This window comes from Anopheles ziemanni, chromosome 2 (genome assembly GCF_943734765.1).
Source record: "Anopheles ziemanni chromosome 2, idAnoZiCoDA_A2_x.2, whole genome shotgun sequence".
Taxonomy (NCBI): Eukaryota; Metazoa; Arthropoda; class Insecta; order Diptera; family Culicidae; genus Anopheles; species Anopheles ziemanni.
In genome coordinates this window covers 89,305,596-89,375,173 of record NC_080705.1, presented here as the reverse complement: position 1 = coordinate 89,375,173, position 69,578 = coordinate 89,305,596, and the positions used below count along the sequence as shown (strand labels likewise).

General features: G+C 46.2%; 8 protein-coding genes across 8 annotated transcripts; 6 read left to right on the top strand and 2 right to left on the bottom strand.

The window, feature by feature from the left end:
* The first annotated feature begins 20,543 nt into the window (after positions 1-20,543).
* On the top strand, positions 20,544-26,456 carry LOC131282370 (uncharacterized). The gene is made up of 8 exons (XM_058311808.1): positions 20,544-20,865; positions 20,934-21,019; positions 21,121-21,195; positions 21,737-21,844; positions 22,358-22,678; positions 22,762-24,066; positions 24,135-24,443; positions 24,515-26,456. The coding sequence occupies exons 1-8, from the start codon at positions 20,544-20,546 to the stop codon at positions 25,265-25,267; spliced, it is 3,279 nt and encodes a 1,092-aa protein (XP_058167791.1). The 3' UTR covers positions 25,268-26,456.
* A 411-nt stretch (positions 26,457-26,867) lies between these two features.
* On the top strand, positions 26,868-28,517 carry LOC131294879 (probable hydroxyacid-oxoacid transhydrogenase, mitochondrial). The gene is made up of 4 exons (XM_058322932.1): positions 26,868-26,920; positions 27,000-27,090; positions 27,155-28,189; positions 28,254-28,517. Exons 1-4 carry the CDS (start codon positions 26,868-26,870, stop codon positions 28,479-28,481), a joined length of 1,407 nt encoding a protein of 468 aa, XP_058178915.1. The 3' UTR covers positions 28,482-28,517.
* A 5,219-nt stretch (positions 28,518-33,736) lies between these two features.
* On the top strand, positions 33,737-36,120 carry LOC131294697 (toll-like receptor 4). The gene is made up of 5 exons (XM_058322741.1): positions 33,737-33,744; positions 33,923-34,175; positions 35,067-35,210; positions 35,300-35,714; positions 35,780-36,120. Exons 1-5 carry the CDS (start codon positions 33,737-33,739, stop codon positions 36,118-36,120), a joined length of 1,161 nt encoding a protein of 386 aa, XP_058178724.1.
* Positions 36,121-36,937: 817 nt separating this feature from the next.
* On the top strand, positions 36,938-39,384 carry LOC131285459 (exocyst complex component 6). Its single transcript, XM_058314318.1, has one exon. It carries the CDS (start codon positions 36,998-37,000, stop codon positions 39,296-39,298), a length of 2,301 nt encoding a protein of 766 aa, XP_058170301.1. The 5' UTR covers positions 36,938-36,997; the 3' UTR covers positions 39,299-39,384.
* A 275-nt stretch (positions 39,385-39,659) lies between these two features.
* Positions 39,660-42,054, bottom strand: LOC131283525 (regulator of nonsense transcripts 3B). The gene is made up of 2 exons (XM_058312777.1): positions 41,301-42,054; positions 39,660-41,230 (listed from the first exon to the last, which is right to left on the bottom strand). Exons 1-2 carry the CDS (start codon positions 41,911-41,913, stop codon positions 39,825-39,827), a joined length of 2,019 nt encoding a protein of 672 aa, XP_058168760.1. The 5' UTR covers positions 41,914-42,054; the 3' UTR covers positions 39,660-39,824.
* A 290-nt stretch (positions 42,055-42,344) lies between these two features.
* On the top strand, positions 42,345-43,138 carry LOC131284987 (small ribosomal subunit protein bS1m). The gene is made up of 3 exons (XM_058313850.1): positions 42,345-42,667; positions 42,725-42,846; positions 42,911-43,138. Exons 1-3 carry the CDS (start codon positions 42,404-42,406, stop codon positions 43,086-43,088), a joined length of 564 nt encoding a protein of 187 aa, XP_058169833.1. The 5' UTR covers positions 42,345-42,403; the 3' UTR covers positions 43,089-43,138.
* Positions 43,131-44,134, bottom strand: LOC131284976 (enoyl-CoA delta isomerase 2). Its single transcript, XM_058313839.1, has one exon. The coding sequence runs from the start codon at positions 44,028-44,030 to the stop codon at positions 43,179-43,181; it is 852 nt and encodes a 283-aa protein (XP_058169822.1). The 5' UTR covers positions 44,031-44,134; the 3' UTR covers positions 43,131-43,178.
* A 6,380-nt stretch (positions 44,135-50,514) lies between these two features.
* LOC131294696 (trithorax group protein osa) lies at positions 50,515-60,566 on the top strand. The gene is made up of 11 exons (XM_058322740.1): positions 50,515-51,193; positions 52,324-54,122; positions 54,339-54,447; positions 54,707-55,869; positions 55,981-56,671; positions 57,242-57,443; positions 57,508-57,742; positions 57,824-57,916; positions 58,331-58,498; positions 58,826-59,054; positions 59,141-60,566. Exons 1-11 carry the CDS (start codon positions 50,515-50,517, stop codon positions 59,662-59,664), a joined length of 5,892 nt encoding a protein of 1,963 aa, XP_058178723.1. The 3' UTR covers positions 59,665-60,566.
* Positions 60,567-69,578: the final 9,012 nt, after the last annotated feature.

Genomic DNA, 69,578 nt, shown 5'->3' with positions numbered 1-69,578 from the left:
ACACTGACCCAATATGTCATCATTTGCCTACCCACACACGAACGCACCAGGCGCGAGTGCGTTTCGGTGGAGCCAACGGTTGGGGAGCTTATTGCTGGCACAAGCAACAATTTTTGCGGCCACAGGTAGGGCTCAGGTGTGTGTTGGTGATAATCGGTGGGGAGCCCGCCGATGTAACGCACACAAAGCGCCATGTAAGTGGCTCCAGCAATGGGGCTGAAGAATATCGAATACGATTTCCATCGAGTATGCTGTGGTTTATGACTCACGGCGAGGAATTCAATATTTTAAAGTTTACAAACTGTCGTCGTCAACATTATCAACTTGCGCTTAAGGTCATTAATCATGTCCAACGAGTGCAGCTTCAGCAGTACTCGAATGAAGAACTTGCAGAACAGCTTCAGCTGGTAGAAAACTGCAAACTACCAATTCCTAGGCCTGCTGTTTTAAAATTGATAAACAGCGAACATTCAAGGCCTGTTCTAAAGTGGTTCCTAATTAGGCTGTATCATTCAGATAGAAACACAACATTTGTTAGCTTTATGACTTTGATTTACTATGCTAGATAATCGCGTACGAAAAGATCATAGGTAGGCAACACTGGGGTTTGCGAGTCAATTTTTGCAAATTAAATTCATTTGATTTGACGAACTCGCCTTGTTGTTCGATTTTTACTACTGACTGATAACAACTGTTTTTGATGCTATATACTTTAAAAATAACCTTCCTATCTAGAAAAAAAACAGCAATTGATATGTAATTAAAACATTATGACTGTTTGCGGGCCTTGATTGTGTTACAAATTTGTTAAACTGTTAACATTTACATAAAAAACAATCATTATAACATTGAATATCAAAGCGTTTCTAAAACATATATGGAAATCCCTTGCTGATCATAACCATTCAGACAAACAAACCATCGTCCCTTTAAAGTTCAAAGACAGAGAAAATTGTTGATGAAGAGAAGCTACTCGACCTCGTTTAAAGAACAACACTATGGGAGGTATTTCCGGGGATACTGCATTTAGCGAGTTTTGCACAAACTGCAGAATGCTTTGCTAGACTCGAATTTCGAAACCTCGGACGACGTTTAGCAGTCACCGACGTCCCGGACGAATGTAAAATTGTCTCCCCGTGTTGTTTTCATAAAACCTGCGTGCGAAGCCTTTGCAACTCTTGGCCATCTTCCCAAACCGCGTCTCGGTGCAACTGCATATAGCTGCACACACCTCGCTGCAGCCGCTGCCGACGCCATGTTGTGTGTTGTTTTGTGGCCGTACGCCGTCTGCCTGTTGCCCCGGTTTTCCCCCTCCACCATCGCCACCACCACGCCGGAGCAGCCTGTTTCGCCGGTTGACGGCAGTTTTTCTTGTTCATTCGTATTTCTTTTGAACCATGTTTCGTCCCCGGCCGCAGAAGCCCAAGGTGTAGGTCGAGAGGGAAACAACAGGCCGACCACCGACAGATCGCAGACCCGCACAGCCTCCTCTTCCTGCGAAGACGATCTTCTTCGGTGAGCCCTCACCAACACACGGCACGACGGGCCCACACGCTTTGCGCACCACAAAAACCCTCCATCCCTGTGTTGGTGCGCAGCATAAACCTGGATCGCGCTTCCCGTGCCCAATCTTATGTTTTCTTTGCTTTCTCGAACGCTAAGCGAACAAGCAGTATGCGCCCTTTTTCCGTTTCTCGTAAGGGATCGGGGAAGTTTTTTTTTTGTGTTCGAGTTATCGAATGGCTGCAATGAGAAACCCATACACACACACACAACACTCCCTGCGCGGCTGAAGGCAATCGTCTACAAAGGTAGCAATTTTTATGCTTCCCTATGCTGCGCCCCTGTGTCTTAAGACGTTTCTTCGCACACTTGCGCTTTCTTGAAATTCGCTCCGCTTCCTGCGGCGAGGAGGTGAAGGTGCCAGGCAGGTACTCGGCATATGAGGCTGGTGTGCCAACCTGCACCACCAACCACAGGACACAAAATGACAGGCCAGGTGAAGCCCTCTATGAAGGCAACAAAGAGCAACGTTTTTGCAGCCGAAAATGCGGCCGCTGACCCCATTCGAGGTCCGAACTGTCCTTTGTGGAAGCAAGAAGGGCACCGAAGGGTCCACACAACTTCTGCACACCGCGACTTGACGGATGGGATACAGTCTTGCCGATCGAACAGGAAGAGACTGCAGAAGATCGCCCCGAAGATCATTTCGAAGAATAGTCTGCTTCCCGCCCTTCGCCACGGGGAACCGTACGGTAACCCGAAATTAAGCATCGGAAAGCATAACCTGGTAATTTTCCACTCTCTTTCGTCAATTTTCCATCGCGCTCGCAAATGTTCGTTCCGTTGCCATTTGTTCTGCTGGAAGACAAATAAACATGTGGGTTCTCGGTGTTGAACCGCCTAAGGATATATATTTTTATTATTTTAAAACCTTATCCTTCGGTACCTTCTACAGCAAACTACCTGGGATGCGCAATTTTCATAAGTGTCGTGAGAAAACGTTTGAGATTTTGTGAGTCTCCACATCAAATACCACCGTTTTGATGTTTCGTGTTAAATCGTAAAAGAAACGGCCATCGGGGCAAGATTTTAAATGTAGTTCAAAAGTGACATAAATGTTACGTTCAAGTGAACGGACTATTAATACCGTCTGAAGATAGGGTAGAATGCGCATTCAGACGGCGATTATTAGTATTTTCTCGTTCCAGTGTTTAATGTTATCGCATTCAAACGCGTACACACAAGAACTCGCACTTGAAACGCCGTAAATAAGCAGTATTTGGACCATAAAAAAGGCCAAACATTAATTAGCATCGTCTGCCAGGAGTCTTCCGTTCGGTCCGGGTAGAAGATCTTCCGAAGTGCAGCGGCGTAATGCATTTCTCAATTGGAAAGTACTTGAGATCAGCGGGACGGCATTCCCGGACTGCAATTCCGTGCACGGTGAATTGTGAATGCGCGTTGAACTTGACGAGAAATGATGGAATGTCGAACCAACGGAGGACCATTTTTCATTGTGATCATTCCTCTCCGAGCCGGCGAACGACTCGGACTTCCCGTTCAATAGAGGTTGTTGGTCATAACGGTACTCCAATCCTTGTGGCGTGTAACGAGTTGGTTGCGGTTTTGAAAACGGAAGGCAGGATTTACCATCGTCTGTCAATGGTAACGTGGCAGGTGAACTTGCCATGTCCTGTCCAGTTCCTCGACCAGCAGAGAGGCTTTGATAAACACTTGAAAACTACTCCTACTTCTTCCTTTCTCGTGGCACTAGATCTTCCACGAACTGCGGGAAGAGGTTCAATAGTCTGATCATTTCCTATCTGTCGCCTGTCGCAGAAAGAGATCGAACGAGCGATCGACAGCTATCAGGGGTTGGGGAAGAGACGTCTTGAGATGTCGACGAAGCGGCGCGTGGAGTAGGTGGCCTTCCTCATTCCAAATGAAGAACCAATATTTGTCACCTGGTGGTGCGATTTGTGTACGCTGTGGTGACTTCACCCTCTCGCCAAGGTGGCTGTTTTAGTTGGCTGGGTCGGCGCATGCTGCTGCTTCTGCCTTTTTTTTTACTGCCCTCCTCGATTCAAGGTGAACCAGGTAGGTGATCGTCGCGATCGCCACGCACTGTCTCGCTGCCGCCACATTTCTTATTCCCGCGGCGATCTTCCATCTGTCCGTACTGAAGAAAAAACGAATAAGTTAAATATGGCGCCGTATCGCCGGACACGAGTCGTAAGTCGAGTGCGCGAATCAACTCCTGGCACGAGGCGCTTCTCAAGCCGGCATAAGACAGAAACTGCACCGATTCAATCGCGTGCGCGGCATAAGAGAAGGAAAAAGGTTAACCTAAACCAAAGCAAATGAAAAAAAAACAACCGACCATCATCAACGGAACCGGCAACTGTATAAATCAAACTTTCTCCCATTCTCATCCGAACACTTGTGCTGAGACACACGCGATCTTGATGTTGATGAGTAAGCGAAACGTCGGGATCTTGTGAGATACGATCCCCCCCTCCCCGCCGTAGATCGTAGTTTGATCGGGGGGACGACTCGGTTTCCTGTGCGGCTCGATTTTAATCGTCCATTTACCCCGTGGAAGTACATCCCGCACTTTGCAATGGCGACGCAACGAGATGTATCAAAGGAAAGGTTCATGCGTAAGGATTGTCTACGTTTGAAACACGCCGCCTTCCCGATGAGGGATCAAAGGCGAGGAAGCTAGGGAAAAAACTGGTCCATAACCGAGCCCGGTGTCGGAAGCTGGTGCTGCTGGAGTCAAAACGGGCCACCGAAGCCAAGAAAAGGCATGCTGGTAGAAACATTTCGCAATGGTAGCAACTTTTTGGGGCTATTTCACAACATGCGGGAAGGCTTCAAGCGCGGGTTCGACGTAACAGCTGTCGTTTGCGTTTCATTCTGTACTAGAAGTAAAACACACACACACACAAAGCCCCCCTACGTAAACATACACACATGTGAGGGAAAAAGAAAAGCCCCCTTTCTTCGGTACGACGAACGTCTCAAAGGAAGTGACTGTCACCGGTGAATTTGTTGAGGCGCAGTTCCGTTAAATGTTTCGTTTGATGATCTTCACAGGAGTCTTCTGTTATCGGTCTAAAACATGGGACACTCTTTTTCCTGAAGGGTTCATGAGAAAAATCATTGTTTAGAAAAGATACTACAACACTACTTTTTCTTCCAACGATTACTGGCTGGGTGATCGTGTTTTCGATAAACTCGAGCCTTTGTGTAAGACAATCCCAGAACTTGTTGACCCAAATCTATCAGGAAAAGTGTTTGTTGTAATTCTTTATTTAATAGAATTTATTGTGTAGTATACTCATCAGACTTAACCGTCCTACTTCACAAACGATGGATTGACTAAATTTAGCAACACTTAACACATCGTTTATCGTACTTAGTTTCAGTGATTACTCATCCAGCAAACATCCTCTGGATGGTTCAGCAAAAATAAAACCATTCTAGTTATCACCTACCTTCGATTTAGCACGTACTAATCACAGTCAAAATATCTTACCTTCGCAATGAAATATTTCTTTGTACATGGTTTCCTTCAACCACTTCTGTTTCCACTATCGTGTCGAATCGAAGACAATCGTGTGTCGATCGGGACAGTTGATATTGGTAGAAACCATCAAGATTCAAGTGCCATTATTTTTCTAACGCTTGGTAACCATCAGGAACCACGAGTCTCGAAAACCATTTATGGTTCCTGAGAGACAGCGTGCGCACAAAGGTACGAACAGATAAGACACACAGTCAGCGACCATGCAGGACTAGGAGCGAAAGGGGGTACGTTAATCAAGCGCAGCCGATAAAAAGTAAAACAAATATACCTTTCGCTCCCTTCCGAGTTGCGAGCGTTTCTGTGGACAAAGAAAAGATTACTTGTGGCAAAGTAAGACTTGAGGAGCTCCCACTTCCATTCGATGTATACATACAACCATGGCTTAAACGGGCGATCGCACCTTAGTTCGTTTTTTTATGGGCATGGAAATTGGTGGAATTTTGATTAAAATTTTCGATAATTGACCACCCTAACTCACCTGGAACGAAGGAAGTCAGCTCGAGTACGAAGAGTGCATCCATCTATCAGGGCACGTGCATCGCGTATCAAATGCACCTCGAAGGCAATCATCACCAAGGAAACAAATCAGTTGCAGTTGGGTCCAATTACGTGCAGTTATTTGTACAGATTAATTAATTTGAACGCAATGGTACCAATTTTTCGGCCATTGGTGTCAGTGACAAACCGCACTGGAACTGATTCCATTACGATTGATGGCCCAGAAAGGAGTGAAAAAAGGTCATCCCGAGTCGCAGGAATTGTTCACTAATGAGACCTACCAGAAGCCTGTTATTACCTGTGCAGAAGATGATAAATGTGTCCACAATTAGCGCTATCAAAGCTGCAGCCGGAACGGAATGAAAGTGTTTGCAGGTCTTACCTTCCTGAAGCCCTTCGCGGAGATAACAATAACCCCCATCGGACGAAAGGAACCTGGTACAGCGTAGAGAGGGACACACCGTGCAACCATGTTATTAGAGAGTGGGTCTTTGTCCGTGAACGCTGGAATGCCGCGTAACCCTACCGAGGACACTCACACCCGTCGTGTTGTCTTTGATGCTGAAGGCATTAGTAAAACGGTAAACATCTATAAACCACCGTGTCGTCGGATGGCATAGAAAGTCAGCGTGCTCCGGTTTAGAAGGTAGATAACTACCATAAGCCCGTCGTTTACCTTACTCGTGCACGGGAAGTCTGCATTTTTGTCCGATCTAGAAGTAGAAGACGCTTGGCGCCATGAGCAGCTGTGTAAGAGATTAAGTTAGGAGTAGAATAAAGAACTTATGACACGCCGTTAGGCATGGTTACAATGTTTAGCTTTGAGGTAAATTAGATGGTTTATTTCTGAGGAACCGAATCAAATGAAGTAGCTAACAGGAAACTAATTTTGTAAAACTTTTCATTTTACGACGTGCTTATGGAGCTACCATAAACCTTGCTTTTTTAAAGTTATTAATGAGTGTTACTTAACCGCCGCACGATCCGTGTGTAGCTGTAGCAGATTTGTTAGGACAGCGAGACTCCTCCCGATGACACGTGACCCTACAGATGGTTTATATTCCGTCCATAAGTGACACCACCAAATGAAAAAAGAACTACAAACGTCCACAGACTCTCCTCCGAGCGATGTCCGACACGGCACAATGACGAGAGCGTTCGCATCCCCCTTTTGCGACTTGGTGGCACTTAGAGGAACCGGTTTTTCTTGGCGTAACTTTCTGCATGGCAGCTCGAACAAAAAAAAAACAACAAACCGCAGTCAGACAAAAGCTCTTCCACACGGTGGTTTGCATACCGCCGACGGTGAGATGTGATCGTGTCAGGCTCTCAGGAAGCAGGTCGGAGGGTCGTGAATGAAGATCGTGAAGCTGGCGAGTGAAGGAGTTACAGGCGCATGGTACGGCGCAAAGTCGTCATCGCGGTGGAGCTACTACTCCACCAATGCGACGATGAACGATGGATATAGGCTTAGAGATTTAGCCTTAGGGACCTGGGTAGGAGTCGAGGAATAGGAGTAGGATGTAAGCAGTGATACAAAGGCGCTAGAGGAAAAGACAACCGACCTAAGGCCCGAGCCGGTTTCGGATGCGTGGGTTGTTTGCTCTGAGCGATTCAGTTCGAAAAGTCACGCCGCAAGATCTCTACGCTCTCCCACCACGGTTGCCACAAATGTCGCACCAACTCCTATGCTCCTGCCACCAGCGATCATAGTGTCGTCGTAGGATTGGTACCCAGTGGATTAGGCGGCGAGAGTGGGCGTGGATGCGGCATAGATATTGGTATTCCAGACATTTTCTTCTGCATCCCCAGCACGCCAACATCCAAACGGGGTAGGGAAGCATTGAGCAATAATTCGCGAAACAGAAACCAGTTGGTCAGTACGTCTTGACTACTCACAGATTGAAGGGAAAACCCAGGAGTTGCTGGAATGCGATTCTCATTCTTCTCTAGGCGCGGGTTCTAGTATTTGCCGCTGACACACTAACGGGCACACTCAATGTGTCTAACGCCACTTCTACACGTGCTCCCGAGAGTATTGTGGTTTTCAACACACAATCCCATTTGAAGTGTACGCCAACATCCTTGCACTTTGTTGATGCAGTGGGAAGTTGCATCGCAAGCCTAGAGGACAGCAAGCACGACCACAACCCACCTCCATCTTAGCGATGGCCCAAGAGCCTCCATCAGACAAAGACTAGCTTGACCCGGTTTTTCGATCGGGAGAAAGAACTCTTTGTTTGTAGGGTTATTAAAGAAAGCACTAATGGGGAAGAGCTTTATAAAAATGTTCTTCAAATCACGTACGTGGGGATACTCGGGCTTGGGACGTGCAGATCCGCACCTACGTCTCGATAGTTCGCAGGTTCTAGGTTATGTTTTCCGTTTGGACTAACCAGGCGTTTAAGTGAAGCCGTTGAAAAAGTTCTGTCAACTCCCTTTACCATATGGCAACGTTCGAAGCGTTCCTACCGACGACAACAACGTCATGATGATGTGATGTGCACTGCATGATATAACACTCTCACCCTCCCCTTCCACCAAAACCACCGCCCCAAGTCACCCGATCATGGCGGCTCCATGGCAATCTTCTAGATTTCGTTTCGTCCGAGCCGAACTCTCATCAATATTCATGACAGTGACATTTTGTGTTCTTTGTTGTTTTGGGGTGGGTTGGAGGTAGGTATTATTTCGTGTTGCCCCTCCCGAAAGGCAACCCGATGCAGCGTGATCCATAATGCATGCTTTGCGGCCGGGAAAGGCAATATTCGAGTGTATTTTGATATGCATTACTCATCATGGAAGAGTCGATCCTTTTTTTCGGTGGAGATTTTATTAATGAAATTCTGATCATGAGTCCCTCAACCCGCACCCGTTATCTTCAAGGCGGAAGTTGATCGTTTATTACGATCCTAAACTATGTACTTTAAAGGAAAAACGTTTGTGCCTTACCTGCGCTTTTTATATACCGATAGTGCTCTGCTGGAAGTTTTTCGTTTCTAACCTCTAATATTTCATTCCTAAAGTGCAAACCAGCTCGAAAGCCTCACCACGCAGGGCTTTTGTGCGCGTAGGAAATTAATGTGTACCTTGCAAAGTCATAAATCGTCACCGTTGCCAGGCGAAACTGAAGTCTTCTGGCTCCACACGTGTGTGTTGTTTACCCCCCTCCTGCTCTTGTCATAACTTGACGATCCCTTCGGGCCCCTGGATATGGAGTATGCAAACCAAATGCACTTAATGGCGAACGATGTGGCGGCCCTACTGACTAAAAACAATACATCATCTCAAATTTCCCTCTTCTCGAAGGCGATGGTTTTCGGAGACCCTGCTCAAGATCGGTCATACACACACACACACATTCCTGCTTTCGCCTGGCGCGCTCTCGGAACGGTTTCGAATCGTAAAATATCTTGCACCGCATAAATATGTCAAAGATCACATAAACTCCACGCTCATTTTACCGCCTTGCCGCAACCGCAGCTTTCCTTTCGATAGCTCTCGCTCGATCTCCTCCCGATCGCTCGTCTTGCTTCATAATTTGTCTGGTGCAGGAAACGACCGAAACGCGCATCCATCCATCGGTAGAAGTTCGTGGTGAAGTGGTGAAGTAAATAAAAATGCAAATAATCAAACCGATGCAAATGACGAACGTGGCCGCGGTGGGAAAGAAAGGCACGGGACAGGGGAAATCTTGAGTGGTGGACGGGAGGTCAAAACCGCAGCAACGCCGTCGGTACAGAAAGGTGAAACTGCATCTCACACCTTCTTTTCCATGCGCTGCCGACCCGAGGAGTCGACGTACCTTCCCGGCCGAGTTGAATTAACAAATGAATTCGGAATGTCTAGCTTGACGTCCACGCGCGCGCGCGATCGTAGGGAAGACAGCACAGGACCACACGCGTGTCGGATGCCAGCTGTCGGGAAAAAATGCATTATTTGTGGTCCAGTCCGCCCGCTCAGATCCATTTGCATCGCTAATGCACCCGGGTCTTGTTGGATCCCGTTGTCAACTTACCCAACGGTTGCGATATAGAATGAACTCAAGTATCGGCGCTCCTTTGTCGACTCCTTTGTGACACTTAACCGACCGGAAGCATTCGGCAACCGAGGCCGAGGATCAGCTGAAAGGAGGAACTCCTTCGGGCAAACCTTGCCAATGCATGTAGATAAGGTCTCGTGGAGATTTAATAGCCAGACACATTCAATTTAACGGGATATCGGCAACAGGAAGTCAAGTGCTGCGATACCTCAATTGCTTGTTTACTATACACAAGGAAATGATATAATTATTAATGAAAACAACCGTTCTACAAATTTTGTTTTCATAAAGCGCGTAACTCTGTTTTCTTACAGACTGCAATTAAAAGCCTTGCAAGATCAGCTTTTCACCATGTCAAACGGAAATACACTCCCTCCCAAATGATTCACTCGGTCATGAACAGATTTGTTAACAAAAGCGGTAATTAATGACTTCGAACGCAAAACGATGCTCAAACACGCCCGCAACACGCAGCTGATGCCGTAAGCGACAAGGTGTTAGCTACGTACATTTTCTCCATTCGATTGTGCGGCGGCAATATTCCAGAAATTATTTTCACCGCCAAACACCCTCGATGGAAGGCTTGGCTGTGGTAAACAGAAGCGGGGCAACGCCCCAGTTAGTTTATCTGCACCGTTAATTAACATGCAGTTGAAATTGACGCAAATCTCTGTACGTCAGGGCAGATCTTGAACCCCCTCGGTAGGCAAACAAATCGTTTCGTTGCACAACAGCTGCTCAGCTGGTGGGGTTTTCCTGCTTTGTACTTTAAATTTCTTGGAAATGAGGGATTTGGTTCGATGTATCCCAACCGGGGTACAGCATATAGTTTTACAATATCTTAGGCGCATTACGGTTTTTATCAATATTTATGGTTCCCTGAAGATGGACGATAAGTTATCAGTTTGTTTTCTATTGGACCACCCAAAATACACGATACAGCGATCTTCAACAGCTTCAGTCGACAGATAAATGACAGACGACAAAAAGGGTTTCATGTTGTTGCCAGCTTGAAAGGCTCCCAAGTACAGTCGCCTTGCAAGGTGGAACAAAGGAAGAGGATGTTCTTCCATAACCCCATAACTCACCATGGCTCCAACATCAGACGACACTAATACCTCTCGACTGTTGGCGGCCTAAGTGGAAGGCGAGATGCAAATGAGTTATAAAAGAGAATTATGCGAGCAAATTGAATTTACATAAAAATGCCACACTTGATGGCTTGTTGCGGGGAAGCGAGCCTCGACGGCACCACAACACAGGAAAAAAGGGATCATCCAATGTGGAGACCCACGGCCCAGCACATCAACAAAGCGGCATATGTGTCGGTATGCAAACATTCTGTTTCTCCGAGAAAACCCTACTCGTTCCCTCCGAATCCACTTCAGTGTTGTTTGCCGCCATCGTTGGAATTCTAATCCGCATGGCCTTGTCTCAAACCACGCGCTCCGATCGGACCAATGTCCCCCCTCTCCGTCGCCTGAATGTCAGCTAGTTTTCCCCCATGCGGCACCACCGTGTATGGCGTTAGATTTTCCGGAAATAGGGTAAACCACAGACAGCTGCGGCTCTTGTTGACGGATTTTCCACTAAATCCATCCCTGTGTGTGCCTCGGAAAACGGTTGGACCTAGGGGGGAGATTTGGCCGCGTTGTAAAGCTGTCAGTGTTAATTACTAGTTGTACACTTGTTTCAGACTCCCGTCAGTAGCAAGCACACAGGTGCCTTGTGCGAGTAAGCTTCGCAACACCCTACGGGGATTTTCCAGTCATATTTGTTGATCATTTTCTCTCACGAATATCGGTGCGTGCTGAGAAACTCGCAACTCGAGCGGGTGCATGATCTCTGCCGTTGCCCTCGAGATGTTAAATGTCAGCTTATTGATCATGTGCCAACGAGAGCGAGAAGAAGAAATATAACAACCAGTGCAAGGGATCAGGCGTGCGTGCACATACACACACACACGTGATTTAATCACGGCTGTGCAAAAAATAAAACAGAGACTTATTTACTGCGTGCGTCGCATTTTCCCGGACACGCCAGCAGGCGTTGACGATGGGATTCTTGGGTTTTCCAGATCCCCATAGAAACACCATAGCGAGAAGGCGGTTTGCTACATGATACGCCTACTTGTTGTCAGTAAAAGAAGCAAATGAGGTTGTTTAATTTGCAGCACGCAATAGTAATGTAAATGAGTGGTCTCATGTATTGATAGTATAACAGTTCGTATAACATATTCGTGATCATCTGATTCGACGATTTTGCTGGTGTAAGCGACTTCAGAATTCAGAGCGACGATTGAAATCATTCACTTCTTGAATATCGTAAATTATAAATTCAAAGTCGTTTCGCCGAAAGAGTCCTTTCCTTCCTATCTCCTTCTCTTGAGTGTGTGTCAGTTCAAGCTGAATCGAAACCGACTATAATAATCGGCAGGGGCACTGCAACAATACGCGTAGCTTTCCCGCTGGCTAAGAAATCACCAGAAACCGCCAGTTTCACGATCACACTGTGATCTCCAATTTCGGTACGGTTCGATCACCATTCCCCGAAGTAGAGTGGTGGAGGAGGTATCCCGTAAATCATCCATTCTTGTCGAGCGTTTCCAGCCGACCAGCCTCGCGTTTGATTTCACCTCTCCGAATCGAACGATCAATTTACGATCGAATCGACCGTAAAATACCGTCCACATATTTAGACACCGACACACGTCACGCCGGCGGCGGCGGCGACGGCACCGATGGTCGGCGAATCGACTGAACTGTCGATCACACAAACCGTATATCCCTGTCCGCGCTCGGACCGTGCCCCACTTGAACTGAGCGGCTCCACTTCTAGCCTTCGAGATATGGTTGGCCCCGGCGGCGGCAGCAGCGACTTAGTTGGAGTACAATTTACTGCCACCGGTGTCGCCAGCATCGTAATCCTATGTCTCCTGATACGTCCATACTCTGCCGTCGCCGCCGCCTGCATCGAATTCTAATTAAACCGTCAGCTTTCGACGCAATGTCGCCCTGCCACTAGAGTCGCAAACCAGTCGGTTGTTGCTGTCGAACGATCGATGAAGTCAGCAAAAAGCGATCGTTCCACAAGCCAGCATTCGCTAAACACGTACAGTACTGATCCTCCAGGCGTTAATCTAGGAGGTTTGATGCAGTACGATGTGCCGCTCCTTGTCTCGCCCAATCGGATTGTTTCTTCTGCAACGCGTTGCAATGTCGACTGTGCATGGCGTCACACATGCGCAACACAACAGATCACGATCCGGCAACAATTGTTTCTCGCATGATATGTGAGGTATGCGCGCCGTAAGAGACTCGTCTGCGGTCTAGTCATGTTCGTCTACGCCAGGGTTCGCCAAAGTCCGGACCGCGAGTTTACTTCCGTTGTGACTTACTATGCCCAGATAATACATATTGAATTCAATCCAGTTGTTAATAAGACTATATGTTTTATATTGTAGCACCTTTCAAAAGGCTAATCCATAGATCTGGTATCTTTTGTAAAACGGTTGTCAGCCCCTGGTTCTAATAGCGTCACCGACAACGCTAGAACGCCTTTCAAATGCCACGAACTACAAAGGAACGAACCTCCATTCAACGTTGTACGACCAGTTGTTAACAGCATCGTTGGTTTATCCATCCATCTTAGAACTGTCTGCGATGGCCGGTGTCGGTACAAACTGCCGTTTTTGAGTGATATATTCTACCTTTCCGAACTGTCAACTACCGTTGCCATGGTGTTAGGAGGAGATTGACTATTGGGAGGATTGTTTGTCAGGTCCTCTCAGCGACAACAAACACGAACGTATCTCGGCTTCCACTTATCAGGTCGCTTTGTACCCCTTCAGATAGCACGTTCAGACAAAACTCGTACACTGCCTCAAAGCCAACAAATCCTCACAGCATTTATTAGGAAGCTTTTAACTCATCTCCCGCGGAAGACAGTTTTTATCGGGAGAAATGATAGATGTGCCGAGGTGCATCTTCTAGCTGGTCACCGGTCATCGGGTAGCCACGGGAATATATCGGTGGTGATTTATTTTGTCCTCACCGTCTCCAGCAACGCCTCCCGACAGCAGCCGTCAACTGTTTCGTACGGTCTTCTCTTATCGGTGTTTGATTTCGTTCCGCTAGCAGCTGCGGGAACTGGATTTCGAGAGGAATATGCGACCAGCGAAACGTGGCTGTGTGTTTAATATTTAGCAAGCGGGCTGTAACAACCAACAGTCCACAGCCACCAAACAAAACTGCAGTAGCCACTGGCAGAGGTTTTTAGATTGCCTGCTTTGGTGCGCTACCATTTTGCGAGACGCCCTCATTTCGAAAACTTTTAAACGATGTTTGGGTTTTTGTCGTGGCGTTCCTACGATCGTCGGATCAGAAGTTCCTCAGAAGCACCCGGGACGTGCCCCGATGGGCAAGAAGCCGTACGCTGGCCAGTCTTAACGACGTTCTAGAATAATTATGTTTACCGCGACTGGAATTTATTACTCTTCCACACTGGACTCTGGCGAAGATCACGTACAAACGGTGGGTTCGACAGCTCGGGGATTGATCGATGCTTGACGGATCACAACTACGGAACCGAGTGAGTGGTTTGCCTAGGTGCGCATGTGTGCGTACGCGATGTTGAAGTGGTTCACAATTCATTCTGTTGTGCGATCTTCGACAATCAGGTTTTACACATTAGCAATGCAGTGTCGATGAACGTTGCGAGAAAATAGTCGATACTTGATGTTTGATCAAGCTTGAATTATCATTTACTTAAACGGTGCATGTTAAACTTCGATCAGTAAAGGTACTTATTTCCTTTGTTTGGGTCTCCGAAGGTCATGATAGTCAAGGTTTTAAATTTGGGAAACCACCTGTTACGTGCTTCTCCAGCGTTACGATTGAAATCAGTAGTTAGAGTTGATAACGTACGGTGTACTTCCGATGAATGTACTACATGTCCTTGAATTGTTGTATCGTACGTCCTATTCGTTTCACGTCAATAGGATATCACGATGGAAACGTTCGGAAACGAACAACAATTACTGGATTATATTGTTCAACCTAGTATACAATCAGTACAGATAAAAAAATCAATTCTAGTAAATTCCAGTTGCTACATTTATTTTTAATACTTTGTGATTAGTAGGCCATTTTCTAATCAGTCTGTTTTGTTTTCTCTCTGCTCATTTCAGGTAAACAACTTAATCTATCGTGATAAATTCACAACACGTAAGTTGGGCAGCTGTAAAAATTGTTCCATACGAGTAATTGCTGCAAAAAAATCAATTCTATTCAATCTGATAGAGATAGACAAAGGTATCTGGAAGAAACAGGCAATAAGGAAATATTAAAGACAATCTAAAAACGCCTTACTATCTCCAAAGAACTAACCAATACTCAGAACTTACATCTGTCATGCGGATGTTTTGGCATAAAATTGGTTAGCAGACTGGACATGCAGAGAGTGCACATCATCACTCTGCTTGCTGTATGCTGCCAGCTGCTTCCCGTTAAGGCGCACTCCCCGGTAGCCTGTTTGGCCTGTTTGAATGATCCCCGTCGAAAGGGTCAGCGACCCAAAAGCTGCTGCCGTCCATCATTTGTGGCCAGCAGCTTCTCCGACCCATTTGCGGTTAACCGGTGCGGCCGACGATCGGGCCAACCTTCTTGGAACTTTGGCGACATTTTATCTTTCGTCGATCGCTGACTAGACGCTTCCGGTTCGCGGGTGGCGCGAAGGAAGGGGTGCAACTTTTTGTGTCCCATCTGGCTGAAGATCCCCAAAGTATGGTCTTCCGTCAATTCCAGTGGTTGAAGTAAGTAAAGCAATTCAGGACATTTTAATGCTCAGAGGTTTTTCTTGTTAGCGCATTGACAAACCATTGGAAGACAACCCATATACCGTCCACCGGGTGTTTATTCTGCGTAACCTTCCACGAGAGGATCAAGATCGACGCCAAGCAGACCGATGGTACTGGATGATTTGCTGAAAACTGGAAAAAAGAAAACACGCCACTGCAATTAAACAGCATGATCCAAAAATATAACCGTATGGGGAGCTGTTCGAGAAGTTTTGTGGTGGCCCCACCTCGATCAAGCTCCCGCCGTGGAACACGGAACACCGGGAGGTGTTTTCGGAAACGATACAGCGCCCGTGCATCGATCTGTGTACGTGTGTGAGTCCGTTTAAGGCGGTTCTCGTTGCATCCGCAGTAAAATGCAGGCAACGCAGCGCGTACGAACACCACAATGGCCGCGGAAATAACCGCGACTGCTGGTGGAACCACCGTTGGGTTTCCAGAACGCTCTTTTGTGCTGGTATTGGTCGGAAATGGCCTCGCCACAACAGCACCTAGCACGGATAGCGGTCCACCGTGAGGTTAACCAAACCGTTCGCAGTTGGAAAGCGAAGGCGAGAAAGAGAAAACTGACCCCAACTACTACTGCCATACCCCTGTGTAATTGTTCTTTTGCGTTTTCTTCCATACCACGAAACCGCGAGCATCATCATCTTATTTCTTTTTTGTAATGCACCATCTGCGGCGCAGGCAGAGAAAACCGACACCGATAAGAGAAACTGCGGCTTTTCAAAGAGCCACAGGTGCTGAAAACTGGGGTTTTCCAGCGGCACCACGATTCCTTGTCTGGGGAATGCATTCGAGTATCTTCGAACTGTTTATTTATGTGGAGGTTTTTCCCCGCATTTCCCCGGTTTTTGTTCAAAACTTCGTAAAGTAAACGATTCATTTTATTCTGATGCTGTCTATTTCCACCAAAAAATAATAATCACAAATGATTATTCTTGACGCAATCGGCAGAAGTCGTCTACTATCCCTAACACAGAATGTGTTAGTGTCCCACGAGAATATACGAAGCAAAGGTCCATTAAGTGGGGGTTAATACTTCAATCAGTGTTTCTATGTAACCACCACCCTACAAGTGTCATCATTATGATCATCTCGATATGAGGTAATGGTAAAAGGTCAGTTTAGAGCAAACTTAATGACCACCTCCCACACAGCATGGGATCACCCACCATACCATCGATGCTGAAGATGATTCGTATCAAAACGTCCCACCATCACGGTCCATTGCGACAAAATTAATTAATGGGCCTAACACTTCTCGCCGTGGCGACGATCACGATGGTAATCGGGTCCGTCAGAACAAATCAATTCATTCAAGAGCTACCAATGCAGAAGCCAATTTCCCGTCACAATTGTCGGCCATTATCGATTGCGATTGGGGTCGGTGGAGAAGTTCGGAAGACGGAAGCTTGTTGAGGATCACCAGACGGGTATAAAAAAGATATAAACAGTTGTTAATGACGCGGTATAATATTATGGTCGTTTTATCGATTTATCACGTGATAAAAGTAGAGAAGAAAATAAATACTAAGTCTTTATAAGTATTTTATGCTGGATTCTAAAAGTTTACTGGTGGATATAACACTCATGAACCACTTTGAAAAGACTTTTTGATAGGAAAGCTAACAGATGCTTCGAAAATAGTCCGCACTATACAACTTTCTGTTTTAAACGATTCGTATGTGAATCCATGGACGACCATTAGGTCAGGCGGACGAATATTAAAATGCAATTACTCAGCTCAATTAGCATCGGATGCAACCGCACAAGCGGCGAGTGCACAGAACACTAGTTTAAATGGAAGGTTTCTCGGTTTGGCTTTGAAGTTGGTGCCAGTCCAGCACCCGCCTCCCCTTCTCCAATCCTCAACGAGACTCCTCTTTAATTGCTCCGTCTGAGCGGGGGAATATGCACGATGTTTGTTGAGGGGTAATTTAATATTCCGGAATATGTGAGGGTGCTGGTACGCGACGTTAGGGAACCGGTAGAATCGACACCATGATCACGCAAGTTAGAACATTGTATGTTCCTTATAAGGAATCTCAAGCCGCACAAATCACGATCGCACATGTCGGCGACGACCAAACCTTAGCCTCGTGAGTGTAGGATAGTTTAAGTGGAACGGCATCTAAGGAAGAAGAGATTTATTCAATTCTATAACCGCATTAGGAGCAGTCAATTAGTGTATCTACTTTATCAATCGTTCCAGGAGACGCTCAGGGAAATATACTAGTTCCTGCTTCAACCAATAACCTTCATCAACTAGACAATCTCACGGTTTCTCCTCCCAGGTGGGGAAATAAACAAAGATCTCTCTCGGTCCACGTACAGACAAACTGACCGAGGGCTCTCGGTTGGGGTGTTCGAAAAATCGAAATTATTTATCGAAGAAACAAACGTCTCTGGCTTGCCCCGCAGAGCAAGGGTCGAAGTGTAAACAGAATTTAACAACTTTCGCTTTACGGCTTCGGCACCGGAACCAACATATTGGTCTTGGCAACCCCCATCACCTCACCTTGGTATTCCGCCACACGATCTCACTCGTTAGGTCAATTTTACTGAAGCATGTTTTTCCTCCCTTTCCGTGCTTCTTTCGACGGAGTTCGACGGTAAGAGAAAATCCATTCCATTTCCCTTAATACGAACACTTTTCTCTAGGCATGATTCGATCGATCGATCGTCAATCGTTAAAGCAGGAAATAGATCCGCAGACGTTGTCCACATATATCATGGGCTGTCTTTTTCCGTTTAACGGTCGAACGTAAAACGATCCGTTCCCAAGTTGATCTGGACTGACGGAAAAGACAATAGCATCAGGGCGCATGATTGAAGCACGGGGAACAGATTTTCTTCACCATCCAGAAAATTTGTTTACTTCAGCAAGACGCTTCCTGTGTGCGTCTGGTGGAAGAAGGATTGTCCTCAACTTCGAAAACTCCGCAGTCGAGGCACGATCGGTGATGGATGGAGGCCTATTACCGGCACCAGATGTCACGTTAATTGAGCGCATCGTCTCTGAAAGGCGTTATCTTCTTTCTTCAGGCTTGAAACCTCAAACCCTCTCGCCTTCCTATCCCACCTCTCACCCGGTAGTTGCGTAACGAAAGTGCGGATCATCTGTCATATGAGGATCGCCTGATGAGGGAAGGAAGACTGAAAGAGCTTAAGAGCAGTCTTTGTATTGGACGAAAGGTTCTTTTATTTTCTAATTATGGAAGAAAATAACGCAAAATACTGTAACTAGGCCAACCCGAAACCAATTGCAGAACCAGATACACAAATGCGACGATCGAGGGTATCCATCAAAGACTGAGGATTCGATAGACTTGCGCTGAAATCCTTTCACCGAAAGCCATCGACATAATGACACATGAGGTGTGTGCGTTTTCTTTTTTGCAATTACGCTCCGGAAGCTTGGAGACGTGCGTCATAGGAGTGAATTGCAGTGTACTCCACCGTCATCATGTAGAAGACATTTGTGCGGTGGAGGCCGAACAAAAGAAATTGGTACCTTCTATAGCGGCGTTGATGCATTCGATGCGTATGCGTACCATTCGGAGACCTCCCTGTCAATATGCAATTGAAGGCATCGCTGTAACTTATCCGATACCAATGCCAATTTAAAACTTCTGGCGTATAAAGCTCTAGCAAAGGTCTATGCCATAACACCGATGCGGATATTTAACGCGGTCGCCATTAACCATTTCCAGCAACGTACAACAACGCCCCCTTAAGGTTTGGTTTGCGAAACACCAGTGTGACATACTCGGCCCATCTGTGGCGCAATTCATTCACGGAACCCTACTACAGCGTTGTATGCGTACCACTTCCTCCAGACGTGTGGAGACACAAACTCGCTATCGCTATATTCTGTTTGTTGGGTCGCTTATCTTATCGCGACGCAAAGCAGAAAAAAATGGGTCTTATCTATCTATTCTTCATGATGGTGCTGGCCTCGTGAGAAGGTAAGAGAATAGTACCAACTACCGGCAGGAAAACACGCCAATGGCACCTGGGCACACACATGTCTTCCTGGAGTGTAGCCACTAGACAATTCTGTAGTTCACTTGAACCTCTCTCTCGTGCGGTCACTAGCCAAAGACGGTAAGACGATAAACTCCGCGGAATTATCTACCACCGTACCGGGAGGAAACTCTTTGTTAGTATTTTTTTCCTAAACGGCACGTATCGTCGTCCGCGAAGGGGCAGAGAATGCCAATTAGCTGATTAGAGCGCTAATCGTTTGGAGGCCTCTTCATTACGGAACGGAACGAAATAAACCTCCAACGAAAACAACAAAAAAAAAAGACCTGAAATTCTCGTCTGGTACGAGGCGCCAGATCGAATAAGTACCGAAATAAACGGCTTATTTATTTGGCCCGTAGTGCTGCCGAACGTCCGATTGGTAGGGCATTTGGGGGAATTCGGACCGAGAGAGGGAAAGCAACGGGGACGTAGTCAAAAACCTCCCCGACGCATGTAAACACTTCACGCGAGGGATACCATTAAGTTGCTGGCTTTTGGAGTATGTGAAGGTATCTCCTACCGCAACGTTTCGTTTTACTGCAAAGTGTGAAAAATTATCAATTCTACGTTCATGTGCAGCTAGAAATGCCGGATGAACCATGAGTGACCACAAAATTGTCCAGATGCCTTTAAAGAATCAGATTGCCAAGCGACGAAAAAAATGTTGCTATGCGTTGAAATGCAAATCCATTTTCCAATTCCGTAATGATTTACTTGAGATTTATGGCTAGTTATCTTCAAATCTTGACGTTAATATAACTTATACAATAATAGAATATTGAGAAAATAATCTTTTTACAAAGCTAAAGAAAGGTTTCACGAATGTTGAATGGAACCACACATTCCGGTTGAACTTATTCGCTCCACGCAGCAGAATCACGCTGGGGCCGTGATTGCAACGCCGCGACAGCAAATATTTGATCATCAAACTCCAAACATTCCACAACCATATATCACATTACTTCCATCCGCACATTGACCGGCCTCGTTTCGTTTCTCCGCAGGTTCGTTTGCGCGCGATGAGACACCAGTATCTACTGGTGCTCACGGTAGCGCTATGTGCGCTCGCCGTGGGCTCCAGTCCGGCCCTGAAGTCGGACCTGCCGAAGGCGAAGGACCCGCTGTTCAATAAGATGCTTGCGGAAAGTGACCCCTTGATTCCGGATGCGCACGATCCACGCTACAACAAGATGCTGCCGGATCCGGATGAGAACGCGATCGACAGCGCTGAGGACGAGGACGAGGACGACTCGGATCTCGACGATGAGCCGGTCCTGCCGAAGAAGGCAGCAGATCTGAACCCCAAGTACGCCCAGCGTGCGAAACAGGACAAATCGACCGGTAAGAATGTTTGAATATCCTGGTCTCAATCTTCATTTTGGATCAATATTCTCACCCTTGTATTGTAGGTCCAACAACGATCAATCAGGTGAAAATCAATGACGACATCGATAGCTACGAGGAGATCCTTCTGAACGGAAACGGCAAAGGAGTGGTAAGTTTCAATTCGTTATTCGATCGTAAAACCTCTAAAAAATGAGTAGCAAAGCACGATTGTAAAGATCTTACTAACCTCCTGTCCATCCATTGGCGAAGGACATTGATGAACTGCCTCAAGTGGAGGACCTTACCGGTGAAGTGCTTCCATCGATAACGAGTACCGATACTCCCGTCGACGAAGTAAGTTGTCTCCGGTTTGTCCGTATCCATCTTTTTGTGTCCAACACGTGGCCATTCTGCCGTACTGAGTTTCACTGTCTTCAAAGTCATCATTTGAAAACAAAATTGGATTCCATGCTATTTCATGGAGCTCTTTTTTCCAATATTGTAATACCCTTTTTTCTCGTGTTCCTACAAGCTTTACGACGATGAGTCTGTTAGTGAATCAGACGAAGAGAGTGGCTCCTCCGAGGTTAACAAAGAACTGACCGATCCACTTGTAAGTGTTTAAAAGGCAATCGTGCGCAAGCGGTTTGATTTTCTGTTGAACTCGTTGTAATAGTGTTGTCTAGTCAAGCTATCACTGTCCGATCACCTTTTAAGTAATCATCTGAAATGAAATTGCATTGTATGTTATATTACGGAACGTTTGTCTACAATAACGCTCTTTTTCCTCGTCTACCATCCGCTCGTTTTCCTCGTCCGTTTTCTACCTTTTGGTTGGCAATATTCTCCTATGTAGACATCTTCTAATTCCACCAACACCGATAAGACTACCAGCAGTGCTGAAAGTGATGAGCTTTACAACGATGAGTCCGGAAGTAAATCGGACGAAGAAATTGACACGCTCGGGGTGGACAAAGTTCTGGTCGACCCTCTCGTAAGTGTTCAAAAGCGGATCGTGTAAAAGCAAGTTTGTCCCTCTCTGTTTTTATGTTCAACATGGTGACATTGATGGTATTTTGTTGTCTGGAGTTGGTCACTGTCCGAATCGTCTTCCATTGCAGCAGCCAAAATGAAATTGGATTGCATGCTATATCACGGAATGCTTTCATCCAATAATGCCGCTTTTGCATGTATTCTCCTTTCTATCCTTCCACGCTCTCTATCTCTTCTGGCTGCCAAAACGCTTCGCTGTAGAAATCTTCCAAATCCACCACAACCTCAACCTCAACCACCACCACCGCTAAGCCTAGCAGCAATACTGCATTTGATGATGATATTTACAACGATGACTCCGTTGAATCAGACGAAGAGGATGACTATCCACTTGTAAGTGTCCACAAAGGGTGTTATGAACAAGCGAGGTGTTTCAAATTTTGGCGATCGCTATGCGACATAAGTGAAACAGGGTAAATTTTATCATATTTTTTGTTTCCATTCACTTTCCAAGAAACCGATTCCTGGGAAGGAATCATCTAAAAGCGTGCCCTCGACGAGCACCACCACCGTAAAGCCGACCGGCACAACCAAAAAGATGAACGTAGAAATTCTCGATCAGTACGACGATGATGCCGATATGGAATATCAGTACATCTACGACGACGATGACGACGATGTCGATGATGATGAGGACGACGAAGATGATGAGGATGAGGCAGAGGATGCGCAAACGGAAGCGACAAACGTGGCAAGCGCGGTCGAAAAGGAAGCAAAGAAGCAACCGAAACCAGCCAAGAAGACAAAGGAGCAGAACAAAACCGCTAACAAGGCGGTAAGTGAAAGTCGTTCAAAACGATCTGCTGCCCGTTTCATAAAGCACGTGTGTTTCATTTTTGAAATTATCAATCATTACAGAATGACGCTGAGTATTACTACGACGAGGATGAAGATGATGACGATGACTACAACGCTGATGCGGGCAACACGACTTACTGCCCGCGTGGATGCATTTGCGAGCGCAACATGCACGCGTACATGGTCGCTACGTGCAGTCGGTTGGATCTGGAGACACAAAAGTTCGCCTCGCACATCACCGACCTACAGGTCCTCGACGTTGGGCCCAAGTTCCCGATTGAGTTGGGACCGGATTTCTTCAAAAAAATTGGTCTCAGTCACGTAGTGTCGATCAAGATCACCAACTGCACGATCGTGTACATCAGCCCGCAAGCGTTTGCCGGTCTCGATGAGCTGTACTCGGTCAATCTGTCCAACTCCGGCATCGACATGATCCACCCGGACACGTTCGCTAACAACACCAAGCTGCGCCTGCTGACGTTGTCCGGCAACGATCTGAGCGCCATGCAGAGCGTCAACCACAACACGCCGTACACGGACTACATGCTGAAGGCGCCATCCGTCGAGGAGCTGGATATTTCGCGCTGCAAGCTGCAGGAGCTGCAACCGAATGCGTTCAACGAGCTGAAGAACATCATCTACATCAACCTGTCGGAGAACAACCTGAGCAACCTGCCGGAGGGTCTGTTCGATAACGTAGAAACGATCGAGGAGTTGGACCTATCGACGAACAACATTGCGGACCTGCCGAGACACATCTTCGCCAAGACGTCGCTGGCAATCCTGCACTTGAAGCACAACAAGATCAGCAACAACGTCGACTTTGTGACGGCCGATCTGCAGAAGCTTGATCTGAGCTTCTGCCAGATTCGAACGATCAACAATCAGATGTTCAAGGGCATGGACGGGCTGACCAATCTGATCCTGAAGGGCAACCATATTGAGAAAATCAAACCGATGGCGTTCATCTCGCTCGGCAGCCTGCGCCAGATCGATCTGTCGTACAACAATCTCGAGCAGATTTCCGCTCAAACGTTTATCGGCAACAAGGTGCTCGACATCGTCCGGCTGAACAACAACCCACGGCTGAAGCGCCTTCCGAACGAAGGCTTCGAGAGCTCCTACAACGGTACGTTTGGTGTGTACTTCATGGACATCTCGAACTGCGACATCTCCGAGCTGGCGGACAACACGTTCAAGACGATGCCGCACCTGACGCGCCTTAATCTAGCCTGGAACAACCTACAAACCATTCGGCCCGCCGTCATGGCTCATCTGGGCAAGTTGATGGATCTGGACCTCAGCAACAACATGATCACGGATCTGGACGAGAAAACATTCCAGATCAATCGCAATCTGAACAGCGTAAGTATTGCATTAGGAATAAACCGTCAACGGTTTTCATTGATTTTATCCGCTTTTGTTCCATACAGTTGAACCTGGCCGGCAATCAGATTTCCAGCCTGTCGAGCAAAATCTTCCACCCGCTGCAGTACCTGAGCGAGCTTGATATCAGCGACTGCGACCTGCGCACCCTCTGGGAAGACTCGTCGCTCAATGCGAAGCGTGAGGAAGTGCTGCCCAATCTGAGGCGTCTGAATGCGTCGTACAACGAAATTGCCGAGGTGTTCGTATCGGACCTCCAGTCGATGGCGAAGCTGCGTGTTCTGGACATCCGCAACAACACGCTCAGCTGCACCGACAACTTGCAACCACTGATCAACTGGTTGCAGAAGAAGCAGGTAAGCATTTGCACAACCAAGACCATTAACATCGAAGGTGTTATTGAGGTTAATGTATTACTCGCTTTTAGATTTCGATGGCCGATAATGGACAAGATCACGTGACGCATGCCGAAATGAACGTGCTGCGTACGGATAACTCGGTCTCGCTCAAGCAGTGGAGCCAGTTTGCTTGGGAAATTTGCCAGGGTGGTAGCGGTGGCGACCCGGACAAGACGCTGACGTACAGCGAAACGGAGGAAGACTACGACGACGACGACGAAGACGATGACGATGACGCCGATACCGATGCCGATGTGCTTGCGAAGACGAGCAAGTCGAACAAGGTTGTCGACAGCAAGAACAACGAGCTGCTGGACGATTACTCGAGCGAGTCGGTCGATAGCGACAGCGCCGACAGCGAAGACGATGACGACGAGGATGAGCAGGAGCGCGAAAACATCCTTGACGACGTGAAGGGTATCCAGAAGATCGAGGAAGAGATCCTCACCGGAAAGCACCACCTGGACGTGATGGATGACGACAGTGAATACGAGGACGACAGCGAGGGCACTAACGCGGATGACGTTGTCATCCTGGAGAGTGGCACGTTCTACGCCGTGTCGTCCTTCTGGATTGTGGTGGCGTGCATTCTGTTTGGTCTGTCGATGATCCTGTTGGTGGTGGTGAAGGTTCTGACCGTCGTAATGAAGCGACGTGGCGAACGTTACCGTCAGGCTCTGCTTGCCTCGAAGAACTCGTTCGTCTATCAGAAGCTGACGGAGGATGTGGCAGCACCGAAAACACCGAAGGTCCACCGGTACGCACCGATCAATCAGGTGTAAACGAGTGGTGGTGGATCCCGTGTGGATGGAAAGTCCCACAGTACGCCCCGCGCAACAGTCAACGAAGTGGCGCGTTCTTAGATTTCGTAAAACATACGTGAAACAGTAACGGTTTAATTAAAGTAGAGAGAAGCATACTTTAACAGCTTTCACAACGGATCACCGAGCTTCCCTTCGACTACTGCAGCAGCATTTGATCGTAGCGCATATACGTAATGGGAGCATGTTATTCAAATACTTTTTTGGTCATATTCAACCAGTTTTGAACAGCGAAAAACAGCTTTGACGTACTTATCAGACAGCAAACCGGGGCAGCAAGCGAAGAAGGCGCAGATTATTTCTTCTTATTTATTAAGTCCACCTCCTGCTAACTGGCTTATCCTTTCTTCCTGATGTTTCCCTTTTAATTTGCAACGTTCCTCAAGATGGACTGCATCTTGCTAAGTGATTCGCACATATGAAGTTTTTTCGATTCCCAATCCGCCAGCTTCATTAGGCTGAACCTACGGTGATCCGGATGGGTTGACTTTCCATTACTTAAGCTACGCGTACCGTGCATTGTGCAGCTGATGAGCCGTAGTATTGTAGTTATAAATGCTAGACAGTTACTTCGTATGATGAGTTTATTACGGTCTTCTTCCAACTGTAACCTTTAGTTCCAACAAAATTTGAAATCTTCCCGTTCCAATCGTTTGGCAAGCGAACGGGAAAAACATACATTAAACAACTATGCAGCACAAAGCTTCGTTTTTTTAGTGCCATTTGATAGTGAGATGCTTTTTCTTGAATTATATTCAAAGTACCCGGTGTTGTTATGCTGCAATAGAACCGAAAAAAACCTACTTAACCATAAATAATCGAAAACCGCAAGAAAACATGAATGGTCCTCAAAAAACAGTAAAATACTACACGGGAGCGCTCATTCCATAGAAGCATTCGAAGCCTGTAAGGCCCGATAGTTGGGCGGCCGGGCAGGTTCTCCGACAGTATCAGATCCGATAGCATCGTTCCAAGATTCGCGCACATTCAAGAATTTTTTTTCTTCTTACCCCTCCCATTTGAACCGCGAACAGAGAAAAATGTCCAACCCGTACAGTAATTGTGTATTTTTTTTATTTTCTTTTTTAAATTATTGAGGTGTCTACCGAGATAAACACAAAATGATTTGATGAAATAAACCTTTCGTCAAACCGGAAAAGGGAAAAGGGATTTTTGCTGTGAGTTTATACTATGAAAGAAAGTATTTTAGCACTCTTGTTGAATTATTTAATTTAAATTATGTCATTGCCAATTGACTTAAAATATTCCACATAAAATAAGTGAAAATTTTGAGAATCGCTGAATATTTAAACGCATGAAGAACTGAAACACTTCTGGAGCTTAAAGCAATCACTTTAGAAGCTAGACTGCGAGAGGCTTAATTGCATCCAACTTAAGCTCGATCGTAAGAAACTTTGAGCTTATACTTACTTCACAGATCAGCTGTAGCACTTGTGGTTATATTGGTGAGTTTTGGCTTTGTTTTACTAATGATAGCAAGATCTGTCGTCGAAAATGATTCGACGAGAATTTAATCGGTCAGTGCGACTCCATCGTAAGGATGTGGAATCGTAGCAGAATAGTAAGCCTTATGCGGACTGTTTCGCACGGCAGGTAAGTGGGAAAGAATATGTTTATCACGCACGGGAGCATGTTAACACAAAACGATCATCTTTGCCCTTTCACTACATAGTTGTAGCTGTCCGGCGCATTCGCGACTTGCCGTGGCGACAGGATCCAGCCAGCAGTGTTCCTCTCCAGCAAAGAAGGACTATGCATTCGAGGTGAAACGAGAACCAACTTAGATTGATTGTGGGATCTCATGCCCCGTCCTTTTTGTTTCGCCAGATGTCATCGTCAACGATACGCTACGGACCGGGTGTTACCCGTGAGCTAGGACACGATCTGCAGAACCTTAACGCCAAACGGGTTTGTGTAGTGACCGATAAGAATGTGGTAAGGCTGCCATCGGTGAAGGCGGGACTGGATTCACTGACCCGGCTCGGTATTGACACCGTACTGTTCGACGAGGTGCGTGTTGAGCCGACGAACGAAAGCCTTCAGGTGGTGATCGATTTTGCACGCCAGCATAACTTCGATGCGTTTGTGGCAATCGGCGGTGGTTCGGTGATCGACACCTGCAAGGCAGCGAACCTGTACAGTGCCGACCGGGATGCCGAATTTCTCGACTACGTCAATGCACCGATTGGCAAGGCAAAGGAGGTGACCGCCCAGTTAAAACCGCTCATCGCCGTACCGACAACTGCCGGCACTGGGTCTGAAACGACCGGAGTCGTCATTTTCGACCACAAGCCACTGCACGCAAAGACGGGAATTTCTAGTAAAGCCCTGCGGCCAACGCTTGGGCTGGTTGATCCACTCCATACACTCTCACAACCGGAGAAGGTGGCGGCGTACTGTGGGTTCGATGTATTCTGTCATGCACTGGAAAGTTTCACCGCGATCCCGTACACCGAGCGAGGCCCGGCACCAGCTAATCCGAAACTACGACCACCGTACCAGGGCAGCAATCCTATCTCGGACGTGTGGGCTCGCTTTGCGCTCGAAACGATCCGGAAGCACTTCCGGCGTGCAGTGTTCCACCCGGATGATCTAGAGGCCCGCTCCCAGATGCACCTGGCGTCGACGATGGCGGGCGTGGGATTTGGCAATGCGGGCGTTCACCTTTGCCATGGGCTGTCGTACCCGATCGCGGGTAATGTGAAGAAATTCATACCCCAGGGTTACACCGGCGGGCATCCGATAATTCCGCACGGGCTTTCGGTGGTTATGACGGCACCGGCCGTGTTCCGCTTTACCGGTGGAAGTTGTCCAGAGCGGCACTTGGAGGCAGCGGATATTCTTGGAGCAGATGTATCAAAAGTAAGATGATTTACATGATTGCGAAACATTTGTCTGCCTTTTCACACCTTTCCTGTCATTGTAGAGCCACCGGAAGGACGCTGGCGCGATCCTCTCAGATATTATTCGGGAGTACATGCACGAGTTGAACATTGAGGATGGACTATCGGCGCTCGGCTTCGAATACTCGGACATTCCAGCGTTGGTCAAGGGAACTCTTCCGCAGGAACGGATCACAAAGCTTGCACCCCGTGCCCAATCGGAGGAAGACCTCGCTAAACTTTTCGAGGATTCTCTCACCGTATACGGTTGAAGTGAAGATGTCCGATGGCTGGAAATAAAGAACAAACACAACCTCTTTAGTAGAACTCCATCTCAAAGGTTTATATTTCTACGTACCACGGGACACGAGTGACTTACCAGTGAGTAGAGCAGGCCGCTAATCACCAGCACGCAGCAGGGAAGCACCGTTTGAACTAGGTTACAGTTTCACGCTGATCGGTGAATGATGATCTACCCGATCTTGCTCTCGGTGCGCGGGATTTCGTTCACAACCCGTTGCCAGAAGTGCACGAGCATAAGACATGTTTGTACCGGCTGTGTTTACCGTACGACGGGAACGGTGTGAGGCCCGTCACTTCACGGGTAATGATGATACATACTTTCGCTAATGATCTCGGGAGGGGAAACCTTTTTGAGTGAGATGATATTGTTTACTTAAGAACGCTACCCGAACACTGTCCCGGGTGGGATTCGGCAGACGAATGGTACTGGCGGCGGGAAACATTCTTTGACCTGTACCATATGAACCCTGCGCTTTTGCCTTCCCCAAAGTCCCAGGTACTTTGCGATCAGTGCGTCGACGCAAGTTGTTTCTGCAACGTTTAGCTCATTTTAAAACACCTACTTTTCTCCATTGCCTTTTCCAAAGCAAAACCCGATGGGAATGTGCTTACTTCAAACGTATTGGGTTTTATGACGGACCGGAACGGATCTTTATGGCCACTATAGTTTGGCTCACGTTTTACGACAATTTTGAGCAGCGTTTTTTTCCAAACTGCTCTGGTGTTTGCAATCACGTGTAAAATTCGAACACACAAAAACAATATTTCTCGAGAAGAATCATGAACGTCAATGAAGAACCCAATAATTTAAATATTCGGAAAGAACGTACAATGCGAGTATGTAAAATCAAATGACTTTATAACTCTTTATGAAAATTCTTTCTCGTCGGTCCTCATCAGCTTTCTCATTACAAAAGCAGGTAGCTGCTGTTCGTGTCTGTCCGGACCCGGCTTATCATATTTCCTACCCTTGGCCAGTAATCTGCTGATCCAAGTACAGACACATTCAAATTTCTTGCACTCCGGCTCATTACCTGACTTCGTGGCGAGATGTTCCACAAATTAACAACGATTCACAATATTGAAAGCCAGCGTGGTGTTCGGTAGAGTCTGGTACTTTCTTATCAGGTCCCCGCGACGACGAAGTATAAGATCACATACAAACATGATCCACATAATCTCCCCTGACAAATGCCGTGATAAGTGAGTCTTCAATGAAGATCACGCAGTGCGTTTATCTGCTCGTCTCCGGAAGCGAAGCGCTGGCAACGCGCCACACCGCGCCGTGCAACAGAGCGGAGCGGGAGTGATTTTTGAATCGGTCCGTTACTGATTTAGTGTAGACTTGACGTGCGACCGGAGCGGTCATGCTGTGCCGCTGGTTCGTGAATGATTCTGTGCGCCAAGTCGAAACGGAAAACCGGGTTGGACAGTTGCTTCCAATGCTGGACTACCGCTAAGCGTGCCACCATTGAATCGGAATTGGCTGTCGTCGAAAAGAAAATCTAAAGCGGTAGGTGTTTGTGCGGCGGCCATGTCTGTCCCTCTAAATGGACGTTTAATTAACACCAATTCGAGAGTGGATGCCATCAGCAACAAGTGGAGCAAACAAGAGCTCGAGATGCCATCGGCAAACCGGGTGCTATTGAGGGTTTGACTCTGTAGACTCGACAGTCCATCTTCATATTGTCTTGTCCAAGTGGTGGACAAAAGTGTATCGCATGATAAGTGAACCCACTAGGCGCGAGTGCACCTTGCGTGTCAGGAACGCAGTTTTAAATCGAACGTAAGAAAAGATATGTTGAACTGTGTGTCGTTTATCAACTAACGCTAGCCTTGTGGGGACTGTCGAAAAAAATAACACCTTGAGTAATTAACGTGACAAATGATACCGTATCTAGGTATCTTGGAATGCTGATAAGATGTGTGAATTGAGTCAGCGTCTGGTGACCGCTTGAATTTTGTTTGGATTCCGTCAAGTTTTCCAGAAGGATTCAAACGCCCCAACAGACGATCCAAGGTACAACTTCGGTGGAGCGACATTGCGGGTGTGGTTATATTAAATCTGTAGTGGCATTATGCGTTACGAGGTGTTTTCGTGGAATTGTTATCAAGTAAGGAAGTTTGTAGCACGAATTTGATCTTCACGCTTCGTGTGTAAAATGTGCGTCATAGACAGAAAAAAGTAGACGAAAACAGAAGATCCTGGCATGTAGTGAAGATTGAGTCATCATTTCAATATTGATTGATAGAAACCATTTTTGAGTATCAATTTTGATTTTAAATAATGTCCAAACTGAAGTGAAATGTAACGTTTCCGGTTAAGTAATCTTTGAAGCAAGCGTTGATAAACTGACTTCGGATCTATAGGACAGTTTCTACTTTATCATTGTGATATGGAGACCCTCTCAGACACATGCTGTTATCTCCTAAGATCATTATCCGACTAAGTAAACCACCCTTTTACCTGCTAATCCGGTTGATAGGACTGGAGAGCTCTTAGCTTCATGGACGCCATATTTACCCGCCATTCTGATGCTGTCCTTTTATGGGGAAAAATTCCATGTGAGCTTTATTTTCTACTTCTGCTACGGATTAGCTTACTGCCAGCTGGTTTCTCGTCAAATGCTACATCTCCTGGACGGTGTCACGAATCAATCACTTACATGATGGAAATCCATCACGGGAGATCTCCATCACGAAGCGTAGTTTCCGATCGTAGTCGATTTACCACAACCTGTCGGTCATAATTTGCTGTTTGGTTTATGATACCGCGAATTCAAACAAACCGTCTATGTCAGCAGTGCCATTAACAGCAAGGGGCAAGGTCAGTAGGGTGCGCACCGAGTGACGGGGGAAGAAAAGTGCATCACCAGCACAATAGGAGGCCTAACGCAAGTGCAAACCGATGGGGAGTAGGAGCGAAAGGTTTGGTTCTCCATTGACTGTCCCGAACTGTTAAGTTCTGTCCGTGTTGGAGGCCTTCCAGTTGACTCGTCGGAGCTGCGTGCTCCCCTGCGTGAACATCTCATCCACTCGTCGGCGCAAACAATCGACTCCCACAACATATTTGACTCAATTAAACGAAATTAGATCAATTAACCGCGAGTTTTCTCATCCTTTTCTTCGCGTTCTACTAAGCCCCATTTGTTCAGTGCAAAGGAAAGCGACTTCTCACACTTCCACGGCCTGCCTCGGGTAGTTAGACCTACGATAATTTTGTTTCCATGATCTCCTGCGTTCCTGTTTCAGAGATTAGCGATCACAGAGTGTGTGAAATGTGATGAAAAAATTAGCTGTTTAACTTTTGATTGCAATCGACTAATGCAAGTGTATACAAGCACAGTTTTACCGGTGAAAAGTGCGACGAGAGTTTCCTCACTCCCTAGGAAATTTCACAACTCACACGATCCATCCAACGGTCGATCGATTTGATCGACAGCTCCACATGCTCGGGTGAAAAGTATTTCCAAGTGAAATGTTTTTCAGTGTGTCGTTCGTTTTCATTTTTCGGAAATCGTCTGCCGACAGCCAATTGGCATTTCCTGTGCATTTAATGAACGCGCCAAAAAGTGTAGGATCGCGAGCCGTTCGCCGACGAGCACGACCAAATGCAGGGTGACAGCAGCGTTAGCTCATTTTACCGCTCCGTTTATTTAGGTTTTGGTTTTCAAAACATAAAGTATTGATGAATTAACACAAAACTGCGAACGAACGTGTCCAGTGGCGCTATGGTTTCCGGCTCATGCTGTCACGTAAAATAGGCATTGGCGATCAGTGCCAATAGGCACGTTCTAAGGCGATTCAGTCTTAGTGCATAGAAACATTGTGCAGTGAAACAGTTTGTAAAGACGAAATTTGTATTGACCAATCATTACACTTCACATTGGCTCAGTGATTAAATGAACGTTGTTGATCGTATCAGTTGAACTCGTTAAACTGAGATCGCTAGGAACATATTGTGAAACTTAATACCCGGTCCCTCATAAATCGGTCGAGAGTGACTCTTTCAATCAACTGTAACGGAAACAGAGACAGTTCTTAATTATCCGGCCGACATTCTGTACAACCTTTGAAGTGAAGTGCTCTCTGAATTGTTCACAAATGATAACAAAGCATCGTTAAACGAGCTCAGATTATATACCTAGTTGTTCGAGTGCAATTAAATAAACATATTAAGAGTTTATAGTGAACGTCGCAATCAATCACGTGAATTTTAATGCACCAAAAATTACGCATCAATTTTGTATAAGTGAGAAAAAAAATCAATTTCAATTTCACTTGTAACTGTTCCTCAATGGAGTCCCCTGGTACCTGGTGCGAGCTTATCCAACCACATGGGCGAAATTCTAAGCACACCAACCAGGCCCATAAACACTCAATAAATTTCGTTTCTCAGCACCATTAAACGAGGGCCCTCCTCCTTTTGTCAACGGGTGTTTACGCAAACACATTTGATTGTGCGCAGTTTTGATAAATTGAATTTAAATCTATACAAATCACACCGGTTCCGCTCACTCATCCGTGTCGTACTGGATACGTTTTGGGAAGTTTTCACGGCTCCCTAAAAAACGGGAGTAGGCAATAACTTCCCGTTGCTGGGGGACGGTCTCGTTCGTTGTCGGAGCTATTTGTGCTGCACCGATTATGTACATTGATTGACGGTACAATCCGAATTCAACAATCCAGAACGATCGTTTATTGTGATAACCACACCCCAAATCGAACGAAGCGTGCGCATTAGGCTTCTAGTTCTAGCTGATGTAAAATCGCTCATCTAACTAGGCCAACTTGGCGGTCGATAGGGGCAGCACACAAGCAAAATGCAATTGCAACCACCCAATTGGTTTAGAAAAAGATCAACAAATATTTCTGAGTAACAGTACAGACCAGTAGTAAGAAACAATAACAAAAACATGTGTGTGAAAAACCAGTGCGTTACGTTTCATAAAATATTCAGACACCATTGGAGCTGCTTCATGGAGGCAATTAGATGATCCTCGTTGGAACACACTGGTAAACAGTGATAAGCCAGTTAATGGGACAGTCTTGAACGGCATAGTTGCTTGCGTAGGTCATTGCAAGAATAATCCCCGTCTCATCCGTTATCAATCGAATGATTATGAGTAAGAGTGGCAGTGGTGAGCAACGGATGATCTTTTAATATTTCTTTTTAATTATGATTTGCCAAACAACATGTTCAGATGGTTGTGACATTGGCAGCATGGTCGAGTAATTATAAAGTGACGCTCATAAAATGGAAATTAGAGTAGCCAAGTAACCTGGTAGGCATTGAAATAACACGTGCTAGTCAACTGACCACGTGGGACACTCTTTCAAAAAAGCGCACGTCAGCGAAAGCACCATAATTAACTTGCTTTGTTCTTCGTCTCCTATTTCACTTTTGCAGTTGTGAAAAAAAACGTAGCGGCACAACAAAAATGCATCTCACTGCCACTGACACTGGTTACAGTGCAGCGTTGGCCGTGACGGCCATCTTTATGCTGGCACTGAGTAGTTATGCGGACGGATTTGCAACGTTACCGACGGAGCTCGAGCGAACGCAACGGTGCCATCTCGAGCGGACGTACAAAATGATCGGCTACAACTGTGCCAATTTGAACCTGAAGGAGATCCCCCAATGGCTAAAGACAAATCTGGAGGTAAGTTGACGCTGCGCAATGCCCAACCGTAGAACATTATAACGCCCTTCACATCGTCGCCGAACCGAAAGCAGATGATACATATTTCATTCAATTGATGATCCTCCGGGGTCAATTGTTATAATGCCATAGTTGCATGGCAATTTCGCAAAAAAAAAAAAAATTAGTAAACGCACATGATTCAGATACCGGTTGTACCCTGAATGACTTTAAGATAATCCTAAGGTCAAATCTTGTTGCGCAAACATTAATCATTGATAATTTCTAGCTTTGTTTGCTCAACACTGCCAGTTTGATCCCAAGAAAATAAAATCCGTAGAACATTTCCTTGTAACATAGTAACCATTTCGAAAAATCACCTCTTCCTGTTCAAGTGTCTAGTAGAATTTCCACACGTGTTTTCTACTTTCAAGGGCGCATGCTTTCCCTACCATCCCCGTCAACGTGCTACTGCTTTTATTTTTCCGAAACACACATCCAGCGGGTCAAGAGCGTTGACGAAGATGTGCAAACATTTTTTTTCAGTCGTGATGTATCTTCAATCTATTCTTGGAGGGTGGAATTCTTCCAAAAATTCTTCCAACTGTTGATCGCGCTAGCGTGCGTCGAGTATTTGCCAAGTCCAGACGCCCAACATGCTACGCGTAAACTAACAAAACCAATTTAAATCAATTAACTTGTGCGCTCTCGTCTGACCGTCTACTTGGGTTGGAGAGATTGCCGCACAAGAAATCCAACACGCCTTTCGTTTTCGTTCCGATGCGATACGATGGATTGAATGTTCCGAAAATGGAGCGGGCCGAGCGGGGATGGTTTGTTTTTGAGTGCGATACATGTTTACTATAATTCCGGCAGTAGATTTATAACATTTTACTATGTTTTTTCTTCCAGATATTGGATCTCAGCTTCAACCGTATCCGTGATCTAAATGTCCAGTCGTTTGCGCGCTACGAGTCTGTGAAGTATTTGTATCTTTTTGAAAACATGATCCAAAACATTGAGGAAGGGACCTTCAGCGAGCTATCCAACCTAGAGGTAGGTCAGCGTGATTGGTTGGAATTGGAATGCATGTTTAAGTTTATTTAAGTCTCCCTCTTGCTTCACCGTTTCGCTTCCTTCCACAGGCCATCGATCTATCGTTCAACGCGCTGAAAAGCATACCGCTGGAGATTTTCAATCTACCTTCCCTGCGGAACCTGTACGTCGGTCACAACGTATTGCACGATCTTGAGGTGGATTTGAAGGCGTTAGAGAAACCTATCAAAGCGCCCCTGCAGGTTCTGAGTATCCCGGATTGTCGTTTGCAGCGATTACCGGACTTTGGCATCCTACCCGACCTATGGCAGCTCAATATTTCGTCCAATCCGATGAAGGAACTTACGCTCAATCAACTATCTCCCATGTGCAACTTGAAAATGGTCGACTTAAACAACACCCAAACTGACGGCTGTGCCTGCCAGGTGATGGCCGCAGAACTGGTCCTTCGGGGAACCACAGTAAAGTACCTACCGATGTCGTGTATACCTATATCGGTTTTAGGTGAGCACAATTCAATGACCTGTGTGGGATTGGTTTTAAACTTGCGGGTCGTTCCTCTTTTCCAGAACAAGAGCGTTGTAAGGCCGAGTTCAACGGCAAAATTACGGAGGATGATATCCACGCTTTCCAACAGTGTATGGATGTACGGAAAGCACGCAAACTGGACAACGAAGCCAAAGCAACGTGGATTACCATTTCCAGCATCGTCGCACTGTGCATTTTCCTGCTTGTCCTCATTCTCTATTGTCTGCATAGACGTAACGCCAAACGTCTGAAGGCTAGCCGAAGAACAAAAAAAGGAGCGATATCAAATAATATCAATCGAGTTATAGGCACTCCTTCCCAAGCCGAGGAAGGGCCAGTTGAAACTCCAAAGAGTGAAAAACTTCTAAGTGATTGTGATTAAGGAGACAGAGGATGCCACATGTTGAGAACCGGTAGTCACAATAACATGTGAGCCATATTGTATCCTCCATCTGTACAGGACTCCATCGTCTGCTTGAACGATCACAAAACGGAGTGGCCGAATTTCTTGACTCCAAACGCTTCGAAGAATTTATAGCGAAGGACGTTTCGTTGGCGAGATTTACGCTACTAAAAAGTCCTAAACATATTTGCATTACACACGATCACTACACGCTAAATAGAAACCAGAGACAAACTACTACCACGAGAATGAAAGAAAAATGTGATCTTACCTAGAGGAGCACCGAGTTTTGCCATTGCATGAGACTAACATTTATAGCCTTAAGAAATAGTTGCTAGTTGACGCTGTAAATATTCATTGTAAATTAGTTACGGTACGATCAATCAATCAGGTACACCGAACGATGATGCCATAGAGTAAAATTAAGCAAATCGATAGATTTAGTATGTTGATAGAAAATGAAATGTTGTCGCACCTAGATGAACAAATCGAATTAAAACGAAACTAAAACCTTAACTATCCTCACGCGTCAGGACATTTGATTCGCGGATGAGATTGTTCAACTTAATATATAATGAAAGAAACATTTTCGCGCGGAAATAAATAAGTGAATCCACAGGAATGTTTGAAACCGGAAAAGTGTTTTGAAAACAGCGATGGAATTGAAAGAAACGTCAAACTAGGGCCAAATAGTATACAATCCGTTTCCAAAGGGCTTCGAGTACAATTCATCAAAAGTCAACAAACATTTACGCATTCCACATAAACAGAACGCCCCTAACGCTGAAAAGAAGTGGAAAGTGGAAATAAAACGTTGCTTTCTTGTGGATAAAACAGCTGAAAGTGACTCACGAAAATGGCAAACATCTCGATGCAAGAAATCGAGGCTGTGGACGATTACTGGGGGCCAACGTTTCGCACCATTCTGGAGGGTAACTCGCACGATCAAGTGTCCGAGCAGCTGGATTCACGTATCCGCTCGCACGATAAAGACATCGAGCGGATTTGCAATCTGTACTATCAGGGTTTCATCGATTCCATCCGTGAGTTGCTGTTGGTTAAATCGCAAGCGCAAGGCCTAAACCAGGAAGTGCTCGCCCTGAACGATGGCCTAGCGAAAGCATCCTCGGGAGTGATCGCGAAAGGCAACGAACTGGTAAAGGCAAGAAAGGTCGAGGGAAACATTGCCGGAGCAATCGAGGGCTTGTCCAGCTGCCTGCCGGTGCTCGAGTGTTACAGTAAACTTTTGCGACAGGTGCGCGAGAAACGCTACTATCCGGCACTGAAAACGCTCGAGGTGCTCGAGAGCGAGTATCTGCCGAAGGTGGCCGGCTATCGGTTCTCGCAGCAGATGCGTGACACGATACCGAGGCTGAAGGAAAACATAAAAAAATCATCGGAGGAAGATTTCCGTGAGTTTCTGGAGAACATCCGCAAGTTTTCGCCCAAAATCGGTGAGATCGCGATGAAGCACACAAAGGAGTTGCAGAAGCGTGACCTGGAAACAATCATCGCCGAGTACAAGCAGCTGGCGGAGAAGGGTGCCTCCGGAGGTTCCGAATTTGGCGATGACGATGAAGATGTAAACGCACAGGATCTAATTGACTTTTCCCCCATTTACCGGTGCCTCCACATCTACACGGTACTGAACGATAAGGAGTACTTCGAAAAGGACTACCGGCAGCAGAGGCGCGATCAGGCCAAGCTTGTCCTGCAAGCTCCACAAACCATGCACGACAACCTGGAGGCATACAAAACGTACATCTCGTCGATCGTGGGTTTCTTCGTGGTGGAAGATCACGTTATGAATACCGGTGGCGATATCGTGACGCAAACGTATCTCGATGATCTGTGGTCGTCGTCACTTTCGCGCGCCGTCAACGTCCTCAGTATGTCCTCGTCATCCTGCACCGATCCGAATGTGCTGTTGCGTATCAAGAATTTGATTATGCTGAGCATAACGACGTTGAAAAACTACGGCTATACCGTGTCGCAGTTGTGGGATCTTCTGCTTGAGATGCGCGATCACTATAACGAGGTGCTGCTGCAGCGTTGGGTTAACGAGTTTCGCGACATTCTGGACAAGAGTGACTTTCTTCCGCTGGAGGCGCACAATCAGGAGGAGTACGATGCGGTCCTGGAAAGATTCCCCTTTCACTCGGAACAGCTCGAAGCGCAACCGTTCCCGAAGAAGTTCCCCTTCTCCCGGATGGTACCGGAAGTGTACCACCAGGCGATGGAGTTTATGTACGCCTGCATGAAATTCTCCGAGGAACTTACGCTTTCACCGAATGAAATTGCCGCCATGGTACGGAAGGCCGCCAATCTGCTACTAACGCGCAGCTTCAGTGGTTGCCTTTCGGCGGTGTTCCGCTCCCCCAGCCTGGCACTGATGCAGGTCATCCAAATCATCATCGACACGCAGTATCTGGAAAAAGCGGGCCCTTTTCTCGATTCGTTCGTGTGCAAAATGACCGGAACGGTGCAGAACGTCACGCAGACACCCTCGGCAATGTTTCACGTCGCGCGCTCCGAGGCCGAGCAGCAGGTGTCCACCAAACTGTGCTGCAAGCTGGACGAGTTCTTCGAGGAGCTCGAAAACTACGACTGGGTGCTACCGGAATCGTACGGCCATGCGTCACCCTTCGTCACCGATATGGTCGCCTTCCTCCAGAGTACATTCCAGAGCTTCTCCTACATACTGCCCGGAGTGGCGCAGGCGGCGTGCAAAAAGGCGTGCGAGCACATCGCGACCACCATCTCCAAGCTGATTCTCTCCGAGGACATACGGCAGATTTCGGGCGGTGCTCTCGACCAGATCAATCTCGATCTGATGCAGTTCGAACTGTTCGCTTCGTCCGATCCGGTGCCGGGGTTGCGCGACGGTGACCTATCGAAGTACTTTGCCGAGATACGGCAGCTGCTAGATCTGCTGATCTCGGAAGATTGGAGTGCATACCTGCACGACTTTGGAAAGGACGAAAATCGCTACTCGCTGGTGCACCCTTCCACAATTATAGTGGTGCTGGAGAAGCTTCGGGAAGCGGATAAGAAGTCAATGCTGTCGTTGATGAAATCGAAATCGGAACGGGATAAAAAGAAGCTGCTGGAAACGGTTTTGCGTCAGCTAAAGCAACTGGCGGAGCGGCAAGTATGAGGATCGTTCGGAGAAAAGCTTGAACAAAGAATAATTTAACCTGTAGTGTACGATTCAATGCTAATGTTACATTAATTTTGTAGAATTATTTATGACGTGAACGTAATATAAATTACAACAATAAAAACAAGTAACCAGCCCTCTGAGTAACCGTTAGAACCAAGCGTTTTGTTCATTTCCGAAAAATATAGTTCTTAGTCAAACTGGTCTGCCGGTGATTGATAGAAAACAAAGAAATATATCAAACCTGTAAAATGTTTCCGTCATCAAACTCTTCAAAACCATTTTGCGAATGGTTAAGCAACATCAGCAAGATGTTTTATAGTTTTCCAAACGCCCATAAAACCATTTAATGCTGCATAAAAGCGTCACAATGCACTCCGTTTATTTCGTTCATGAAAGAAACACATGAAATCAGTGAAAGGGGTTCTGCGGACACACTTTTGTAATATTACTTGTTTCAATGTACCAGACTTCCAACGATCACCCCTCGCCCCTTCCACGTCGAAGAGCCCTCTCCTCCGTCTTATATCCACCAACCGGCATCGTTTGAACCTTCAACATCAGTCGAATTCTTGCGTCCATTCTTGCGCTCCCTCGTCGGTTGCCGATCGGATGCCTTCTTCGTCAGCTTGTGACGTCGTTCCTTTGCACCACCATCGTCCTGACCGGCTCCCGCGGCTGCCGACGTCGACACACTATCCGAGGGTCGATCGGAATCGCTGCGACCACGATCTTCCTCGCTTTTGCCCGCACCGGGCACTATCCGTTTGCGGGGTTGGTAAATTTCGATCGATGGCCGATCTTTGTTGCGTATCTTGCGCGCTTCCCGCGCTTCCCGGACCTTCTCGCTGATTTTTTCGTTCGGCACCTTCGGCGGAACGTTTTCGTCCGGCCGCCCGCTATCGTCGGGCGACGGAGACTTGCCGTGATCCGAGGTCGTTTCTTCTGAGATCGGCTTCACGGCTTTGCTAGCCGACGACCCGCTCCCGGCAGGCGTCTTTGTGGATGGCAGTGCGGCTGGATTGTTGGTGGACGTCGACGACGGTCCGGCTAGGATGATGGTCGTTTTCTCTTTCGGAATAAACGGTGCCACGTTCGCGGTAAGCATGCTCTTTTTGACATCGATGTTTGCATTGCTTGCGGATGCTTCTGGCGATGGTCTGGCCGGGTCGTTGTCTTTCTTTATGTCCTGCTCGGCAAACCTGGTTTCGGCCCGGGCACGAGTTTCCTTGCGGCGTTCGCTGTACTTTTTCACCTCTTTCTTGCTGGAATCTTCAAGGGATACGCTGGAATTCGGCTTCGATGTGGACGCCAAATCAGCTTTGCCCCCCGCACCATGTTCCTTCTCCTTCCTCTGCCTCTCGTTTGCTTCAACTCGAGGAGCGTTTTGTTGTCGATTTTCTTCCTTCGGTTTATCTTTCTCCCGATTGGGTTTTTTGCCCGATTTTTCGCGATCTTGCTTCTTTCCTCCATGCTTTTCACCATCCACTGGCGTTCCACCGCCTTGAGGTTTAGTATCCTCAGTCGCTTTCTTTTCTCCTCGGTTAGTGCGATCTTTTTCCTTCCTGTTTCTCGCTTTTTTGTCCTTATCGTCCTTCAGCTTCCCATCCCTACCTGCACCTTTCCTCTCCGACCCACCGGTAGATCCCGCACCCTTCTTCTCCGACCCACCGGTAGATCCCGCACCCTTTGCGGCATGCTGTGCCTGAGGGTTTAAGCGTGAGAGTACGGTCCGCACGACGATGTCACCACCGTCCTTCTCCTCTTTTATAGCTGCCGGGATCGCTTTGGCAATTTGAGTCTTGCGCGTGTGCCGTTCCTCGTCCCGCGCCTTCCGCTTTTCCTCCTGCTTCCGACGCCGTTCGTCACGCTTTTCCTGCTTTTTTTGTGCGATAAACTCGAGCAGCGGCGTCGTTGTCGTTTTGTTTTCTGCAAAGAGAACCATTAGTCGTGTGTAATCTTTTCTCTCTTCGGTATGTTACAGCCCATTCTGACTTACCCTGTTCCAGCTTGAAGCTAAATTCCTGCGTGCCCCTTCCATGCAGTGCTTCCTGCTCTTCCGCTTCTAGCGCTTCCTTGAAGCTGATGAAATGGCTGTCGCTCTCGATTGTGTTGCATTTGGCATCCTTTTTACGCGACCGATTTTTCGGGAGCTTCTGCAGTGGCGCATACTCCACCACGGCCTGATACTCCATGCCCTTGGTGTCGACGAACGTGTAACCATCGAAACTATCGGTGAAACGGAATATATCCTCCGGTTCGATAAAATTGATGTACGCCCTAGACGACGCATGCACCCCGAGCGACCAGTCGGGACCAACAAAGTAGAACTCATCGTGTTTGGGCATCTGCCCATCCACCGATATTTGCTCGCGAAGCAACTCCTCCGTCATTGTTGGCGGTAGGTGACGAATAACCACCCGGGTCATCGGTTTCGGGGCATCCTTCTTGGCCTTTTTGTTTCGCTTCGAACCGCCCGTTCCGGCCGCTGTCTTGCCCTTGTCCTTCTTATCCTTTTTCGGTTTGTCCGGTTTTTCACGAGTGCCGCCACCACCGCCTGACACGGTACGCGTTTCGCGGCGCTGGTCCGCTTTGGACTTTGGTTGGTCCATCTGGTCCCCGGTCCACTCACGGTCATTGACCGCTGGCGCTGGTTGGCTATCCGTACACTGGCTCGGTTCGAAATTCCGGTTGCGGCTTTGGATTCCCGTAAACACGTATCCGCATCGAGGAAATCCTCGCGGCGCTGGAAAAGTTGACGATGCTTTTGTTTTGATATTTTGACGCAATGTGTTTTTGACAACACGAAACGTTTGTGAATCTCCCTTCGGGATCGTACCTCTATGAATTTACAACAATTTTGCATACATGCATGTTTTAAATCGGCATAAAAATTTTAAAATAAAATCCATTGCTCAATGATTTATTTTTCGTAGAACAAACGGTTGCACTAGTCGTAAAATAAAACTCCCCATAAAATAACCCATTCAAAACAATTGAATGTCAAAAAAGGAAGTCCGCTGTCAAATAGTCACATTACAAAACGAAAACAATTTTCACAATTTACCGAAAAAGCCGGTCTAGTAAAGAACTAATTGCACAATGGCCTTATTACTCCGGTTAGCAAATCAAAAATCCATAGGTGCTTTCGTTTTTCAGTCGGCTCGCGCGATTCCCAGTGTCCGCTTCAGCAATGATGCGCAATCACCTACCAAGGCGGAAGATTCCGATGGGCAGGCGGCAAGCAAAAAGGAAAGCGGGTTTGCAAAAGCCTACAGGAAGCACTCTGATTCGCTCAATGAACAACCGTCCAATGAGCCACCGAAAACTTTTGCCAGTCTGCTGAGGAATTCCAAGTTCATCGATGTAAGTGGAGTAGGAAAAAGATAGTGAGCGTTGATCTGAGTATATCTGTTCTTGCAGCTTGGTGATCCGGAAGGAAAGGTCGTCACGGGGAGGATTTTTCACATCGTTGAAAATGACCTGTATATTGATTTTGGCTGGAAGTTCCACTGCGTCTGCACCCGACCAGCGAAAAATGGCGAGTAAGTATGCTCAGGGATATTGCTTCGTAGCCCACGATTTATACAGCATCAATTGTTTTTGCAGAGACTACGTTCGAGGGGCTCGGGTACGGCTGCGTGTGAAGGACCTGGAGCTTTCCACACGATTCTTGGGCTCGAGTAAAGACCTCACACTCCTGGAAGCGGATTGCCAGCTGCTCGGTTTAATTTCGTCACCTGCTAGCAAATCGCAATCATTGCGAGCAACCGAACAAGCCAAATAAGCGTTGCCTAGGTCATAAGTCGTAGAACATATTATAATCCCCAACCATAATATTTATTTTGTCCGTTTTCTTTGCACCGAAAATGCACAGTTACATTTTGCTTTTTCTCGACATAAACGCCATCACGGCATTCAGCGATTCCTCCGTTCCATAGCGGCCCAACAGCGCTTCCGTTTCGCGATCGTTCGCCTCATGCAGTTGCGTCCGCTGGAATCGGTTGATCAACGCTTTGCCAACTTTTATCGATCCGATGGGAAGTGTTCCATGTTCAAGAATTTGTGGCCATAGTTTCGTTTCAATTTCTTCCCGTTTAAAAACGCCGGCCACCACGTTGAATTGTAGCGCTTCCTGGGCAGTGAGGCGATGGTTAAGAAGCAGCATTTCCGATGCCTTGCTGCGGCCCATCAGCAAGGGAAAGGTGTATGAGGAACAACCTTCGGCACAGAGGCCAAGTTTGGAAAATGGAGTGTAAAAGTACGCCGTGTCCACCATGTACACAACATCACAGAGCAGAGCGGTTGTGGCAGCGATACCGATTGCTGGTCCGTTTATGATTGCTATCAGCAGTTTATCGAATGAAATGAACGCGCGCACCATCTCCCGCAGGATGGCATTCCCACGGGCTAGCCGTTCCTCAACCGGTCCTTCCTCCGTGAACGCAGAAACCATATCGTTGCCAGAGCTGTAAAAATCGTCGGTACCGGTTATGACTACCACATTCACAGTATCGTCCTTGTTGGCCGCATTCAGGGTATCACCAATGTCCTGATAAGTTTGTTTATTCAGGGCATTCTTTTTACGGGGATTGTTGATCGTCACCCGCAATACTGCCCCAAAGCGCTCCAGCTTCAGATGCGAAGGTTGTTTACCACTGGCCATCTTGGCAGATACTGAAATTTTTGCACTCGGCCTTGCACGATCCGATGAAAAACGAGTTGTCATGCTGATAACACCAAGAATGATAATTTTATGCCCCTAGCTAGGGTAGATCTACAGTGAGAAATGGCCCGTTTTATGCGCAATGTGGGACAAAGTTCATCGGCTTGTGGTGGAGATTATTTTCGCTCATTTGCATCATATTTCGACTACCGGTTTGTTTACTACTCGATCGTTCAATGTTTTTATCAATTTAATTAGCTGGTTCTAATCATTTGTAGTATTGTCTGGAGAAAGTCTACGAATAACATCAAGGCATTGATTGCCCAATAATTGTTCAAATAATGGTCGTCTTTTGTTAAAATTTGTTGCAGAAAATATTTTTTCGATCACCCTTTTTGAATGATTATATAGGGTAAAAGTACCCATTTTGGCCCACTTAGGGAAGGGTCAACACAAAATAAATTGTTGCATTAGTTGTACCGATCATATCACGATAAACTGGGTATGATGTAGAGTAGCTATCTAAGCGTGCATTGAAATTCATATATTTTAGTTTATTTCATGTTTTCACTAAAAAATTATCAATTTCCGAACACACTTTTTGTCGCTATTTTGGCCCGCTTTGCTTCTATTTTGGCCCACCTGTGTACCAGTTTTGGCCCACCTGAAAAATGCCTTTTTTATATGTTTTATGGTTTTAATAATTTTTATAATGGTAAAAGAGTAAATGAGGCCCCGGGCTAGATTCTCCTCTTCCTACTGGTTCACATAAAGCGCCTGAAGCTATGCAAAGCGCGACGCATGCATTCTTTTCGAATATTTGATCGCTAATGGTTCGCTTAAAAGAACATAACGGTTTAAACTAATCACGCAATGGAGGTTGAATGCGGGTTAATACCCGGTTGACAAAAATTCAAATTTTTTGCAGCTGTCATGTAGTACCAGCAAGTTTTTCCATGGCAGATTGCTGGGACTCTTGCTGGAACTACATAGTACCAGCAACAATGTCAATTTCTGTCAACCGGGTATACTTTTACATGTTAAGTTACTAGTAAGTAAACTATACCACACATGATGGACAGCATGAAACAATGAGTTTAGTCGAAGAAATGAGTTGGAAACGGCGGCGCGCCCGCAGCGAGCGCAGCGATCGGACTGCGCTAGGTCTACCGAAAAAGAGAGTTTGTTATAGTTTTGAGAAATAAGGGGGGCCCGTGGGCCCCCCTCATACCGCACCACTAGGTTGATTGCGTAGCCGACATTAACGGTACACACTACGGTTCAAATACTCGTAGGTTGAATTTAACGAATTAATGTATTACCAATTGCATACATTCAGTTTAAACGTCCGCAAGAGGTGTAGCCACGATCGAAAACATGGCGGCCGGGGCCTCATTTACTCTTTTACCTTTATAATAATTTAGAATCTGCTATTAACTTTTACTTTTATTAAATAAGTAAGATAAAAAGTTTAATTCGATATTTTAATTTCCACTTTTTTGCAAGATCATCGGATTTTCGTTTAGACAATTTCTGACAACCAGCTGTCAGTGTTAACATGCATACAAATTTCGTTTCAATCGAAACCAGCTTTCCTTGCATCTATTTTGGCCCACTTTTGCATCGAAATTAAAATTATTTCTCGTGCTCTAAAAATTCAAGTAACGTTTTGATAATTCCTAAAAACACTCAAAGCTTTAGAAAAACATTACTTCAGAATTTTTTACTCAGGGGTTGCTTATATCTCAAGGTGATGATGATGATTTAATAATTTATAGAGGTTTTGAGCCGGGAGGCTTCTTTCACCTCTTAAGCTGCGGATAGACGGATGCAATATTTCACTGCAATGAAATAAAATTTGACATTCCTACCAAAAATGACAGTGAAAGCAATATTTCGATGCTTAACCTCCCCGTTTGGATCTTTGCAATGTTGCAATGAAATACGCATAGAAATATTGCAATGACTGTCATTTTGGGTAGAAATGTCAAATTTTATTTCATTGCATTGAAATATTGCATCCGTCTATCCGCAGCTTTAGTATATCTCAAGGTGGGCGAACTATCTACCTACGGCATGTTTTTTTAAAAAAGAGACAGCTTCGTAGTTCTAAGCGATTTTCTCGAAAAATATTGATGTGATCGCCTCCAAATTTGGTATATAACAAGAATAAATTGACCTCAACACTAAAAAAAATGTTAGGAGGCATTTTTATTTGAAATCATTGAAATAATTGACCTTCTTTCTAGTGGGCCAAAATTACATACGTGGGCCAAAATGTCCTCACTCACCCTACCTTGGTCAAATTGTGTTCTTGACGCTCACAACGCTTTGTTCTGTGATGCTCACTGTGACAAGTTTTTCTCATCACAAAATGAGTGTGACGCTGGTAATGTGAGCGGAAAAAATGACATTTTGCTAGTTTTGACGCAATCTACATCCGGTACGGTAGCTTGACGTACGTACGACGTCGGTTCGTCGAAGCAGCAGAAAAAGTAGGATTTTCCTCTATTCTTTCGCATCCGTGGTCGCCAAAGTACGTGCGATTCCGAGGCATCCGTGGGCTGCGTTGAAAACGTTGAAAAGTACAGCCCGCAGGATATGCCAGGGGCGTGCAAAGTGTTGTACAGTTTATCAGCAAGCAGACGAGTGAGTTTGGCAGTGCAGGGAAGACACGTAAAACAGGGAAGAAGTTCACCAGCCCGTTTTGCGGTCTGTGAATACCGTATTCTTTCCTTTCCGTGGTGAGGTTCGTCTGTGCGTGCATTGGTTCGCCGTGACGTCGGAACAGCCTACTTTTCGCGATTCGTTACCCGCGGGGCTACTGCAGAAATGGCAGCGAGATGTAGACCATGATAGCAGACTTTCTTGCAGCTCGAAGGGTGTAGGTCGAGGAGATTGAACTCATTAGCGAGAGCCAAATGTGTTATTCGGCAGTAGTTTTAGGCATATATTCCAAGAAACATTGAAATGTCAAGCTGACAAGAAGACGAACGAACGGCATTTTTTGTTTCTTCGCAAAAGAACTTACAATTTAGGTAGCCCCTCGAAAGAACTGTCAAATAGTATACCATCAGTAACTGAGTAACCCGCAACGTCACGGCTTGCGGTAAAAGATTACGAGTTTGTGGAAGAAAGCTGCTAGAATTGAATAGTTTTGGAGTAAGTTGCTCGCTAAGAAAGGATCGGAAAAGGCTATTTCAACGATGTAGAAGTTGTGAACACTGCGGTGCATTAACTTTAAAGATTACAAATCATTTCGAGGCAGACGTTCCGACGAGATCGTGTTTGTGTGTGGCTGTGTCTGTGCTCATGCTTACGTATATGTCCGATTGTGTGCAGGCGAGTAGGTAAAACGATGGCAGAGTTTCTACAGAATTTTTCTTTTTGATTTCCCTATTTCCGACATCTCACAGCTTAGTAGATAAAGCCAATAGCTACACTTCAACGATAAAGATAAAAATGTGCAGGGTCTAGGGCAGGAAAAAAAACTTGCGACGTCGTTTTGCCTACTTGAAGTACACTGACACTGTGTGAGCTATTACAAACATAGCCGGAATTGATGAAGCGTAGCGCAGTACAATGTTAATTATAGGACATATATTTATTTCCTCGATTCCAACTCAATTGATTTATCGCAATTGTATCAGCGTTAGAAATAAATGCACCATCAACGGAGTTAGAAGGTCGAAAAATGATCTAGTAGGCTGTCACTGTACGAAATGAATACAATAGCTGTAATTGCATGTTCTAATTTCTGTTTTGCCGGTCCTACGTTGCTGGTAGAAGGAAACATCTGAAGAAAGTACCGATCAGCAGGAGGGTGACAGTGAAGTGTTCGTATTCTGTGTGTGATACCGATTCAATCTGGTGTAGTTTTTTTCCGTGACTCCTCTCGCATATGGTAGGATTGTGTTTCGATAGTGTGCCTGTGTGTGAAGACCCAGTGCGTGTGTCAAGACGAGTGGTGGTAGCGGCAGTCACAAAGGTTGCGCCATCCGTCGAGCAAACTGCGTTCTTTCCAGATTGTTCGACCACAAAAGGAAGATACGCACCACCTTTGCTCCACATCGCGTCGCTTTCTCTTAGTACCGGTGTTTTCGGAAAATTCTTCCCCATCAATTTCCTTGTTTGAAAGGCCGGGCGGGGGTTACCAATCTACCTGTAGCAAAGAAACCGTAACCGGAAGAGAACCCAAACTGACAGTCACACTGCCATCAACACAACACTAAAACCGCACATACCTTCACGCGTCGCACCAGTCGGGTACGGAATCCGATCTTGCCGGTGCGTAGTCGGTGGCAGTCGAACGGTGGAGGAGCAGGAGAGATCGAGCAGATCAATCGGGACAGACGTCACAGCGCGGGTTGACATTTTATCGTCGATGAGTACATTTGCCCGAAAAGCCGGGCGCACTAGCGGATCGTTTGCTCGTCGTTCGTTCGTCGGCTGTCCGTGTTGAACGACATCCGGCGGCGGCGGTGGCGGTGGCGAATGCGTTCGTCGGCGGTTTCCGTTGGTCTCTGCAGCAAACATTTCACTCCGACACCTCAGCTTCCGCCCGAATTGAACGGACTGATGAACGCTCAGCTTCCTGCGTCTCCGTGCGATGGAGCAGCATAACACGGTAAGTACATCAAAAAGCGATCGAAGCAACCCGCACTTAGTGACTACTCAATACATTGGTTGTAGGATTAAACAAACAAAGAACACGATCGAAGGTAGCTAGCAGCTTCTATTGACCCAGTTATGTCCGCCCATTTTGCTGCCAAATCTTTGTCGGATGATTAGTTCCATTTGGAGTCCCCCAGCTGACTAGATTGCCAAAGTACATCACGAGGATAGGATGATGAACGGCAAAGCTTTTGACTGAATTTCCTTGTTGGAAGAAGAAGTTTTTATGTAACCCTCAAAGCAGAACGCGAACAAGAAACATCGGCAGCGCCATTCCCAAAGTCAGCGGCGGCGTCAGCGCGTCGTTGACATCCCAACCGCAAATCGACAGAAACTGACAGCCCTAACCTGTATTTAGCTGCGATGATGTCACAAGAAGGGACTTAAGAGGGGCGGCGGATTGGCCATGCGGTTGGGAGACTATGATGTCAATTTTTTCGCGTTTCTTTGCTCTCGCGAGACGTGTTATTTCCTTTTTAGGTATTTTTCTTGCTTTTCTGACCGTCCGTTCTCCATCCAACGGTGCAGCAGCATATGCTGCCTCTCGGCCCGGCCGCCGATGACGATGTCAATGGAGTTGTCTTTTGGGGGGGTAGACTTCTATTGATGACGAAAACAGACGCCACAGGAAATCATCTGCAGCGCCAAGCGACGTCTTCGGCATCGTCTAACGTTTGTTACACCTTGTGATAGGCAGTGGGACTGCAAAAGTGGTGTCATATGACCAGAGAGAATGTTATGATGATATGATCGTCTGTGCGGTATTACTCACTGCTTGGCACACAAACGCAAACATATGCAAGATAAATAATGTTTTCTGATTTGCAGCAGAATTCGACGCAGCCGAACCGAACTGCCTTTTTTTTAATCTATAAAAACTGCACTTGTAAGAAATGAATTCGCAGGGTGGATAATTGTTTTGCTCGTCGCAAGTGCATTCCTTATCATAACTTGTCGATTATGTGACATGTTTGAACTGTGAAACCGTTCCGCTTTTTGCAATCATATTCATTTATTTTTATACCGCAACTAGCAAAAGATTCAAGTCATTATCTTTTGAAGCTTTACATGATTGGTGGAATTGCTTTGTTGTTGATACGTTGTAAATTGTGTTCGCAAAAGCCTAACCGTCATTACTCCGTGATATACTGTGTGTGTAATGTAATTTTGTATTTTTCTTTTCTTTCCTTCCAAATGTTCTCTCTCTTTCTCTTTCTCTCTTTTTTCGTGTGAAACTCGAATGCACATAGTTTAAGAACGCAAATTAGCTCCATTTTCCAGTACCGGCCGGTTGTTTTTTTTGTCATAGTATAAAAATAGTGACGAGCGAAAGAGTAGCGCGCGGCGCCCTCGTACAGTTTTGCTGTCCTCTTCTCTGCATGCAATCGTGCCCGCCCGGCGACCTGGCATCTCCACCCGGTGCTCGGATGGTCCTTCCCGGCGGTGCTTTTTCGTAGCTAGCGACGCCGGTATCCGTGTCGTGCGTCGGTGTGTGTTACTGTTGAGCGGTGTGTGCGTGTGAGAGCGAAGGGAAGGGCGGGAAGGGACGGGCGTGGAAGAAGTCGGTACCGCCATGTGATTGATCATGGTCGGCCTGTGTTCAGTGGTGTAGAGGGGGTGCGGAGCGCGCGTTCAGAGAGAGACTGTGTCCGTCCAGAGTCGGGTGCGGTGGGGAGGAAGGAAAGAAAGCGGGGTTGGCGCCGACCGGATGACACACGGTGCTGCGGGGTATCGGGAAAATGATCAAACGTCAACCGCTGGCTCCACCCCCCGTCATCGATCGTCGTCACCGTCGTGATCAAGCGGGCGTAGAAAGGGCGGAGGCCGCCGCCGCCACAAACCACCATCCGCATCACCATCCCCGGGACGGATGATGAACCGTACCGAGAAGGACACGACGCGCCCAGCAGCAAGCAGCAGCAACAGCAGCCCCTCCAGCTATCAGTTCCTAGACCTAACCGATGCCGGTGAGAATGACGCGTCCACCCTGATGGGAATCCTTTATCCACCTCACGGTCCTCCTCCCATCTCCGCCGGTCGCCCTGTCGGAGCTGATGATGCTGGTTTTGGGTCCGCGTCCGCATCGTCGGCCACCACCGAACGGCGTGCTGCAGCAGCTGGAGCCGAGGAGCAACCATGTTTGAACGGGCTAAACCCCAACGCCCAAGCGTTCGATCCCCTGCTGGTGCTGGTCATGGACGAATCTTCGGGCAAGGCTCGGTCCAGGCTGGTCGAGGAACCGCTTCACCTGAGCGGAGGTGGAGACCCTTCGGTTCCACTCGTGGCGGTCCGTAAACCACCAAGAATACCGGCGGCGATACCCAACCGTCCGCTGATACTGCTCGATCAGCCTCCTCCACCGATCGCTGCTGGCCCTGTGCTGCCGCAGCACTTGCCCCTGGTGCCGACTTTCGTTTCGCAACAGCAGCAGCAGCAGCAACCATCTCTGCCGCCTCCGCCACAGCAGATGCATCAGCATGCTTCCTTCGGCCACCGTTCAGCCTCGATCGCCTCAGCACCAACAGCATCAGCACCACCGCTGCCGACACTCGGTAAGCGTTGTTGCTACTACCCAAGACAAACCGGATTCGCATCACTTCCTCTTTCTGTTGTTCTTTCTGTTTTTCGTATCCTTAATATGTTGCAGTAACTTCTTTCGATGCCGTTGGCGAATCGGGTTCACGTTTTGAAGAAAGTCTAATAAATTTTCCTCCCCCAGCACGCCCTCTCAGTTTTGTTTGTGTTTTTTTCTCAATATACTATCCACCTTGTTGTTGTTGGTATTTTGCTTATTTTATCTGCTTGCATAGATTATCCTTCCTTCGTTGATTTGCTTATCTCAAACTAAATAAGGTTTCTCTGTTCAACTAATGAACGTATAACGTCTGTTGATGGTCTTTAAATGAAACAAATTCATAAGATCCGAATAGTATCGTGATTGATTGAACGGAGATATCCTTTAACAGAATGCATCTTTTATTACTCGCTTTGCTTATTATAATTCTTCTTATTTATTTTATTGGCAATCTCTTTGAACTTTGAACTTTGAAGTTTTAAGAAAATTACTTAATTGCAGTGTGGCACGTGAATTTTCACACATTTTTTATATTGTACTAGCTTCTGTTTAATGATGCTTTTCAAATAGACTGTTTTATCATTTGTTTACTAGTGGGAGTTGGTGAACAGCTCCCTAAATTTTTTCTGTCTTTTGTTGTTGCGGGGATCAGTTAGTTCTAACAACTAACTAAGTTGGGGTATATCAATTAATTCATCTCCCATTTAAACATACTTCTTTCGGGACCTCAGCAAAATCGGAACATGTTACTTGAATTTTATTTATTTTTGGTTCTGTGATTTGAGTTGTGTTTTTGGGGATTGTATGTAAACAAATAGCAAAATGTTAGAATATAGAAAGCAAAATTAAACTTTTGAGAAAGACGAAAAAAGAATGAAAAGAGAGAGAAAGAGAAATGGGATTATCCTTTTAGTGATTTCTGTTTGTAATCCTTTTAAAAGAAGTTATTGTTAATGGCACTTCCCTTTATCCGTACGCTACCTTCGATTGCTTGCTGATCAAGTTGATTATTTTCTTATGTTAATGTTTCAAAATTTGAATACCATTGTAATTGATTCGTGTTTCTTTTTTTTCTGCGTCTTTCCTTTCCGGCCTCTGGAATTCTAGTGAGCGAAGACACACGTAGTTCATTTGTCGTCGACACGGAGCAGGTGATAGGAAGTGGCGAACAGTGGCACGGTGGTCCGGTGCAAACGGCGACGGAGGCCTTGGGCGGAGAAGTCGCTTCCACACAGCCTTCCGTCGTGACAGCTACGACCATGCCTCCGCACACCAGCAACCCGCACCAGCAGCAGCAGCAGCAGCAGCAGCAACAGCAGCAACAACAACAGCAGCAGCAGCAGCCGCAGCAGCAGCTAGGACAAGCAGCTAACCAAACGCAAGGAGGACACCAGCAGCAACAGCAGGGTCAACCACAAACTCAGCAGCAACATAATGTCGCTGCTCGCGGTGGCTCTGGAGGAGGTGCGGGGGATGGCCCTGGTGGTCGTAACTCCGACCGGGATAGCAATGGGAATCAGCTGCAGCCGCAATCGTTGCCACCGGTGTCCAACCACCAGCAGCAAGTGATGCCCCACGTATACACACCGCTCCCGGCATCGGCTTACATGCAACCGGGGCCGCACGGCATGTACCCGGTGCAGATGCTTCCCCAGACCGTGCCAAACAATGTGTACGTGAGCAATCTGACGGCGAACGTGAACGTGCACGGGTACATGAGTCACGCGATTTCACCGTACCTGACGGCGGCCACTCCAACCGGCGCGTACATGGCGGCCGACGTAGCCGGTGGCCAGGACCTGCAGCTGGTGCAGCCCTCCCCGGTACCGATGTCGACCCGGGGCACGATGCGCCGCGGGGGACGGAACAGCCGCGGAGGAAACAATTCCCGTTCGCGCGGAGGTTACGTGTCGCATTACATTCAAAATCAGCATCAACATCAGCACCACCACCATCAGCAGCATCAGCAAGCGCATCAACAGCAGCACGGTATGCTATCGCTTCAGCAACATCAGCAGCATCAGCACCAACAACAGCAACAGCAGCAACAACAAGCTCAACAGCAACAGGCAGCACAGCAGGGAGGAGGCGGTGGTGGTCAACAACAGACACCGACTTCGACTAGTGGCGGAGCTCAACAACAGCAACAGCAGCAACAACAACAGCAGCAACAGCAACAGCAGCATCCCCCGCCGCAACATACACCGGAACTGATGCATATGGAGCCACCGATGCCTGGCCAGTACGGTGGATTTGGAGGGCCGTACTATATGCTGTCACCACACCCGGCCGCCCAGCATGCCACCGGTGCGCCGCTGTTCATGACGGCACCGCACATGCCGATGTACAACTACACGGCCCTGCACGGCTACCCCAGCATGATGGTGTCTTACATCCCGCCCGAGTACTCGATGTACGACGACAAGGGTGACGACCAGTCGGGTGGTGGCCAGCCGGGCCACGACGAAGGCGTGCTGCACGCGGGAGTCGCGCCGGGCCAGATGTGGCCTCCGGGTCAGCTGTCGCTCGAATGCAATCCCGAGATGGGCGAATATCTGCAGGCCGGAATGTACGAACCACAGCAAGCGATGCCGCCTCCGATGGCCCACCATCATGTGCTCGATCCGAACGTGCCCGGTTTCACGATGCAGATGGCCGCTGCACCCGTACCGATGCAGGACGAGTACGAAAGCCTGCAGCAGGGAGGACCTCCGCAGCAGGATGACTACAACGGAAACATCCATCCAGTTAGCTCCAACTCATCGATGCATTCGCCGGTCGGAGTTGTTACTTCCGTTGCCCAACAGCAGCAGCAGCACCCTCAGCACAACATGGGCTACATGGTGCAAGCACAGCAAGATCTTGGCGGACAACCCATGCTGAATGCTGTGCAGATGGAATCAGAGGTGCTCGTTGAATCGGATCAGCAGCAGCAGCAGCAACAGCAACTCCAGCATCAGCATCAGCAACAGCATCAGCAGCAAATGATGGAGCAACATCAACAAACCCTGCCGACAATGGACGCTTCTGGGGGAGTGAATAATAATTTCGTCGAGCAGCAGCAGCAATATATGCAGTCCCATCCATCGCCTCATTTCGCCGGATCGGTCGCACCGCCACAGCATGCCGCTCTGCAGCAACAAGAGCAGCAGGAGCAGGAGCACCTGCAACATCCACACGCTGTGCACCAACACCATCAGCAACAGGCGCCAGCTTCTGCAGTGATCAATTGTAAGTACTACGATCGGGTATAACATTCAAATGAAAGATTGAGGATCATTTTTGGAATGTTTTATAAGAGTCTATTTACTTTGCTGAATTCGCTTTACCTTGGAGTTAACATTCTTCAACATATGGGAATTTTGTTTTAACGACTCGGATACGTCCAAGAAATTTTTAAAATTTTAATTTTTAATCTTGTAGGAGTTCAGTGACCTTCGTTTCTATCGAAAGTACCTTCTAATTGATTTTTTCTTACTGTTTCTTTCAGTACCGGAATCACATGCAGTGGCGTTCCAGCATCCGGTCCAGCACAGCTTGGTTGATGCTGATGGCAATGATGGCAACAATAACAATCGCAAGCACGAAGAAACCTCACCGAAGCTTGCCGAATCGTCGGTCTTTATCTCCAACTCGACACCACTGCCGCTGTCCACTGTAAATATGAGCAACAATGCGCCTCCTTCCTCCCACCAATCGGCACCCCAGAATCAACAGCAGCAGCAGCAACAGATGCCAGGGGCTGTTTCCAATGCTAGTGGAAAAGGCTTGACGCAACACGTAACAAATGCGGCCAACAAAATGCCACAGCAGCACCAGCAGCAGCAGCAGCATTTGAATGTGCCAAATCAGACATCCCAGCAGCAGGGAACGGCATATCAGCAGCAGCCGACGGCCCAGCCTGCGCAATCCGCACACATTGTTGGCTATGCGGCGTCGGTAGCGGCGCAAGATCCTACGAAGGCGATGGAAAAACTAACTCTAAAGGAGGATCGTCGTGCTGCTGCGGGTGGAAGTGTCGCTGCCCCGCCGGCCGGTGGAGAAGGAGGTGGTAATGCTCACCGCAGTGTCGGCAGCATGGTACAACAAACAACGCCACCTGTTGCAGCTGGCGGAAGTGCCTGGGTGACGAACAGTGGAGGAGTCGGACCGAAGAAGAGCACCGCGTCTGTGTCGGTTTCGGCCATACCAAACAAAGAGTTCCCTGGCTCGGCTGGTGGAGGGCATCAACAGCATAAAACTGCCTCACCGGTTCCATTTACGGCCTTAGGTGCTACGGCCACTCCGCCGACCTCCAAGCAAACGACCACCGCAACCGGTCAGAAAAACTTCCCCGATAACCACCACCAGCAGCGTCAGCACACGACCGTGTCTGGTGCGGCCGGGCAAACCGTGTCGTCCCCAGCCGGTGGACAGCAGAACACCTCCAGCACGGCGGTGCCACCGCAAATGGAGTCGAAAAAAGTGGAAGCGATTCCCCAGCGTACCGTTTCTACGACGGCCTCATCTGCGACGTCCACCACTGCTAGCAATAGTGCCGCCCCAGATACTGGCAGCACCGCCGGCAAGAGTACCCATCCCAACCACAACAATGATTCGGTCATTGTACCAACCGCCCCGGTACCTTCGGCGAACCCTGCTACGTCTAACATGGTAAAGTCAGCGGACAACAAACCAACGGTTGTCATTAACCACCCACTAAACATACCGCCACCCGATCATCTACTAAACATTCCACCACCCATCATTGTGCCCCCGCCACAGATACCTTCCGGTGGACCGCCACCGCCGCAGCCGAACAAAACGTGGGCCAGTCTGTTCAATTCCTCGTCCTCCTCATCCTCGTCATCGGCGGCCTCTGTGACGTCGTCCTCGTCCTCGGTGGCGGCAAATACCGCTGCTTCAACCACAGGATTATCCGCGGGAGCAGCGAGCCACCATCACCCATATTCCGGACCGGCACAACAGCATCAGCAGCAAACAGCAGGGCCTGGTGGAGTGAACTTTGCACCACCCGTCACCCGTGCGGCATCGGCAGGAGGGCCTGCCGGACCCCTGGGGCCGATTGTGGGCCAAAGTGCGGCCAATACTCCAACAGCAACATCATCACTGGCCGGAAGCGGTAGCAGCCCTGCCACCGATGGCGGAGCTGCTGGAGGCAGTGGTTCTAAGAAACCCGTGGCCAAGGTGCAACCGTACGAAAGAGGCAACCTTTCGGCGGCCACCGGCGGTGGTCCTATGTCATACTCGTCGGCTGCTGCGTCCACTCCGGGTGGTGCCCATCCTAACTCAAGTGCCTCAACCAGCGTAACCGCTTCGTCGGGAAAGGGTGGAAAGGGTGGAGGTTCGTCTGGGCAGGCTTCCAAAAATACGAACTCCGTAAGCTCGTCGAAAGAGATTGGAGGTGGAGCAGCGGGAGGTGATCAGAAGGACGAGTACTCGTTGAAATTTGGTGGTAAGTGTCGTGTAAAGCACGATGGTCTAGTTGGTTAGCAGAAGGATCGTTTCACACACTTCGTTTGTTGGTGGTTGAGAGAGTGTGTGTTCGATTCTACCTGCAGCCCATCATCAAAACAATAATTTAATCTTAGAAATTGTGTCCTTTGTTTAATTATCTCACAACTTTTCCACAATATATAAACCCCATTTGAAGTCAGCAAACTACTTTCTCTTGCCATAGAGTAATATTGCGTTAAACAGATGGGAGAGAATTTTCTCGTGGTCGCGTTTTCTGGGTGCCCACGCCGGTTTATCGTTCTGATAAGCTTGTGGTTCACCTGTTGATGCTGATCCTACCCCGTTTCTCAGAGAGTTCGTCTTTCCCTCATTATCCATGGGAATGACATTAGTGTTGAAACAAACAGTTTTTTTTTAAATTTCTTCTTTTCATTTTATTTTAGGTTGTATTTTATTTTTTAAGTTCAATGCATTGTTTAATTTTTCAGATCTTTTCTTACGTCAGAAATCCGAAGTAACAATAATTGGTTTGACCTTTTTTTTACTTTCATGTCACTCATTGCTCTAGATTTTCTTAGCGCATACCGCATCGAGAACAACAACGTCATTCTTACGCCCCGTGGGTTGATCAACCGGTCGAATTACTGCTACATTAACACCATTCTGCAGGCGCTCATGGCCTGTCCGCCGTTCTACCACCTTATGCGCACAATACGCACGCTGCATGCGGCTAAAAATACAAAGCATCCGAAACCATTCATCGATGCAATGTGAGTAATGTGGTAATGTTTTAATATATTCAACCTACAATAAAGTTTTTTTCCCTCCGCGAAGGTGTTCGTTGGTAGGCGAATTTTCGCAGTTACCCCTGCGCCCAAAGGCACAGCGAGAAAAGCCCAAAAAGGATGATACGCCTGAAATTCAGGTCGATACACCGTTCGAGCCGGTTGGCATACACAAGATTCTCAACGGGGTGCGCTCGGATATCTTCCAGGTCGAGGGTCGGCAAGAGGACGCGGAAGAGTTTCTTGGCTGCGTGTTGAACCGTCTCAACGATGAAATGATTGAGGTATGGAATGGAACGTCACTATAACAATCGAAGAAATTAGTGTAAACTCAAACATTTTATGTTTTCATACGTTTTTTGCAGTTCATGAAGTTGAACAAACCCGATCAAGCTGGAGTGAACGGAGAAGAACCAACGAATGGCGAGATTCACGGTGAAGACGATGATGATTGGATGGTGAGTAGTTTTTTATAGGGTTGCTAGTTGGACTCAGATGCCCTTGCTTGGTGGTCGTGTGGGATAAGGCATGGTTCTTCGGCATGAAGATCGCAGGTTCGAATCCCGATGCAAGAAATTTTTCAAGTTCTATTTCCTTCTGTTGAAGTGCGCGTACTTCCTATTTACGCACGCAATACCACACCCCGCCTTCTTTGAACCGACAGAGACTCGATTATTTCAATATCATTAATCTGTAGCTTTACGGCGGGGAAATTATCTCATCGCGCTTGTGTAGAATTGCCAATGGTGTCAATGCCTGGCCATTCAAGGAATTTGCGGTGGACATACTTTTTCTTTTGCTTCTAGCGTTTGTTTCCTTAAATGTACCATACACCACAGGGAAAGCATATCATTTTTTTTTCTTTGTTTTAGGTCATCTGTGGCAATCGCAATAAGGGCACGGTAACACGCACAACCGATTTCGGTCGTTCTCCGATTAGTGACATCTTCGGAGGCAAGCTTCGTTCTCGCGTGCAACGCGATGGTGTCCCACCGACGTACAACATTCAACCGTTTTTCACCCTTCCACTGGACATAGAGGTGGGTAACGTTTCCTTAGACAGCGGTGAAGCAATGTGTTCTAAAAATAGAACACACACACGCTGTGAGGGTAGGGGTAGCGCCGGTAGGAAAAACGGTCCATGAGCGCCGGGGTGCTTACCACCTCGACGGCGTGGGTTCGAATCCCAACCGAGACCGGATCGGGGGATAATGTGGAATTGGTCACGCTTACCTTTTTCGTTAGATAGAATTGAACGAAATTGGTTTTGGTATTTTGTTCTTAGTTACTTTCTCTTCCTTTGCTTTCTTTATTTGAATGTTTAAACATAACCGCCTACTTATAACTAAACGTCCTTCCAATTTTAGAAAGCTGCCTCCGTAAAGGAAGCGTTGGAACAGTTGGTTGGCCGTGACGAGTTGGAGGGTGTCACCTGTACGAAGACGAAACAAGAAGTGGCCGCTTGGCAACAGGTAACACTGGAGCAGCTCCCAGTGGTGCTAATACTGCATCTTAAGTGTTTCGACTACAAGATGGATGGATGTACAAAAATCCTCAAGGCAGTGGACTTCCCGATCGAATTGAAGATCGATTCTAGTGAGTACCATCGTGACACAGAAGGTGCATTGTTATGGTGTGTGTCATGTGTCCTGATTTTTTTCCCCTTTCCTTTCCATTTCCAGAACTAATGTCCTCGAAGGGCAAAAGCTATTCGGCGAAGCAAAAGCAGTACAGACTGTTCGCCGTGGTGTACCACGATGGCAAGGAGGCATCGAAGGGTCATTATATTACCGATGTGTATCATGCCGGGTACGGAAGCTGGATACGGTACGATGATAGTACGGTGAAGCCGGTGTCGGAGTTTAATGTTCTGCGCCCGCGGACACCGCGCGTACCGTACCTGCTGTACTACCGCCGAATGGATACGCATCACCTTGATACGACCGGTGACACTGGTGGTCGCCGTGGTGGACCCAGCGGAGGGGACGGTGGTTCCGGTGGTGGCCGTGGTGGTGGATCGTCCCACTCGAGTGGAGGCTCCGAGAGGCACAACTCGCACCATCATCATGCTAACGATCACGGTAGAGGAGGAGGAAGTGGTGGATACGGGGGAGCAAATAGCTACGGAAGTGGCGGCGGTAATCATTATGCCAACAGTGGTAGTGGATACGGACACAGCAACAGTGGCCACTACGGCTCAAAGTGAGTTGTGAACGTTTCTCACGAGCAAAGGTGGCAAGTGGAGCGTTATAATCCGACACCAAAGCGCACGGGGGGCGGCAGACAAGTGAAGGGTGATTGAGGAGACTGGTAAGCTGCTGCCTTCTTCTTACCCTTTGCTCTCCCGCACTTTTGATTAGGTGCTCGGTGCTGATAAAATACAGAAACGAAAAAGAGAAAAAACACTAAACATAAGACGGCCGCAGTTGAAGAAAAGAATTAACACACGGATTAAGTGAACGAACGATCGAATTGCTAAACACTTTTTCTTAACCTATGGGGACACATTAAAGTGTGCAAAAGAAAATTGTAACGACGATATGCTAATAAGCTAGTCGTTAAAAAAAGAAGAAAAATTAGTGAAAAACCAACACACACACACACACTATTATTGCTGCAATTGTTGTGTGTTCGTGTATGCTGTGCTGCGTTATAAGGTGCGTGTGTGCAGTGAACGAATTACTATGATCAATCAGCTACAACTTGGGAAGCTATACGAGTTCATCAGTGCGATTTGCTGCTCCGTTGGCGTGCGAACGTGTTCTCTTCTTCCCGCGGCGAATCATCTGCAAAGGATACCTCGTAATTCGTGCAACGTTCCGCTCGGAGCCAGAAAACGCAAGGTTTTAGAAGAAAACGGTGAATGCGAAACGTAGAATTAACAATCCAATCGAATTATACCAGGGAATTAACGTAACGGTAAACGGTGAGCTTGTTTTTGTTTTCACATATTCATTATTGTTTGTTTGTTTGCAGACACACTTTTGTTACTAATCGACAATTACCTCTTCCCTCTGAACGTCGTGTTCTTCTAGAAGCAAAGGGCATAGGAGTAATCAATACTATTATATCATCATCATAATTATTATTATTATTAATATTATTATTATTATTGTCACCCTAGAGCTGTTGTAATATGTAGTGTTAGTTCAAAGCTAGTAGTGGGCTTTCAAGGTAACAAGAACTCAAACGAACAACCAACAATACCATCTTCCTATCTCAGTTTACACTAACCACAACACACTTGCAAACAAATATCACATTTTACGAAATGTGCGCGAAGGAAGCTCTTTTATCTGAAGTGAACTTCGTATACAATGAGAGTAAGGTAATGAGAGTTGGGTTCTATTCACCCAGAAAGTGCACCAATGTTTGTGTAGGAAGTGGAGAGATTTTTTCAAATAATTATGGGTGCAATTTGAGGGATCCTCTTCGTCGTAAGGAGGAGCAGGAGGAGAGTAGCTGTAGTTCAAAAATACCGCCAAATAATAACTGCACGTGCGGGAGGAAGCGGATTGGTTTGATGCAAAAAAGGGGAATGAACCCCGGATCTGGTCGATTCGAACCACTTCCTCCCGTCGCACAAGCAATCCACAGATCAGGTACAGAGTGGGGTTGAACTCGTTATTCCTTAAAAAAGAAGAAAAAAAAAAAATAACACTGTATGTAAGACAGACAGGCACAGATAGAATTTACAATTGTAGTAACATGTATGATTCTTTGTTACTTTAAAAATAATTGCGTATCCTTGTATTTGTCCTGTTAGCAACACACAAAATACTATGACATGTATAAGTAAATCATCTCTCGCTCTATCTAATACGAACCATTCTTCTGAATTAACTTCTCAATATTTCCCAGTGATCGTTAACCCACACACTGTGCATGTACATAGAGCAAGCTATAAAAAGAAATCAAAATAAAATTGCGGTCCGAAGATGTAGAGCGCAAGAACTGTTTAATATAATGTACGTATATCCTAGTACTTGCGGTTAAAACCTTGTAGTTAGCCATAGTTATATGATGTAAATAATAGAAGTAAATCAGAAGAAAAGGGGGGAAAAATTAGCGCTCTGAAATGCGTACAGATTTGAAGTAGAGAAAATTTAAAGCAAGATTAGGGGATTAAAGCCACCTTATCTATTATTATTCTTTTATACAAACATTAATTATTGCGTTCATTCACATTCGTAACATTTGCATAAAAATTAATGCTTCATTTGTCGGTCAGGTTGAAGGAATTGTTCGAGTTTTTACACAGATGTGTATGGTTTTTTTTGTTAAATTGCCCACATAGTCTACACAAAGTTTAGAGAAGTTACTAGATATTTTGGATTGCATCACTCAAAATAAAAACGGAACATGCAGTACTTCAATTATCCACAGAGCACCAGGAAGAAAGTTTACCAATTGAAACAAAATTCGAAACTACCAAGGAAGAACGTGTTGAAAAAATTAATTCCCCCTTTTTGTTTAGTGATTGCGTCCGTGATTACTGACGGCTTCGAAGCCGAAATATGGTCTGGTTTTACCTCTGGTATTAACTAGAATTTTTGTTTCTGAAAAACTCTCAGATGAAATCAGCGTGAAAGGTAAAGAAGTTCAATGAAACTAGCAGAAGCGTATAGGTAGCTCGGGCTGTGTATAAAGTTAATGGTTTATTTAATTGGAAAGACAATTTGTTAACAAAGGTGTTCGGGATTCTAACGTAACCCAAAAAAAAGGCAATACCTTACCAATGAAGCATGATATAATTATGTACGACGCTGTACATTACCCTACGATATGCTCGCAAAAAAAAAAAAAAAAAAAAAATCGAGAGGTACAACCTTAAAGCTGGAGCAAACTTACACCATCGACTTTTGGTGAACTTGGCTGCATTCACGGGGTTGGTTTATTCTTAGGCTAGTCATTACACTCCTTCAGTTCCAGTTGGCAAGTTTTCCGTTGGTAGGTTGCATTAACCCCTAACCGTTGCTCTAGGCGTTATCATTCATTTGCAAAACAATCGAGATAAATATTGAATAAGCAACATTTTGTACGATTCGCTTACCCTCAAGTTGGTTTCTGTTCAGCTGGTAAAATTCCTCTTCCCCAAACAAACACAATATCTCGACAGGAAACGTATTATCGAAGGGCACTTAAAAGGGCCCCATACGAATAAATGAGCGAAGTAAAGTAGTATAGAGGAAACGCTTAGGGTAAACGAAACAGCGGTGTAAGATGCATGAACAAGAGCATGTTTGGCATGGATTAATTTGTTGTTCCTTTGTATAGCGGTGCGACTCTCAAAATAAAACCTTTAAACAAGGTTAAGCGACAGAATATGCCTATGATAGTTGCGTAGGTGAACGATGGATAGAATCAGTAGTATGCATATTGGCCGAGCTCATGCAGAAGAAGAACGAGGAACATCTAAAAGCAACACATTTACACATAAACAACGCATAGAGGGCACAGATGTGATGCAGGGTATAAATACAGTATACTAGCCAAATAATATATGAGCAGATTGCTGAACGAAATAGTTAGAAAGTGGCCGGTTTGGGTAATGGCTCACGTTTTTGGAAAAGTAAGACCAATAAACCAACACGGTCATTTTAGTTTGTGCTCGCACATGCAGTTGAGGAAAAAAAAACTCGGGAGAGCGTGCGCAGGAAGGATGGGGTATATTTTTGTTTGTTTGTTTTTATTATCCCCTCTTTTTGCTCCACTGTTAGTTGATGGCGCTAGCAGAATCATAGAATTTATGCGAATATGAAACTAATGAACTTTGATAGAGACCCTCCCGGTTTGCGTGTACGCGTGGTAATATATATTAAAATATATTAGATAAGTGCACTTATTAATCGTTATAAGTAATGTCTTGCGTGATGATCGTATCTGATGTGGGTGTGAGTAGTTGCGGTGACGATACATGTATGGGAAGAATAATGCGTGTGTATCGGTATAAGAAAAAATTAAAACAAAGTTAAAACAACAAAAAAAATGAATAAGAAAAGATCACCATAGGAGAACAGTTTCCAACAAACCTAAAACAAATGCTTATGAGGAAATCACGTTAAATGGATGTATGTTCAGGGCGACTGTAAAGAATGAATGTTGAGCGAATGATTGTGTGGGGGAGCAAGCAAGCAGGGAACCATCAAATCGTGCAAGACTCAGTCATAGAAAACCTCTTCACAGCAGGACACACCGAATCGGATTCGCAAAATTCGGATGCTGTGCGACAGCATTCGTCTGTAATCATTTGGGTTAGGGGGGGAGAGTATATAGGAATTAGTGTAGTGGTGTTTCACAGTCAACCGATGGGTTGTTAATCAATCTTCGCTCACCCCGCTTCGTATATCCATCTTTCCATTTGAAAGTCTATATTGTTTTGTTTTGCTTTCGCGTTTTGAGTTGTTTCGCCTTACTGTTTTTGGGGATGGATGGTGGTGTGGTGTAAAGGGTTCGAAAAAATACCGTGGGGGAAACGTATTACGTTTGGGTGGGGGTGGGCCGTGCTATTGTGACACACGATGGACAACTAGGAGTAACATTAGACATATAGTAGGGTTTCAAATTTACCGTGCATACCGTGGATGCTACACGGCTCTTGGAAGCGCTTGTCAGACATTGAGGATTCCTTCTTTTTTTTTAACCTAGGATACATCAATTTACAACCACACAGAACCATCCTCTTTAGTCATTGTTTTGTGTGAAATGGTTGCTGGTTTTTGCTTTTTGTCTTTTCCCTCAGTCACACTCGCGCTTAAGATTCGGTTTATAAAGCGATATCTTTCACATTAACTTCTTTATCATTTTATTCGCATAGCGACAGTAAGTGAACGGCAAACTGTAGGAAAATGAAACATTGCAAAGGAGTAAGGAATCGTTTTCTCTGCCAATGAAAAACACAGAATACAGAAGGAAATTTAAACAATCGTGCGCGCATTATGTTGGAATATATATAATATATTATAGACCGAAGGACGAGTGGTTTCGTTGCAACTAATAATTTCATTACATTTATTACTATTCTAACAATTATTTATGCTGACATCTTTTTTCTTTGCCTAATTTCGTTTGTTAGTGTATGAAATGTACGTAAAACCGAAGAAGAATAAAACATTAAACCCCTTTGGTGTGGTGATCTAGCCGTGACGGGACACCAATATCAGACAAAGAGATGTTTAATAAACAGACAAACAAAGAAAACAATCGTCACAATTACGTTCGGTGACTTGAACATTGTGTAGGATATTTAATATGAGCATTAAAACTCCTGGCCATTGCCCGCAGGCAGATAAACAGCTAACTATGCACATCTTATTCGTCAATGCCCTTGAATCGACCATATAAGGGAACTGGCCAAGATGAAAAAAAAGAAACAAAATAAGCGGAACGCAAAATGTGTGATAACAAATGGCGGTAGGGTGCAGGTATAACAGGTGACCAGCATTACAAAGCTGCTCTATGCTGCTGTGCTCTTTTATAATTATTATTTTTCCTCGTCCCTTTGAGTCCATCGTTTGGTGCGACTATTTGCGTTGAACAGCTAACTGAAACGCGGGATTAGGAGAAACGATCATAAACCGAACGGCGTTGACGATGTGAGAAAGCGATCGTCAAAACGGTGGTTGGCCGAACCATCGAATATACATACGGAACCAATGGGAGGAGGGGGCGAAGTTATGTTACGCACCGAAATCAAACGGACTGAGCATAAGTATAAAACAAGCAGAATATAAAACATGTTGGAGAGGAATGTATATGGTGAATCTCCATATTAAAATAACCATAGAAGGGAAAAGAAGAAAAAATAGAAGAAATAAAACAAAACCTTATTGCGTATTTATGCTACAAAAGAGAAAATCTAAACAAAATTTAGAAGGAAAATTTAAACAAATTACGGTGGCAACCGGGATTCCGATAAATCATCACGGGACTAAGTAAACCCATTCAACAGCAAAGCAAGCAAACAAACAAACAAACAAACAACTACTGCTACTGTACATTAAGCATACTTAGGTGAAGCTATAAAAAAACAACATTTACAATGCATTGCAGATACATATAGTGACAAAACGAATGGATAAACATGGAATGTAGTAAAAACAAAAAAATAGCAATGCAAGATGAAAACCAATATATTATTAAATTATATATACACGCCGCCACATTATACAAAATTAAACCAAAAGAATAAACCTATGGCTTCAGAACTAAACAAATTAATAATAAAATGCAACACGACTAGTGTCGTCATCGAAGCCTGGATGCTGACATGTCAAAACGTACGTTCCACAAACAATAGCACGCCTAGGAAACGACTAATAAAGGAAAAAAACAAGCAAAAAGGAAATTTGCGTAAAGCTAACAAGCGAAACCAAATGACAACCCTTCCCTTCCTCACAAATCATGCAGTCTCGCGGACGTCAGAATGGATTACAACAATAAAGCAGCTTGGTTTTTACGAAGAATGTACGTTGTTTGAACGTATTAGAACAGAAACACGAGACTATAGTAACAAATGTGGTATTTGTGAAAACATGTATTGTGCGTCCATTTTTAAGTGAAACATCCTTAAGCGCCAGTAAAAATGTTTCCAAGGCTTCTCTCACCACCCACGTTAATAAAAGGCCGTGCATCGGGGTCGAAGTGCAAGCATACAATAGAGAGGTGGGACTTGGGAAGAGGTGAGGACATGCAAAACAAAAAAAGAGAGAGAATACTGTTGCGTTCCTTTTGCAAGGGAGAACCGGAGAGAGAGAGAGAAAGAGAAAACAGAAAAAATAAAATCCTTCATTTCCCGAAGTGTTTAGCGTGTAATGTAGTAATGTAGTGGCGAACGAACGTGCGGCCACAGCGCGAGTTGTCAGGGTGGCGGAAATGGAAAGCACGGAGGAGGGAACAGCGGCAGAAGTGAAGAGAGAGAGCGAGAGAGCAAGAAAGGGAGAGAAAGTATGGAGATAGCTAAGGTAGGGTGGGTGGCAAACTGAAATGTAGGATTCTGCAGATAAAGGTACAGAATTCGGGACTGCAGAGAAAACACTGTAATGGAGGCAGTAAAAAAAAGCAGAAACTATTGATATAAAAATAGTATGTTATAAAACAGAATGCGTTTTTATTCCATTTGATTGAGTATATTGAGAAACTGTGAGAAAGTAAGCAATAACATCCGTACAGTGTTCGGAAAACTATGTTTTTGTCTGACTTATGCGTTCCAAGCAAAAGGATGGTAAATTCTGGTGAAACTGTAACATATCTTATTTATTTCGGCGTAAAACAATTTTGTATTTTCAAAGATGTATAGACTGCTTTTTTGCCCTTTTTGTTCGTGGATAGTCACATTCCTCTCGTACTGGGTAAGGGGTCCAGTCTCGGGTTGGGATTCGAACCCACGTGGGCCGATTTTGTAACCCGCGTTACCGTACGGCTGTCTCGGACCCCTTAAGGGTGCTTTTATATAATATTCAACACTACTTCAAATTTGATAGCAAATATTATGTGTAGTTGATATTTAGTCATGCCTCAACAAAAAAAAACCTACTATAGTATGGGCATATAGCTGTTGGGCTGGAAATGCACATCGTAAAGAAGGAAATTCCTCGAGTGTTGGCACACCGTTCATCCATTCCGGTTTCCCCGTAGTTTCCTGCGTCACCACAGACCCGGTGAAGCCAAGACTAGGGCTTCCAACGGAGCAGAGGCCGTATCTATGGTTTTATGGGCGCCAAATGGAAGCATCATCGAAACGTGTTCCTTTTTTTGTTTTCTTCCCTAAAAAGGCCGCCTTACGCCTTCGTTGGTGTAGGTGGTTGATGGTTCGGATTTCCGTTCACCAGCGCCCTTTTCTGGTAGGAATTTTCGTTCAGCGTGCGCTCGCCTGCAGTTTCTTCTGCACACCAACGATGTGGAGATGGTAAGATTTGAGCCGTGCCGGTGCCGGAGGCGATATTTACGACCGGCTAGACCGCGCCGGGCCTCCTATCTTCTCCCTTACGCGGGCTGGCTCTCGGCCTAATAATCGTAAAGCTATAAAGTTTAATCCAAATGGATGCCCGGTTTTTACGTCCTCACTAAGAGAAATGGCGAACGGTACATTCCTGGTCCGGGGGCTGGCACTTCTGATTTGACTCGAACCCTGATCCCCAGTTCCTTTGATGCGGAGAGGGGGGTGTCTTACCAACAACAGGTCGCATTCCAGGTTTCTGCTGGACAGGGCAGGGAGAGATGATGATTGTTGCGGTCGATGAGTGATTTATTGGGTTTCACCTTCCTCGACCTTTCCCTTGTCCCGAGCCTGACCCTATTAACACGTTGCGTGTCCATGGATCCGACGCCTGGTCGTGGTCACCTTTATATTGGTAATAAAAAGTTCGTCCGCCGATAAAATGTCGTTCGTGAAAATGTCGTTAATTATTTAGTGCAAAGTGGAACACCTTGTGCAGAAGCAACAAGTTTGTGGGAATATTTAAATTATTGGAAAACTAGGGAGGCATGTTTGGACCAGGCGTATTCCGAATTATATAACATTTTTGGAACAGTATTGCCAACCTTTGTTGTTAAAAGAGGCCTATGTTTGAATATTGAACAGTATATAGTGGGTTCTACATTTATTGAAATGCTTCCCAGTTGGAAGCCAAGATTGAACTTCCTTGCAACCTGGCGTTTTCCTATTACTGATGCACAGCTTGCTTGATTTATAATATTTTACTTAGCCTACTTGTTGCGATATTGTTATGTACACTACAAATACAATAAGAGGGATAACGTATGAACTTAATTATCCATCTGAAAGGTAAAAATGTTAAGATAAATATTTGTCGCCATCTTATGTGAAATCCAAACTTAATAAGCTGTGATTTAGCAGAAATGTGACTAGCTTTATGGTAAAAACATTTTTCCCTGGTACAAATTACCATCAGGTTCGATCCATCCGGTGATCCTACAAAGTTCACCGAAATAATCAAAACCCTCCTCTATTATTAAACTAACGCAATGTTTTGGCATGCTCTTTGCATGGTTAAATAGATCCAGCAGACGACAATGGCGTCGCGGAATACAAGTTTGCTGCGTAACACTTCGGAGGACTTCCGTCTCCGAGATCTCCTCGGCTCTTCCGGAGAAACGATCAAAAAAGGCCCTCAAAATATGTTGCGCGAGTAGGTCCGGATGTGAGGAAGCCCCTGTGCGCTACCCCCTCGGCTTCAGGGGGAAAACCCTGTATTTCGTTCCGTATTCGCAAACGGTTTGTGCTTTTCTACGCCAAACTTTCCACACTTAATGCTTCCACCAGCGCACGCCCTCCATCAGAAGTTTTGCCTAGCAGAAGTTTACCTTTCCCGGACGGTACGGCTGTCGATGTGGTAGTAGAAATAGCAAAACTACTGACTGAAGCCGTTGTTCTGGCGGAGAAGCTATTAATAGGATTATGTTATGTGAACTTTAACTTTTTCGGTGAGAACAATCGTTGGCCCATTCCCCTCCCCCGGGCGCAGGATTGAGGAAGCTAGACGCCGCGGGTTGTTGATTGTTTAGCTGGGGAGGGGGATCCAACACACAACCGAGTGGTAAAATTCAAGGGTCACAATTTGGAACTGCCTTCGGAACAGTGGACGAGGAAAGCACCTGAGGAAGAGAAGAACGTAGAAGCGAAGCCCTTGAGGGGGGGGGGGGGGGGGGGGGGAAGGAAAAAATGGGCGTGGGGGGTGGTTGGTGTGAAGTTGGATTTGTTTGGAAAGGGAAAGCAGCAAACAGACAGGCCGGGCCGGGAAAGTGGCCGGTAAGTATTATTCCCACAATTGATTGCGCTTTGTATGGTAATGGCAGAGAGAAGTTAACGAATGTTTATCAACGTTTCCTACTATGTATCGCGCGGGTTTTCGATAACATGTGTTTGCAACCACATTGAACATGAAAGTTATCGGTAACTTGTGTTAGTTTTCATTTTTTTCTCCTTTTATTTTTGGTTTAACATTTTTTGAATGGTTGTTAATTATTACTTGTCAGTTTTCTTTTGTACATTTCCTTCTCAAGGGTTAGCTTTAACTGCTAATGGTAAGCATAGTAAATGAACTTACATGTTTCCAACCGCTTACAAACTGATTTGAGATGAAAAAAGTAGCTTAACTT

What these genes read in the sequence shown, in the direction of transcription:
- LOC131284976 (XM_058313839.1), bottom strand. Translation starts at nt 44,030, where the DNA reads ATGACAACTCGTTTTTCATCGGATCGTGCAAGGCCGAGTGCAAAAATT.
- LOC131282370 (XM_058311808.1), top strand. Translation starts at nt 20,544, where the DNA reads ATGAGACACCAGTATCTACTGGTGCTCACGGTAGCGCTATGTGCGCTC. An exon ending in ACGGAAACGGCAAAGGAGTG is followed by an intron (nt 21,020 to 21,120) that starts GTAAGTTTCAAT and finishes CCATTGGCGAAG; the next exon opens with GACATTGATGAACTGCCTCA. An exon ending in TCAATCGCAATCTGAACAGC is followed by an intron (nt 24,067 to 24,134) that starts GTAAGTATTGCA and finishes TGTTCCATACAG; the next exon opens with TTGAACCTGGCCGGCAATCA.
- LOC131284987 (XM_058313850.1), top strand. Translation starts at nt 42,404, where the DNA reads ATGGCCTTATTACTCCGGTTAGCAAATCAAAAATCCATAGGTGCTTTC. An exon ending in GGAATTCCAAGTTCATCGAT is followed by an intron (nt 42,668 to 42,724) that starts GTAAGTGGAGTA and finishes CTGTTCTTGCAG; the next exon opens with CTTGGTGATCCGGAAGGAAA. An exon ending in CGACCAGCGAAAAATGGCGA is followed by an intron (nt 42,847 to 42,910) that starts GTAAGTATGCTC and finishes TTGTTTTTGCAG; the next exon opens with AGACTACGTTCGAGGGGCTC.
- LOC131283525 (XM_058312777.1), bottom strand. Translation starts at nt 41,913, where the DNA reads ATGGACCAACCAAAGTCCAAAGCGGACCAGCGCCGCGAAACGCGTACC. An exon ending in TAGCTTCAAGCTGGAACAGG is followed by an intron (nt 41,231 to 41,300) that starts GTAAGTCAGAAT and finishes TTCTCTTTGCAG; the next exon opens with AAAACAAAACGACAACGACG.
- LOC131294696 (XM_058322740.1), top strand. Translation starts at nt 50,515, where the DNA reads ATGAACCGTACCGAGAAGGACACGACGCGCCCAGCAGCAAGCAGCAGC. An exon ending in AAACCATTCATCGATGCAAT is followed by an intron (nt 57,444 to 57,507) that starts GTGAGTAATGTG and finishes CCCTCCGCGAAG; the next exon opens with GTGTTCGTTGGTAGGCGAAT. An exon ending in CGAATTGAAGATCGATTCTA is followed by an intron (nt 59,055 to 59,140) that starts GTGAGTACCATC and finishes TTCCATTTCCAG; the next exon opens with AACTAATGTCCTCGAAGGGC.
- LOC131294697 (XM_058322741.1), top strand. An exon ending in GGCTAAAGACAAATCTGGAG is followed by an intron (nt 34,176 to 35,066) that starts GTAAGTTGACGC and finishes TTTTTCTTCCAG; the next exon opens with ATATTGGATCTCAGCTTCAA. An exon ending in GCGAGCTATCCAACCTAGAG is followed by an intron (nt 35,211 to 35,299) that starts GTAGGTCAGCGT and finishes TTCCTTCCACAG; the next exon opens with GCCATCGATCTATCGTTCAA.
- LOC131285459 (XM_058314318.1), top strand. Translation starts at nt 36,998, where the DNA reads ATGGCAAACATCTCGATGCAAGAAATCGAGGCTGTGGACGATTACTGG.
- LOC131294879 (XM_058322932.1), top strand. Translation starts at nt 26,868, where the DNA reads ATGTGGAATCGTAGCAGAATAGTAAGCCTTATGCGGACTGTTTCGCAC. An exon ending in CGGACTGTTTCGCACGGCAG is followed by an intron (nt 26,921 to 26,999) that starts GTAAGTGGGAAA and finishes TTCACTACATAG; the next exon opens with TTGTAGCTGTCCGGCGCATT. An exon ending in AGAAGGACTATGCATTCGAG is followed by an intron (nt 27,091 to 27,154) that starts GTGAAACGAGAA and finishes TTGTTTCGCCAG; the next exon opens with ATGTCATCGTCAACGATACG.